The 70,280-nt window shown below is 41.4% G+C and overlaps 5 protein-coding genes across 6 annotated transcripts in view; 2 read left to right on the top strand and 3 right to left on the bottom strand.

Moving 5' to 3' along the window:
- The first annotated feature begins 2,618 nt into the window (after positions 1 to 2,618).
- On the top strand, positions 2,619 to 10,949 carry anapc5 (anaphase promoting complex subunit 5). Of its 2 annotated transcripts, none has more exons than XM_086313584.1 (17): positions 2,619 to 3,184; positions 3,275 to 3,354; positions 4,141 to 4,250; positions 4,363 to 4,600; positions 4,692 to 4,758; positions 5,702 to 5,803; positions 5,906 to 6,096; positions 6,194 to 6,275; positions 6,370 to 6,462; positions 6,688 to 6,869; positions 7,137 to 7,272; positions 7,426 to 7,500; positions 9,406 to 9,527; positions 9,625 to 9,732; positions 9,971 to 10,118; positions 10,233 to 10,395; positions 10,503 to 10,949. In XM_086313584.1, the coding sequence occupies exons 1-17, from the start codon at positions 2,987 to 2,989 to the stop codon at positions 10,724 to 10,726; spliced, it is 2,319 nt and encodes a 772-aa protein (XP_086169710.1). In that variant the 5' UTR covers positions 2,619 to 2,986; the 3' UTR covers positions 10,727 to 10,949. The 2 variants fall into 2 exon arrangements, with proteins under 2 accessions (XP_086169710.1, XP_086169711.1); XM_086313585.1 differs by having other exon boundaries at positions 2,634 to 3,184; positions 10,506 to 10,949.
- A 3,617-nt stretch (positions 10,950 to 14,566) lies between these two features.
- On the bottom strand, positions 14,567 to 23,562 carry LOC147317019 (glutathione hydrolase 1 proenzyme-like). Its single transcript, XM_086312856.1, has 12 exons — positions 23,302 to 23,562; positions 23,097 to 23,227; positions 22,922 to 23,011; positions 22,394 to 22,586; positions 21,456 to 21,616; positions 21,211 to 21,360; positions 20,663 to 20,799; positions 20,313 to 20,500; positions 20,054 to 20,181; positions 19,584 to 19,696; positions 19,377 to 19,490; positions 14,567 to 15,502 (listed from the first exon to the last, which is right to left on the bottom strand). Exons 1-12 carry the CDS (start codon positions 23,472 to 23,474, stop codon positions 15,356 to 15,358), a joined length of 1,725 nt encoding a protein of 574 aa, XP_086168982.1. The 5' UTR covers positions 23,475 to 23,562; the 3' UTR covers positions 14,567 to 15,355.
- A 4,427-nt stretch (positions 23,563 to 27,989) lies between these two features.
- Positions 27,990 to 42,963, top strand: lrrc75ba (leucine rich repeat containing 75Ba). The gene is made up of 4 exons (XM_086313583.1): positions 27,990 to 28,712; positions 31,466 to 31,594; positions 32,576 to 32,688; positions 40,606 to 42,963. The coding sequence occupies exons 1-4, from the start codon at positions 28,431 to 28,433 to the stop codon at positions 41,201 to 41,203; spliced, it is 1,122 nt and encodes a 373-aa protein (XP_086169709.1). The 5' UTR covers positions 27,990 to 28,430; the 3' UTR covers positions 41,204 to 42,963.
- An 897-nt stretch (positions 42,964 to 43,860) lies between these two features.
- Positions 43,861 to 59,603, bottom strand: LOC147317017 (glutathione hydrolase 5 proenzyme-like). The gene is made up of 12 exons (XM_086313581.1): positions 59,302 to 59,603; positions 58,785 to 58,912; positions 58,600 to 58,695; positions 57,642 to 57,828; positions 57,399 to 57,559; positions 57,024 to 57,170; positions 56,659 to 56,789; positions 55,180 to 55,364; positions 54,244 to 54,335; positions 46,256 to 46,362; positions 45,999 to 46,109; positions 43,861 to 45,906 (listed from the first exon to the last, which is right to left on the bottom strand). The coding sequence occupies exons 1-12, from the start codon at positions 59,466 to 59,468 to the stop codon at positions 45,760 to 45,762; spliced, it is 1,659 nt and encodes a 552-aa protein (XP_086169707.1). The 5' UTR covers positions 59,469 to 59,603; the 3' UTR covers positions 43,861 to 45,759.
- Positions 59,604 to 63,394: 3,791 nt separating this feature from the next.
- LOC147317016 (uncharacterized) overlaps positions 63,395 to 70,280 on the bottom strand; it is a 19,389-nt gene continuing 12,503 nt past the window's right edge. Inside the window, exons 2-6 of the mRNA XM_086312854.1 lie at positions 69,510 to 69,566; positions 66,785 to 67,831; positions 66,103 to 66,258; positions 65,896 to 65,988; positions 63,395 to 64,822 (exon numbers count right to left, since the gene is read on the bottom strand). Coding sequence (XP_086168980.1) covers positions 64,523 to 64,822; positions 65,896 to 65,988; positions 66,103 to 66,258; positions 66,785 to 67,831; positions 69,510 to 69,566 — 1,653 coding nt within the window. The 3' untranslated portion in view covers positions 63,395 to 64,522. The remainder of the gene's footprint in view (positions 64,823 to 65,895; positions 65,989 to 66,102; positions 66,259 to 66,784; positions 67,832 to 69,509; positions 69,567 to 70,280) is intronic.

The raw sequence follows: 70,280 nt of genomic DNA, 5'->3' as shown, positions 1-70,280 counted from the left end.
AGATGTCCTTTTTTTCTCTTGTATTTTCATTATTCATGTTAATCTTCTTTCCCTCCCAGTTTTCTTTTCTCACACAGCCTGTTCACAGCTCTACCAAATGTGCTTCCTTTGCCCTAAATTAAACGAATAAAACAGATTTAACAGCAGTGTTTCTGCTGCAGGTCTGGATTTGTACAGCTTCCATTCAGTCAGCGCTGCCTGTCATATTAATCTTTCATTAGCTAGACAGTGACAAAGATGCTATTTCTTTTACTGCTGATCAATGTAAATTATAAATGCCTAAATCTCTCGACTAAAATACGCAGTTAGTAAAAGAATAGGATTTTCATAGCCAGTAAGAACTCCAGAGTTTGATGCATAATGTTAAAAACAGCAAAGTTAAATGGCACTTTGGGATTTACTGACGTAAACGTGGCCCAGTAACAAAATCAGGAAAGTCATTTTTTAAACTTTCACTCACCAGTTAGCTGAAAAACTGATTATATTCGAGCTAAGGTTCACTCCAACACCAGATGACCAACATATTGCTGGAGGATGTGTGAAGAAACAGACAAAGCCCTCTTTAGCACAGCTCTGGGGCCAAGAGCCTGCTCCAGTGTTCCCAGGACTGTCATAGCCATCTGCCAAATAAGACATGTAATGTAATCATTTGAGAACAGGTTACTCTGCTGCATTTTAAATCCGCTTACATTAGGCGCTGTAATAGTTATAGTGAATTTTAGATACACATATGCTACTATCTGCAAATAATGACATTGTACCACCACCAACACCAAATGGTTAAATGTGCTGACAAGTGCCACCTGCTGCTTCTCAGCTAATCAGTCCAAATTGTGCTGCATTTTGCGTACATATCAGGACAGCTGTGTTATCTGATTTCATCCTATTTCATAGAATTATAAATCTGACATATAGTACTATGTAAAAGACAGTCCTCATTGTTTTTATATTTTGGAACGAAAATGGTAAATACAATTTATTTGCAACATGTAAATACAAATACAGTATACGAGGCAAACACAAAGTTTAATTCTTACAAGATTGAAAGTCAGAATCACCTTTATTCTTCAACACAGTCTGGACTCTCTAAGGAAAGCTTTCTTACCATTTCTTTAAGTAGTCTTCAAGAATAGTTCTCCAGGCTTCTTAAAGGACATTCAAAGCTCTTCTTTGAATGTTGGCTGCCCTTCTGTTCGGTTCCCTGTCAAGACGATCTCACATAGCTTTAGTTGAGCTTTGGTCTCTGGGGAGGCCAATCCATGACTGACAGCATTTCATTCTGTGTTTTTCTATATAAACCTTTTTTACTGTGCTTGCAGTGTGTCCAGCTTTTGTAAAGCTTGGTTCTTGTGTCGGGTCTTTGCTGGATTTTTTTCCTATTTCTTAAGGACATGACTTTAAAATATTGTTCTTCGCCTGCCACTTTTTTCCTCCACTTACAAGAACACACTGCAAAGCACGCTGAGATATGCCTAGTTTTCAGCTAATAGAACATTGGAAATCACCTAGTTGGTGCAAAAATTCTCTTTTGTGCAAACTTTGGCATTTTTCATAAACTAAAGAAATGGAAACAATGATGTGTTTTTGCGACAGGCTGCGAGTAACAAAGTGCTTAAAGATACAATTTAAAATTTGTTATTTGCTAAGATGTCCGTTAAGTGTAGACTAGGGCAACCAACTGTCCTCTTTTTATGCACTTGTTGACTTATAAAAGCCTATATGACATTTTTTATTTCACCATTCATTAACCGCACAAAGAAGGCATTGTTTAAATATGTGTTATATATATTATATATGTTTAAATATAAGTATTATTAAAGTTCTTCATGACTGGGCCAAGTGTCCTCTTTTTTAGAACTCAAATATCGTCACCCCAGTGTAGACACAACACAGGTTTATCCCTTAACTTAAATGCCATTTTTATGCTTGAATGCTTTATAGTTTAGTGGCTTACCAAGCAAACAAAACAAACATAGAAAAACATACACATATTCCTCTGAAAATGGTCACAGAACTGAACTGAAAATGAGTGAAAAACCAACCAATGTCCAGCTTTAAAGAATTATTCCTTGCTCTGGCTCCTTGCTAGCCAAATATAAACAAATGAGCATTTTTGTTCAGTACTATAGTCAGACTGGAAATCTGTGACTAAATTTAATATGTTTTTTTTAATGTACAGAGAAAGTATCTGACATAATGTATCCTCTTTAACGGTAAAGCAGTATATGTCACACACCTCCCCTATTTGAATTTGACTTCTTTGTGTTTTTGTGTGTAGTCACTCCTGTCGCCTTTGGCAGAATTCCCAAGACTTATTCAAATTTAAAATACTATAATATTCCATATTTCACTTTGAAAAGTTTTTCTTAGCCCCGGGGATCCGAATTCAACTACCAAGACCCTATAACATATGAAAAAAGATGCATATTGTTACCACAGGGGGCAGTGTAGAGTCATAATGATCCCTTCAGGTGACTGTGAAAGCGAAGATGTCCTTCAGGCTACAGTTACGAGAATAGCTGCAAAAATCAAACGGCACCACGTATGCGCGTATGTGTATTGTTGTCTGTGCTCAGAGTTGTTCCTTTAACGCCATTATTTCCCGTTTTGTCACTGCCGCCATAGCCTTCCTTGAAACATGAAAATAAAGTTTTATGTAAAAAAAAAAATGCAGTTTCTATGACGTATTTTTAAGGCGACAGAAGGAGGGCGGTTTGAAAGCAGAGAGGGAAAATATTTTTAACACGTTTAAAATACGCCAAATTTACTCATAAGACAAAACATCTGCAGGCTAGCCGTGCATAGGCTCTGATGTATTTTTACTTTTCAAACGACTTAGCTAGCGTTACATTAACTCAGTACGCCCGGTTGCTGGCTAACTAGCTAGTCACCGCCGCTGTGATGTGCAGCTGCCGACTGTCGTTAAAATTCCTCTCTGTTAAATGCTGACCGAGCGCACGTCAGAATCGATGTGAACGCTTTGAAGATGGCGAGTGTGCACGAAAGTTTGTATTTTAATCCCATGATGACGAACGGGGTCGTCCATGCTAACGTGTTTGGCATTAAAGACTGGGTGACTCCGTATAAAATCTCCGTGTTAGCGTTGCTGTATGAAATGACTGCCTCCAAGATAACACTGCCAGAGAGAAGGCGACTTAACAAGCTCATCCTCCCTCTACAGCAGGTTGGTTTTTATGAATGTCGGAAACTAAAACTACCCTTGAACCTATCCACCTTGTTGCATTGTTTACCTTGGCTCACTGTGATCTACCAGGGTCCAGACCTGACTCTCGGCCAGTTCCTCAAGACTGTGGAGGAGTGTTGTCCACAGACTGCATATGCTGTCAAACTGAGGTAGAAATCGATTTTTATCCCATTTGATTTCATTCTACCATTTGTGAAAGAAAAAAGACGATGCTTTAAGTTCACATGGAAAAATCTACACGCCAGTGTCCAACTCAATTTGTAGTGTTGGCCATATATTAGCTAATTTTGATCTAAGTGGGCAGTGTAAAGAAGTTTAACGGAATTTTTATCCCCGATATATCTCACTATAAGGAAAGAAGAGCAATTTTAGCAGTAGCGCTCAATTTTTCAACATGATTTAGGAATGTTCTATTAAATTAAAAGAAATCTGTAAGCACAATTCTGTTGGCTTTAATTGCAAGAAATAAATCTGTAAAGTGGAAGAATAAGGCCTGGTAGCTCATTGACCAGATGGTCTTGTAAATATACAAAAGAGAGGATTTGTTAAGCCATAGAAAAAATCATTTTTATTGTGGCTCATTGTAGGAAATACAAAAGAAAGAAAGAAAATATTCAAAAGTGGATAATGAAATAAACAGGATTTTTTTCTCTTTATCTGTTATATCATTACTTTTGGTTTAATATGAAAGGCCATTGCTGAGGTTTTTTATCTGTAGGAAAAGCTATAAAAATTAGAAAAATACAGTTAAAAGTCCCAAATTTGTGCCCTCTTTCACATATTCCAAAGCCATCCATTGGGCTGGACTGCAGTCTTTGCCATTTAAATTCTGGTCCCTAGGCCTTAGATTTCACTTCCCTTGGTGTAATATTAAAACACAATAACGTTTAAATGTTGATGTTGTAGTCAATCACGGTGTTGTTTCTCCTTTAAAGGCTCCATGAAATGGCAGATGGAGAGCTGAAAGACATGGAGTACTTCTTTTCTACTCTTCCCACTCCATTCACAGCTTTTGATACCGAAGCTTACAAAACCAGTGTAGTAGGTGAGTAATTTGCACCTTATTGCAGTCCTGATTATAACTCAGTGGAAGTCTGATTTGAGAATTGTTAAAATTGAAAAGTATTGTATTAAACAATATTTTCACCCCTTTTCAGGTCTTTTTATGCGACACATGCTTCTGGCCTACAACAAGCTTTCTTTCAGTCAGGTTTACAAGCTGTACAAATCCCTGCAGCACTACTACCACAGTCACTATGCCAAGCCTATGGACGGCCAGGTGCCGGCCTTGGTCGCAGACGACTCGGAGATGGACCTGACCAGCATTGAGGATACTGTAGGTGACAGAGTGGACAAGGAGGAGCTGGACACTCCACTGCACGAGTCAGAGCTTCAGTGAGTGAAATATGCACCAGTGTTTCAGCTGACCTGAAATATTTTGCCATTGTTGTTTTTGATTGGCGCCACCTCCTAATTTGTGTTGCAGAAGTGACAATACTCCAAGCAGAGGTCCCCTCTCACAAAAACAAGCAGAGTACTTTCTTGCTAGACAGGTGAGTGTTGATTATAAGTGGACATGAAACACTACATGTATGAACGCTAAATTAAGCCCTACTCTAAAAACTGCATTAGATTTAGCTCTGTCTGTGAAGCCAAATTTGAGAAATAACTGTTGAAAGTTACTTTTTTTTGTTTGGCTGAAACAGGAAAATCCACCTGTTAGTCATGCTTGGATGTGTTGATTTGCTGATTTATGTTTGTAGCTAGCATAAACTAATCTAAATCTCTTAGCAGCAATCAACCAAGCCAGTGATGTCATGTTCTGCACTGGCACTAGATGGCGCTAAGCATGCTCTTAAAAACAAAGTTAAAGCTATGATAGTTTTTTAGAGCAGGGCTCCATGGTGCAAATTAGTTAAGACATGCAGTGTTTCATGTCCACTTTAAGGTGGGACTCTAAACCTTTGTACATACTGGAAGCTATTTGCACATTTCCTTGAACATGATTGCTGGTTACTTGCACACAGTCCAAGTTCCAGTTGCATAGGTGACGCTTTAATGTATTTGCTAGCAGGTCATATATCAATCAACAGTATTCTTCACTGTCATTGGTAGTCGTCTGGTAGGTGAGAATAGTTTATTGTGGGCCCCACCCACTTCACGTTACCAGCATATCAGCATATTCTCATTTTTATTTTCATGTCTATTTAAGCTTAATTTATAACAGTATGTTTGCACTGAAGCACCGCAGCAATTTCCTAATGTTGTAAACCCACTCAACATTTGGCAATAAAACCCTTTCTGATTCTGATTTTTCAACCACGATTACTTTAAGTCGTCAAGCATCGTTCACTTTCTGTGGTCTCATCATCGCTGCAATCTGCTACCAATGTGTATACAGCTTTAGAGTCTTCATATCAACAAATTTAATGAAATAAATACATTTTAAAAATTCAGTTATAGTATTTACAGACACCATGTTTAAACTTTCTGCAGGCATACCTACTCAAGAATGATGAGAATAAAGCTCTAAAGCCTGCTGCTCTGCAGGAAGAGCTCAACAACATGCTGAAGTTTAATCCTGACTTTGCTGAAGCGGTAAAGTTCATCTCCTTAACTTTTCCTTACTATATAAACAGATCAGTCAGCGGGTTGGTGTCTCCTTCATTAGCTCTCTTTTCTCTCTCTCTCGCTCCTCAGCATTATCTGAACTACTTGAACAGCATGAGAGTCCAGGACATCTTCCTGTCAGCCCACAGTCTCTTGCATTATTTTGATCGACTCATCTTGTCTGGAAATGACGGAAAGAGCAATGGGGACGAGGGCTATGGTCGAAGTCTCCGCTACGCTGCTCTTAACTTGGCAAGCTTGCACTGTCGCTTTGGCCATTAGTGAGTACTAATGGAGGAGTTGGAGGAGTCCAAGTACGTGGACAAGTTCCATAGAAAAGAATAAAAAAGAGATTTTTTCCCTTTTCTCTCCTGTTAGTCAACAGGCTGATCTGGCTCTACAGGAGGCTATCCGGATTGCCCAGGAGTCCAATGATCATGTGTGCTTGCAGCACTGTCTGGTACAACAGTTCCCACTTCATTATCTTCACTTCAGTGGTTGTGCCATGATGGATTGTTAATTACGTCTGAATCTAACACGCTCTCCTCCATCAGAGTTGGCTCTACACACTGGAACAGATGAAGGGTTCTGACAGCACTGTGCTAACCGAGGATTCAGTAAAAATGGCTGCCCATTTCTGCCTGCCAGTGAGTGCAACATGAGGTGTCACATATGAATTCCTCTATTAAAGTGATTTGGATCTTTATTATTTGTAAATTTCTTTGGCCCAATTTTCATAAGCATGTAAATTTCTCAGAGAATGCTATGCAGAAAATAATTGGATAACATACGAGCAGCAAAATATTATATTTGCTCACTGAAATTGACTTATTATTAGATTTTAAAATGTTATTAATCCTCTCCATTTACAGTATTTGGCATCTCTGGGCATTCAGTCATTGGTCCAGCAGGGGGCAACACAGGGTAAAACGGCACACAAGCTGATGGATGCCCTGAAGGACACAGACATTCTTCACTGGAAGCACAGTCTGTCGGAGCTGATCGAGATCAGCCTGGCTCAGACGACTTCCATATGGAGGATGTATGGAAAGAGGTCAGGCTCTTCACTCTGCCACCGTAACACACAGTTGCCACTTCTGCTCACTTTTGACTGCATACTAACACTGCAGCTTCTTAACCATTCATATCAAATCAAATCAGTGAAGTGGCTGAAATGCCTGATGTTGTACGCATGGATTAATAGCATTAATAGCAATAGCATGGACAGCCAGACATCTCCCACACAAGTTCGACTTTTCAAGTGCAGAAAAACGTGGGTTTTTTTGTAAGTAATTAATGTGGCCTCCTGTGTCTCCTGCAGCACGATGTCTCTGCAGCAGGCCCAGCTGCTTCTCAACATGAGCAGTCTTGAGCCAGTTAACTTCGGGGTCCAGCAGAACAACACAGAGGGCTTCGCTGTGGTCCTCTGTCACCTGGCCGAGCTACACGCTGAGCAGGTAACGTGTTTGATTTCATCTAGTCTGCCTGCTGTCTGCCCTGCTGTTGCGTATCTTAGACATTAAAGAAAAATTGACCAGGTCTGCTTTCGTGTTCTTGGCTGTAGTTCAAAACGTAACTCACGATCCCATCTACCTCTGCTTGTGTTGCAGGGCCTGTACGGTGTCGTTTCAGAGATTATTCTGCATCTGAAAGAACAGTTTCCTCCTCACACACAGCATGCCAAGGTACATTTTCTGAAACACACTGTGCTTCTCAGCGTATCAGTGCAGTAACTACAAAGAGGACAAAGTCGAAAAATAAGAGTTTTAAGTTTTCAGACCCAGAAAAACTTGTTCCAAAGCCTTGTTAGATATTTTTATATTCTCGAAAATAACTGACACGTATCACACGTTTACTCGCTACTTTGTACATAAAAGGTTGTACGTGAAAGGTGAACATGGGCAGAAAAATGCCTGTATTCTTTCAAATGAGCCCACAGGAGGTGGCGACTTCTGGGGGGGGGGGGGTGATTGTATTTATATCTGTGGGGAAAATATCTCTTTGGCTCACTTGATCTGTGACTTCATTAAACACTATCATGGTTTGTTTATAGAATGCATTTGCCAGTTTCAAGTCTTTCTCAATATAATGAGATTTCCTTGCAGTTTATCCCCTTTAGTGTAAGAGAGGGTGATAAAGCTGAGTATGCTTTAGGGTGGGCTTCCTCGTGTTAGGTGCCTGCAGTGTTCTTTGATTTCTCAGTCACTTGTCACGTCTGGTTTATGATGGTGTTATGGTGACTACCTCCATCTTTTTTATGTAGTCTGTGCTTTGGAAACAAAAAAGGGAAATGATTATGTTCTTTCAGCTTCTCAGCTTTACCATTAAATATGAGATTTAAAGTTGGATGAACTTCACCAACCCGCATTAATAATTTGAGTCTAGCCTAAAGCGGAGAGGCAGATGTAGTTACTCTGATTTTTAACAGTGGTTCATGTGGAGGATTGTTTTCCCTGTGATAATTATATTTTGCTTCCTTGTGTCAAATAGCAAACTAATTACCATGTGTGTCACTTTCAGAATTGTTTCAGAATTGTACACGTTGTTTTGACTTAGATGTAATACACTACCAAAATATTAAAGTAACACCTAATAATCATCAGTAAAACACAAAATAATTTATACGTCAGGGGTTTCAGTGTGTCCAGTTAAGAAGAATAAAGCAGTGCAAACCCGCTTTACCTGCTTTGGTAAAAATGAAAGTGGCAACAGGTGCAGTGGAAAGGCAAGAATTCCCAAAAAGGGAATGGTTTAGCCGGTTGTGGCCCCAGGCCATTGCTTTCTCTTTCTCCCTCTTGTGGGATTTTTTTTTCTCCCCCCCCCTCTATAGCTTTGCTTTGTTTTTCTTGTCACTGTTAGTAGCATGGCACAATACCCGCAGTCCATTGAGGTTGCAAAAGTAGTCTAGCTCCTCCAGGATGGTACAACCCAATTTGCAGAGTTTAGGAGTGCAGTGTAGATCAGGGCGGTAGAAAGGCATGAGCCCAGCAGCAGGACCAATGTTTCACACATGTTTCTGACCAGACACAAATGGACTTCATGAGGGTGGATTGAGGGCCTGACGTCCTTTGTGCTCACAGCCCAGAACGATGCAGCTCAGTTGGTATTCGCCGGAGTAAACAGGAACTGACTTGTCTGTTACTGTTATCCTGTTATCTTCTCAGATTATGTTGTAGGCATCGAAACATTTACCACAGTGTTTCAGACTTTTCCATGTCTGACACATTACTCGGTGTGAACCTCATCTCATCTGTGAACAGAACTGGGTGTCAGTAGCAGACCTGCCAGTTCCCATTCATTGGTGTTTGCCCAGCATTCACTTTTTGGAGGTTGTCTTATTGTTTCCTCTCTAGTCCTCTTTCATTTGCACCAAAGCAGGTGAAATGAATTCACAAAGGTGTGTGCTTCCTAACTGGACAGATTGATCCCCAAAGTTTAACTATATGTTGTAGTCTAATGATCAAGTGTTTTACTTAATCTTTCTTGGGCTGTGTAGAATTAGTAAAACAAACATTACAGAGTTCATTTATTCTGTAATTCATGGTATAATTTCACTGTAATGAAATTACTTTTCTGTGTCCCAAATGCAGCTCTGGATGCTGTGTGATCTGAAAATCCAGTTTGAGAGACATATGAATGAAGGGAAATATCACTTGGCAGAGCCTCTAGTCACAGCTATCGCTGCATTAAATCAGACAGAGGGTCTTTACAGGTAACTCAAATAAGTGAATCTGCAGGCCTTCTTATAACATATGCTGCCCTATACACTTTTTATTTGAGCTGCACAATAACTGTGTGCTCTGTGACAGGAAAGCTCAAGTTCTGAAGGCTCTCAACCGCAACACTGAAGCATACCACATCTTACAGCAGCTGCAGGCTCGCTGTGAGAAGGCTAAGTGTACAGAGATGGTTATCAGGTAGGACCCGGTTTTCTCATACCGTTACGGCTCCATTCAATTTGAGTAAATGCACTTATTCTACTATCATTTATTTTTATTTGTCCAATCAAACTTGTTTAAAAGGAATTAAGTTCAAACTATACATCACCGTTGCAAGTCTTAACTGTTCTCCTGTAAGATATAAAGATCCCAACATAAATGTATTTTGACCTTTATGCTTCAGAGATCACACAAAGTCATTTTATGTCTCTTTCAGAGTGATGCTGTCCACTGCTGAGCTCCACTGGGAGTCGTCTGGCTTCTCCACAGCTCTTCCTGTCCTCCTGCAGGCCTTGGCTCTGGCTAGACAGCACCACCTCCAGTCACTGGCCTCGGAAACCATCCTTCACCTGGCCTTCACTCAGGTCAGCTGCAGCATTAAAAGAGACTTCACTTAGCTGTGCAAATACCAGCTTGCGTTTATGCAAAAATCCCCCACATGGTTTATTTATTGCATTTGTTGTCTCTCGTTTCTGCAGCTGATGTTGGGGGTTCCTGAGCAAGCTCTGAATGTGCTGCATGAAGCCATCGAGCCTATTCTGGCCCACAGAGCAGTCATGGACAAAGGTCGTGCCATGCTGCTGGCAGCCCGCTGTCAGATGGCAGTGGCTGGGTTCAAGCCAAACAGACAAGGGCAAGCAGGTAACAGTTTGCTCCCCTGACACACCACCTCACCACATATATTGGTCCTCTGCTCATAATGCTGCATGGTTTTCATCTACATTTGCATACTGCTGTTTATGTCCCAGCAGATTTGTGTTTAGCAGCTTCGGCTCTCGACACGCTAAACGAGGCCGCCGCCTATTTCTCCCAGCTGAACTGTAAGGAGCGGCTGCGGGACGTGCACTATCTGCAGGCTCAACTCCACCGCTCTCTGGGACAAATCTTGGAGAGCAACAAAAGTGCCATGCTCTTCCGGCTATTGGACCAGGAGCTGCAATCGCCAGCACCGCCGGTCTCCATGCGGCTCTAAACTGCTCCCACTGCCCCATCAACAAAAACTGAACTGAATCACTGCAACTCACCACTAGATGGTGCCGAGGCTCTGTCCTGTTTTCTAGACTAAAACATTTCATTTGTGGCTGTGTTGAAAGAGAGGTGTTTGTGAAACATTTTGCACGGAGTAACAGGATGATAACTAAAAATGTAACATGACAGCAGCCATGAATTAAAATGAGTTTCCAGTACAAGAAGAACGTGTCCATTGTGTGTTTACTTACAGATATATGCGAATTTGAATGATGGTCCTAAATATAACATGTGCTTTAATGCCTTCCACCATAGCAAGTTAGTCTGACAGAAGTACATGTCACGCACCTGTGTAGGTTTAAAAAGAAAAGAAAGAAAAGTCAAAAGTTTAGATCAAAAGCCGACACGTGGCGTCCCGATGCACCCGCTGCGTTTTGATGAATGAGGGTAATATCAGAGTTGGCGACGAGATTAATGCATTCACTAGTGTGGATGATCCTGATTTTGCAGGAGGAATACTGATGAAGCCAAAGGCCATATTAGGAAATCATATCAACACTGTGTATATAAATGGCACATTTTTCTGAATTGTTTGCAGCAGTTATGTTGATTTATCAGAAACAGAATACTTTATTGATCCCTGGGGGAAATTATTTAATGTGTTCTGCCTGATGCGTAATACATTCATTGTGTCATGTGCTTCCTTAAGGAAAATAATTGGCTTCATCTTGGTTAATTTACATTTGGTCTGGCAAAAGTAGTCACAGGAAACACCTGCAGGAGGAATATGCTCACGCTAAGGTTCTCAGTCGTTGTGCTCGAACCCCAAAAATTCCGGTTGAATGAGTTTAAGTGGCGTGTTTGTCTTCCTGTACTTCTGTTGATAAACAGATTTCTAGTAAAGGCAGCCTTGTTGTCTATGCAAATACCACAGTGCTGTGGTAATTGGCACAGAGCCATAAAATACATGTATTTACATGTTTAGCATAATTGCAAGTGTCACCGAGTAGACTTCATGTAGCAGTTCCTCAATTTAAAAAGTGACAGTTTGTGTTATCATAGAGATTTGTAGCATGTGGATTTCAGTGCATGCTTTTTTACCCAGTCAGAGCGGAGCTGTCTCCAAGAATAAAGGTAAATTTCACAAAAGTAACGCTAATAGACCTTAAAAAAAACTTGTTTATAAGAAAATGATGCCATTTCTCCTTTTGAGTTATTTTCAGTCCTTTGCCTTAAAAGCCACACAGGGAAAAAATAAGTATCTAACCGATCCACTAAGCCTTTAATCTTTGTTCATTGTGTGTGTTCTGCTGATTAAAGTAAACAAGTTAATAGTGTATTGTATAAAATGTATCTATTCATAGTTTGTGTAGCTGTTATATATAAAACGGCAATAAAAGCAGTCCCTGCACCCCTCCCCCCACTCTGTACAAGGCTAATAAGTTCGCAGGTTTTGCTTCTTACTGATCTAGTGGAAATAATCTAACTGAATGTTGCTTTTGAGCCCTGTCAAGTCCCTGAGTGCTTTCCATCTTGTGAATGCCTGTCTAAGGTTCATACTTGTCTTACTTGCAGTTTCCGTGACTCTCTTGCTTTGACTTCTTTGCCTCCCCCAGAAGGGCATTAAAGAAGGCAGATGCAGGGTGGCTGATACAGGTTGCAAGATTACTCCAGGTCCAGCATCCATTATGGAAAGCTATCTCGAAAACAAAAATGCTTCTTTTTTTTCTGTTTTCAAGATTGCACCATTACCTTGGGAGATGTTATTCCCAGTGGGAGACAAAATTTCATTGCTAAAGTCAGGACAAAAGGGAGTCAATCTGAAGGCTGATGTTGTCATTAGTCTACAGCCATAATGCAATTGACATTTAATGTCTTAGCACAACTGTCCCATCTGTTTTTAGTTGGTTTCTAGCAAGTCAAAGAAGGTGTGCAAATAAAACAAAAATAGAAAAAATAACAACTCAAGTAAAGTACAAATCCCTGAAGATTGTACTTAAGTACAGTAACAATGTATTTTCACTTCATTGCTTCCCGCTTCTATATAAAGACCAATACAAGAAGTTTGTGAAGGATATTCCAAATTTTACCAGTGCTGTTAATCACACCAGATGCAAAGTATAATTTCCCATTGTCTACTAGTATTTCATCATGTTGGAAACCCTCAAACATTCACCCCTCACAGGACACAGGGTGAGGCAGAGTACAGCTGATAATTGGAATCACGCTTCTGAAACCTCTTTTCACAAATTGTTATCCTTACTGTTACCATCCTGTGATTTCACTCACTTCTCTCCAAGTCCTTTTCTTTCACTCCTCAGCCATATAAGGCTGGGGTATTGTTGTCTGCTTACCAGGCAGGTGTGTGGCCTGAATATGCAATAACTGGACAATGAGGCCACATAGGCTTTTCAAATTATACCATAGGAGTATAATTGCTAGGAGCCTGAGCAAATACTCCTAGCTATTTGTTTTTTGTTTCGTTTTTTTGTCCATCTGAAAGAGAAATTGAACCTTATAGTTCTACCTGCTTTTCTTATTATCAATAACATCAGAAGACTCTTCATGACTCTGATGGATCCCAACTGATGGATTGTTGCAACACAGTGTTAAGCAAACTTTTTGCTGTAGCTGAAATATTTTCACTTGCACACAATCTCACATCAAAAAATCTTGTTACACAGAGTTTGCATTTTGAAATAATGTTGCTTTACATTTGGTGTGAATGCACCAATAGAATCTGTGGAAGCAGCTTGCTAGCCAAGTTTGCTAGTGCTAGCTAATAACATACACCCATTTGTGCTCAAATGGTAAATTCTGCCCCACCAAATTGCGCTAACAACACCAACACTGAGGCTCTCTCCAAAACCAATGGGTGACAACATAGTGTCAGTCTTTTATATTGAGTCTATGGTTTATTAGGCTGCTGTAATCGAATGACTTTAAAAACGGCTGTTCAGTTAGTCCAGAATTTCAGACTGAAAAGTCTGAGCAGCTGGAAGAAGCTGGCAGATATTTGTTGCCATCACAGTCATTCTTGTTTCACTGTGAGCTTCATAGTAAAATTTGTCAACAACTACTGATAATTTTCCCAACATTTGGCATTAAAACATATTTTCCATTACGATGGTTCAGTAACTCTTAACTTAGGCAAAGTACTTGAATTTGTTTGTAACCTCTGTAACTACTGACATTTCTATGAGGTTCAGCTGTAATTGTTGTTTGTTTTTGGCAGATGTTATTATATTAGTATAATGCACCAAGAGAAGCGTAAACATTCTATCTCGCTCACATTATGTATGATTGGTATTTAGCTAAAAAACAACATTATAGCTCTGTGTGCTTATAGTAGTTTTCTTCAGGTCTGGATATTAATGGTTGTTGTTTGTTTTGTTTTTTTAAATTGATTTATTAACCTCCTAGGACCTGGCATCCACATATGTGGACATCACATTTTGGGTGATGTCCACAAAATACTTAAATTTTCTCTGCAAGGGCCTGATATCCACTTACGAGGACATTATACTGAGTTCAGGTCTTAGGAGGTTAAAAATGAAAAAGAATTGATGATAGCGCTGGTATACAGACAGACAGAATCTGAGTAACATTGAATTTTGGGTCATTCTGACATTGAATCCATGCTCTGGAAAACAAACTCTCACTAACCTCAGATTTCTTGCCAAATATCCCGGTTCAGAAATAGCACAGCTTCTGTGGTAAAATATAACATCTTTGTTCAAAATGTTTAATAACAAGCATGGCAACAAACATGGCATATGAACAATGCATGTTTAGAAAAATATATCTGCAAATGTATTTTTCAGAATACACTATACATCGACTTAACCTCTACTCGATATTAAACATTTACAATTCAGAAGTGATAGTGTCACGGTAGAAAACAACACGGGCAGTTTCCTTTTGAATAGTGTCCATTTCAGGATCAGCTTACGTCAGGAGAAAAATGTGGGCAGACATTCGAGTAAAACAGGCAAACAACCTGAGATGTCTTCATGGTATACCTGCTTGCAGCTGTTTTTTTTTTTTTTTAACTCATGCTTCTTTATTTTCCCTTACCAGTTTCACATAAACAAACCCTCCTTTTCCAAACAAACTGTCCAGGTATTAACAAGAGTTTTTCCTTACAAAAGAAATGATATTACCTCGCGGACAACCTCCAACTTGTTGTTGAAACCTATGAACATTTCTTAATATGACATTCCCAGCGTTGGTTTATATTTGGATGTTTATAATAATGATGTGTCATACATGAACTGAAATGAATGTTCAAATGGTTTCTGCTTCAGTTCTCAAATACAACCCTGACCAGTATCCAGTAGTGATGATACAAGAGTCAAACTAGATACAACCTCTCATTTTACTTCAGAACACAAAATTAATGCCAAAAAAAAGAAATGAAGTGATGTTAAATAATTGAGTAAAAGAGGTATTGAAGTGGAGTTAATTTCCATGTTTGATTAAATTAATCTCAGAGAAGGCGCAGTGGCTGTGTCTCCGTAGCTTAAATAATGCTTAAGTCTTCAGTGCAGACACCGTCTCATTGTGATTCTGTCCAAGTGTCTTTGAGGAGACTGTCCCGCTGAGGGGAGCTGAGAAGAAATTGCAGCAATGCTCAGTATCCCGCAGGATAGCCTCCTTTCCTGGGGTCAGACTCTGCACAGAGACGCTCTCCCTGCCGCACCACAGCCTGGACCACCGAGTCTGGAGTCCTTAGCAGCTGCGTTACATGGTTCTTCTGGACCAGACCCTCCAGGACACTCTGGCATAGTTCCACCACACATACAAAAACATAGAGAAATAGTCTTGTGCAGGAGTTTTGGCTTTGTAATGCATAGAACACATGTGGAATTATTTTTTACCTTCCTGACTGCTGGCACATGTGTAAAAGTCAATGTGCATAAATCTAAAACTTGGTTGAGATAAGTAATATATAAAGAAACACTTGATTCCCTTTCCTTATTATCAAATCTCATTGCTATGTGTTTTTAACCCTGCTAAAGGGATGTCTAAAAATGTGTAGACCTTCAATGTGTCCAGAGGATGAATCCTTGTAACTCTGGTGATGTTATGGCTTTTCTTTCAGTACAAGGTCTGGATCAAGGTCTGATGACCAATTGCCAATTTAGGGAAACTGAAGGCCTCACAGAAAGAAGGAAATAAAAAATCGAACACTTTCATGCCTGAGTCATCTTAACGGTCAGAATCCTCGGAGGTGGGAACAGAGGAGTAGCAACAATCTTTCACTCTAGCTTCTTAATCAACCAAAGATGGAGACAGAGTTTTAATTCATTTGAAAACCTGACTCCTAACCTACACTCTAATAAAAAAAAAATTAAAAAAAACATTTTTATTTTTTGTTAAATTTCATCCATCTCCCCATCCATTCTATCCAATTTGCCAGTGTTTTTATCTGTTTTGGTTCAACTGTTTGGTTTTGTCAGTTCAATTGTAGTGGGTGATTTTAACATCCATGTAAACTGTAAAAATGACTGCCTCAACACAGCATTTAATCTATTCTCTCAAAATGTTAATGAGACCACTCACTCTTTAACCATACTTTTGATCTTACTCTGACATGTGGCACAGAAACTGGACATTTGACTGTATCGACATTAACTGCCGTAACTAAGTTTAATATCTTCAACACCGTGTGCCAACACAGTACAGAGCAGCTACCCAAACTTTGCTCCCACAGTGGTTGATTATTTTCTTATAAGTGTAACATCCTCACAGCATACAACCCTAGATAGTGTGGTTCCTCTTAAAAAAAAAAAGAAAGCATCAAATCACAAGCGCTTGACTCCCTGGTGTAACTCACAAATGCACAATTTAAAGTACGTAACTGGCAGAGAAATGGCATCTGATTAACAACGAGTTTGTTGCTCTATTTGTTTTTGTTTTTTAAAAAGGACTCTGATTGATCTTTCTGAGTTAATTTCAATAATTGCTTCCTAAAAATCATCGACCTGTCTATTAGGACCCATTAAGACTGCTCAAAGAAGTCTTACCGTTAATTAATGCTTCAATCTCAGATATGATCAGTCTGTGCTGGCAAGTGTCATCTGCTCGTCACAGTACACAAAGAGTGCTAGCTTCTGTACAAAGGATCCTTTTATTGCCTGTGACAGTGGACTCTTGTCCTGCTTGACTTCAATGCAGCATTTCATACTGATGACCATAATATTTTATTACAGAGATTATAGTGTGCTGTAGGTAGGGAGGGATTCCTCCTTAGACACCAATGTTAATTTTGGTGTCCCACAAGGTTCTGTGCTGGGATCAAGTCTGTTTACATCATATAGGCTTCCATTTTGTAACATTATGAGAAGGCATAGCATACATTTTCCTTGCTATGCACATGATACCCAGCTTTATCTATCCATGAAGGCAAATGCGAGACACCACATTGAAGGAATATCATAGAGACCTAAAGGTCTGAATGACCTCTGGTGCTAAATTCAGATAAAATTGTTGTTATTTGGCCCTAAAAATCTTAGAAACGTGGTCTCTAACCAGATACAATGAGTGGTATTATTTATAGAGAACATATATATAGAGAACACTTCTTCACTGCTCTAGAGTCCAGTGTTGGCATGCTTTATATCACTGCATTCAACACTCTGCCTTGCATTTGGTGATGTAAGGCTTGCATGCAGCTGCTCGGCCATGTTAACCCATTTCATGAAGCTCTCTACACACTGTTCTTGAGCTAATCTAAAGGTCACATGAAGTCTATAGGTCTGTAGCAACTGACTCTGCAGAAAGTTCGCAACCTCTATGCACTTTCTTCATCCGGTGATCCTGCTCTGTGGTTTTATGTGACATACTCCTTTGTGACTGAGCTGCTGTTGCTCCCAGTCACTTCACTGTGTTATAATACCACTAACAATTAACTGTGGAATATTTAGTAGCAAGGAAATTTTACAACTGGATTTGTTGCACAGGAAACATCTTATAATGGTACCACACTGAAATTCAGTGACTTCCTGAGAGCCACCCATTCTTTCACAAATGCTTGTTGAAGAAGTCTACATGCCTAGGAGCTCAGTTTTATATACCTGTGACCATGAAAATGATTGGAACTGGAATTTAATTATTTGGATGGGTGAGTAAATACTATGGGCAGTATAGCGTATTGCATTTCAGTAACATTTGTGATATCATAACATCTTGTCTCAGGGTGAGCTTCAGTGGAACCAGCTCTGCCCATATGGAAAAGAAATAGTAAAAACATATATGATTTACTCATGAAAGTGGCCACTTTCTCATTACTTTCATATATTTTTTTAGTAAGTATACAAAACATAGTTTCATTATATGATTTTTCAAGGGATCTTATATGTGTTTTCACTCTTGTATGCTTTTCATACAAGTTTCATACAAGACAGATAAAAACTTTAAAATATTTATATATATCTTTTCCATATGGGTGAGTTTGGATTCATGAAACAGAAAACTTCTGTACCTCTAAGATTAGGCTTAAAACTTTCCATTTTGATAAAGCTTATAGTTATGCTGTAATAGGCCTAGGCTGCTGAGGGCTTCCACAATGAATGGAGGGTTTCTTGTTCACTCACTTCTAATCATTAGTTGTTATTAATCTACTGGCTCTCTTTCATAGTGTGTCTTTTGCCCAGCCTTGCTCCCCTCACCCCAAACCGGTCATAGCAGATGGTTGTCCCTCCCTGAGTCTGGCTCTCCTGCATGTTTCTTCCTGTTAAAAGGCAGATTTTTCATCCAGCTGTCACCAAGTGCTTGGTCATAGAGGGTTGTCAGATTATTGAGAGTTTTTCTGTATCATTGTGGGATCTTTACCTTACAATATAAAGCACCTTGAGGAGGCTGTTTTTGTTTTTTGGTTCTTTATTTAAAAAGGATTCGATAAATGTAATTGAAATGAATTGTTTTCACTCTTTTAAGGCTAAAAAAAAACTTTTTAAAGAAGTGTCGTGAAAATCAGTACACACGTTCTAGCATGAGGAGGATTTGTTATAGCTCTAGTGACCCTTTTGTTTTGAACTTTGTTTTTCAAGTCAAAGATTCATTCTTTTATATTATACTTATACTACATACTATATACTTATACTATACTACATTCTTTTATACTTCCCACTACACTCAGCTAAGTAGCAAAATGCTGCACTCTAAAACAATAAACAACTATTGTAAACAATATACAATCTAAGTATGAGCACAGCAAATTCATTCTACAAAATATGCATAAACATTGCGGTGGGGTGTGGTTTGTGGCTCAGCTGCAGGAGTGGAGCAGTGGGTTCAGGGTGTATTGTCAGGGGAGGCTGACTCACACACCTGACCTCATCACCTAATCATGCGTCCCCTGTTAAAGATGTTGTTCAGGAGGCTGTGTGTGCCACAGAAGCAGGACAGCTGGAAAGCTGCACCTTGGAAAAGTGGTCAATAAAAGAGGTTTAAAAACTGCAACTCTGCTGTCGTTGGATCCTCGTTGTCACACATATTTTTGTACTTTTGTACTTGATCCTGTTTTCACAGCAATTTTTATAGTCATAGTACACTAATGGTCACATGCATGGTACATTCATACATGCACATTCTTTGCTTATGATACAACTGTAATACTGCTAAGCTATGTTGCTGTCTGTGTGACCCACCTTTTCAAAGCCCTGCTCCACTACTGTCATATTTGGATTAAGCTGATTGTGAAGTCGTGGCTCTGTCACGGCTTTCTTTAGGTCATAGTTGAAAAACAAGGAGTTGAGGATTACCTGTTTTTAGGTAAGAAAAATGACAACATGTATGGGAGGTTTCACATTCCCAAGTCAACATGAGGGTGATGCATTTGAATGAATTAGACTTACTAATGCTGTGGCTGTGGTTATTTTTGTGCCCCCGGATGCTCCTACAACCATCTTCACTTGGTTTTCTTGGTCAAATATGATAGTAGGACACATGGAAGACAGCGGCCTTTTGCCTAGAAACAGATTGTAAAAAGAAGGTGGATTTGACTGCCTGATAGTTTTAGCAAAGTCATGCTGAATGTCAACAACTCAGCTCAATCACATCATAGTCTATTTGAGACACTACAACAAGCCGGTGACCCACAGAGTGAGAGAGGCGATTAGCTTATTGTATGGCAGCAAAACTGAGGATGAGTAAAAGGCCCTCCTCTGAATCATCCTAACCAGAGGAAGAATCTAGTAACACCATCTATCTTTGAAAAACATGAGGCTTAATTTAGCAAACACTGATATCCATCAACACTGTCTAAAGGTCACTGCCCCACAGGGGATTAGAGAAGTACTAGTGTGATAACTCATTTCAGTCACACCTGGTTGAATGAAGTTGTTGGGTGAAGGGGGGATTCCAAACCCATTGGTCATGTATGGAGAGCTGAAGTCATCCATTTCATCATTAAAAATGATCCCAGTAGATCGAGACATGACCTTTGAACCAAAGCTGGGGAAATAAAGCCATTTTTTAAACCTTCACTCAGTGCGCTACATTGTAGTGAAGACAGTTCATTTACATGCATGGCTTTTGAGAGGCACATTTACTGACTTGATGTCAGCCTTGTCAGAGAAACTCACTATAGATTGATGGTGCTGGTTGCTGCCACAGCACTGCCATCCTCAGCAATGACTGACAGATGAGCTGTCCCGTGGTTGTCTGGAACAAAATACTCGGGCTCATAGTAGCTGTCTGGGTGGGTCGTGTCATCTGTAATTTTGCTCCTTATGCCATCAGCAAAGTAGTCTGAGGTCATGTTTTGGATTAGCTGAAAGGAGCAAAACAAATCAATTAAAGAGGAGAAAACAGGCATTTCAGACTGTTTAAGAGTTAAAGAGTTTCCAGGAGACAATTTTATGGCCACAGTGAGAAAAATTATGCCGTAAATGCTCAAAAAACGAATGAAGAGGATTATAGCTGGAGCCCTTACATCAGTAATGTTGAGATACCGAGGGTCCCCCAATCTGCTCCTCTTGGCGTAAGCAAAACGAAAAGCCTCTACAATGCGATGGTACGTCAGAGTTTTCTTCTCTGCTGTAGAGACGCTCGTGTCTGAGAAGTTGTACCCTGCAATATATCCACAGGAAAAATACATCTGGAGCGAATGACAGTTAGATGACAATTTACTGGCCTGATCTGATCTTCTCTGTTATTGTGCTAAAAGTCAATGGCATGTTATTAAAAACTGCAATACAAATAGAATAAATGTGCAGGCACGCACCCCTCCAACTTCTTATATGAACACATTCAGTGCTCAATTTAAATGAATGATGCCACTTTTATTATGAAGCATGGCTTAATGATTCTCTGCCTGAACAGATGGAGTGTTGATGGTAAATTAAATTTGGCAGGCAGAACTAAGCAGCAGCTCAGTTTTCTGCTTCCAAAGAAGGGAAAGAAACATTCTAGAGATGACCTGGGGAAACCTGACATCCTCTCTTCTGCATGGCTGCACAAACACTCAGCCAGGCTGCTCACCATCCACTATGTTGAGTATGAGTGCCAGCACAGGGCCACTGGAGGGGGCATCTGGGACATGTATGGTGTATTCCCCGACGTTCAGCTTCAGAGGGTTCTCATTCAGCACGGGCTGGTACTCCAACAAATCTTCCAGGGTGATGATACCACCTGGAACCAGTACAGAAGTGTCGTTGTGAATTCAATAGGAGGAGTAACAACTGAAGCATCTGAAGACAACAGCGGATGAGGATACAGCAGAGCACCTGCCGCCTGGATGTCCTCAACAATGTTCTGTGCCATCGCCCCGTTATAAAACACATCAGGCCCCTCTTCTGCTATTCTTTGGTATGTTTCAGCCAGCTTTGGGAATCTAACAATATCATTCTCCTTCAGGATGTTTCTCTGAGAATCACAAAAGACCTCGCTGAGAGAGGGAAGAAAAGAAAACATGTATTAAAGAATATTAAAGCCATTGTAAGTAGAAATTGAGACCTTTAAAAAGAACCGCTGTGGTAAACAGCAATGCACCCAATTATCAGAGCAAGATAAGGGTGTAGAAAAGAAACACAGAGCCACTGAGTAATATCTGAATAATTTTCACAATGTGTTTTTAAAAGATATATATATATATATATATATATAAAGGCACAGTTTGACATGAAGCACAGTTATTATAGATATTTTATTTCCATCTAACATTTTGATTCATTTAGGTTTTGGTACCTCTGTCATTTCTGCTAAAGCACACCTGCTATGCTCATTTCCATCTTCTTATTCTTGTATTCTCTAAAGTAGAGAATAGTATATAGTATATAAATGGTAGACTCTAGGAAGACTTTTTATTTCAGTGAAATAAACAGGGTCAGCCATTTATTTGGCTCAGATTCTGAGGTAATGATGAGGCATTTATCATTAGATGTGCTGCTGGGTGGGTTGCTTTACCTCCAGCAGCAGCAGATTCAGACAACTGTTTTCCCCTGTTTCTGGTTTGATGCTGAACTAAGCTAAGAATAGTCTAATAAGCCAAGAATATCTACTGCAACATGTATTAGGCTACTGGCTGTAGCTTAATACATGCTGGCATAAGCATAGTATTTTCTCCTCTAACTTGTAGTTAAAGTGAACACATTTCCCCAAATATCTATTTCTTTCGGTTTACAGTGTATTATTAAGTATTCAGATATGAGAATATCACCCTCACCACATGTTGGCGTCTCCTTGAATGGAATCCTTGCTTTTTAAGATTGCATGAGCCAGGGCTTTTCCAATCGGAAATCCGTCACGAGCCAAGGCAATGCTGGGCTCAAACAGCTCCTTCCATGGCAGCCGGCCATGCCTTTTGTGTGCCATCTCATAACCGCGGATCTCTCCCGGAATGGCTATGGACAGTCCACCTGTCACGCAGAAACAGCAGTACCACTGATTTTAATTTCACAAGCTCTCTTTCTACCCCTTCTCTGAGTGAGGGACCACCATGCTAAGAGACATCAAGATAGTGTGAGATATCTATCGCTAAAGTGTTCTCGTCCCAGAGCTTTTAAATGGGGGCAAAGGAAGGTATAATAAGGTTGTTAAGAATGTGAGAACATCTGACGAGAGCTTGATGGACTCTAAATCCCTATTTGATCTTGGGTAGCATCAACAACCTTTGAGAATTAAATGAAATCTGGTCTACATTTGGCCAATCAGCACCCGGGAAATACTCCAGCAGAGCACAGCAAGGTGCTACCTGTGCGAGAAAGCTTAGTGTTGTTGCCAAACATGTCTTCAGTGGCGTTCATGGGTGCAGTCTCCCTCGCATCAATGGTTTCCACCTTTCCTGTTGAGCAGAAAACGAGGACTGATTGATCAGCGTCTCCTCGGTTGTCTGTGCTGGCAATTTCTAACTAATGAGGCACGCTCACCTGTGGAAGCGTTATAGATGACAAAGAAGAGCCCTCCTCCGATGCCCATGCTGTGAGCGTTCAAAAGGCCAACACACAGCAAGGCAGCGATTGAAGCATCCACAGCAGAGCCGTTTTTCCTCAGAATGTCCCTGGAAACAAGAGAATACACTTAACAGCTAAGACGCGCACAGAAGAGCACGGCATCTGCTATATGTCGTCTTACCTCCCCACTTCCGAGCACTTTCCAGCATCAGCAGCCACGGCGGCCTTTGAGTAGAAGTGGTCTGAAGTGGGAGGTGTGTTTTTCTTCCCCAAACCCATGAACACCCCCAGGAACAGGCTCACTGCAGCCACCAGAAGGACCACCAGACCAGCAATCAGGGACTTCCCAACCATTTCTCTGCCGGGAGGGGAGAAATCAGCACACCTCGGAAAGACACCGGATTCTTCAGCTCAGAAGCAACAGTCTTCTCCTCCAGACATCGCCTATCATTATTTTTTAATTGGGAGCCAAACATTTACATATGTTTAACAATCTGAAGCAAAAAGAACACCACATTTTTATTTCACTCACCTTTGGTTTGTTTGTTTCACAGACTCATTGGAAATGCTGGACAGAACAGAAGGAATGACCTGACTCTTACTGAGCCTTAGCAATAATGACAGTGTTTTATATAACTAACTAAAGTCTCCGCTGATGTGTGCTGTGTCATCTTGGTTTGAAGGTGTGACTTCGCTCGGGTGTCACACTGTGATTCTGATGAGCAGTCCTTTCATATGAGCAATGCTGTTTTTTTTTTTTTGTTTGTTTTTTTATTAAGAAGAAGAAAAAGAAATGTGTATATATATGGAGAGAGAGAAAAAAAAGCATAGAGGAAGATGAGAGGTGGAAAGCAATCACCATCAAAGCTTTCTGGAGTGCCTACTGTGTGTGTGTTAGCTCTTGGGGATGTTGGAAGAAAAACAATAAGGTTCAAAATTCTGACAGAAAAAAAAACACATTTCCAGACATCCACATTCAATTCTTTAAAAAAAAATCTGAATTTAGGTGCTGCAATCTATTATTTCCATCATATTTCTCTCTTCAAACAACAACTGCTCTTCGCATCACTGATCACTTTGGAGTGAAGCTCTCAAGTTTGTCTTTCTGGTGCTCTATAACTTTCCATTTCACTCGGATATCAATATGCCAGGTTTGACAAAGTGAAGGTGAGAGTGATCTGTTTACAGATGCAAGCAGCATTCAGCTCTGACTCGGGGCTCTGTGTGATTGGCTCGGCCAGCAGCGTTGCCATGCTCAGTAACCGTGTCACATTCTATTTGGCTTTTTCTGCAGGCGTCCTCAGACCGATTAAGATGCCTTCGCCTTCGCCCGGGAGCACAAGTCCAAGCTGGCAGCGTCGGTGACGGTAGCTGCAGAACAGCAAATACCCTTCTGTGGTACCTCGGCTAATCCAGCGTGCACTCCTGTTGCTGGGCCACACTGATAAAGTGCTGTCAAAGGAGCCTGTGGTCTGCTGCTGCTGCTGCTATGATTGTCTCTAAATCTAATTACTATATCCTGTTCTGGATCTCCCATGTTCAGAGCCACCCCAAGAGAGGGGAGTTTGTTCAGCAGGCAGAGCTGATTTATAGCAGAAGAGAGCAATTATATTTCTGTTTAGTTACAGATCACAGTGCTTCCTTCAGTTTTAATGCGAACAGCACTGTCGCTGCACCGGAGTTGTTGTGTGAAATATCAGCTGGAGCTCTTTTCATATTTTTATCCGTCAGCTTAGAGGCTTATAGGTTTCGTTTTGACTTTGATGGGAGCGATGCACTCACACTACCCACCATGTTTCCCTCCAGTTGTTTTTCGTACAATAAAGAGGGAGGCTTGTTTATTCCTGTATACGCAGCAGCAGATCTGATCACACGCTGCTGTTGTTCCTCGGCGACAGGTGAAACGCAGCCTGCAGAAACATGGAGAGCAGAAAGGTGATGTAATGTGTTTTTATGGCCGGCTGCGCTCCTTTTAATGATAGGGACGCCACAGACAGGCTCTGGGATGTGTGCTGCAATTAGGAGTTGGTAGCTAAGCTGCTTCTGTCATAGCAGCACTGTACAAATGAGGGAGAACAGAGGCCACCCAGTCTTTTTTTGTTTGCAACCTCTTACAGTGTACATGAACGGGTCAAATTTAACACAGTGTGCAGTGTTGGGGGGATTTTTGACTGATTTTGTGAGTTATAGGCCAAGGGGTGCAATTTGAAGTGACGGTATCGCTGCTAGGTGGAGTGGGAAAACTGAAGGCCACAGCCACTACTTTAATAGGCCCACACAACAACAGTGAAACCTGATCGGTGGTATGTGCACAAATTAAGAGAACTGGAGTTACATTTTTTCTACAGCAGCTGTTTTTGGATATATGTATGAGGACAGGGATCGTAGGGTGAGGTGTGCAATAAGACTGAAAGGTGGGAGTGAGATTTTATCAAGAATTGACTCTAAGACCCTTCTTGTTTGGAGTGCTGATGGGCAGGCTGACAGATGAGGTCAGGCAGGAGTCTAAATGGACTGTGATGCTTGCAGACAGCTTTGTGATCTGTAGTGAGAGCAGGGAACAGGTGCAAGAGAGCCTGGAGATGTGGAGGTATACTCTGGAGAGAAGAGGAACGAAGCAAGAAACAATACATTTGTGTGAATGTGAGGGAGACAAGTGTAACAGTGAAGCTGCAAGGAGTAAGGGTTATGAAGGTGGATGAGTTTAAATACCTGGGTTCAACCATCCAAAGCACAAGAGAGGGGAAGATGAGAGTAGAGGTAGGGTGGAGATTAGTGACAGGGGTGATATGTGACAGAGGAACAGCAGCAAGCATGAAAGGGAAACTATACGGTAGTGAGACGTGCTATGATGTTTGGTTTGGAGACAGTGGCACTGACAAAAAGAGAGAAGGCAAAGCTGAAGATGCTGAAGATTTCTTGGGGTGTGACGAAAATGGATGGGATTAGAATATCAGAGAGAGCTCAGGCTGAGCAGCTTGGAGATAAAATCAGAGCGGCAAGGCTGAGATGGCTTGGACTTGTGCAAAGGAGGGATAGTGAATATATTGGACAAAGTGTGTCCGAGATGGAGCTGTCGGGCAAGAGGAAAAGAGAGAGACCACTAAGAAATGAAGGACATGCAGAGGGTTGGTGTGACAGAGGACGATGCTGGGGATAGGGCGTGATGGAGGCTAATGTTCACTGTGGTGATCTATAGGAGAAGAGGCCAGAAGAAGAAGAAATTGCTTATTATATATGAGTCATCATAATATAATTAGATGTGACAGTAGTAAACGGCCACAATAGAACATTACTATTGAGTCTACACGGATTCAACAGCAGAACAAAAGCTCAGTTTTGCCAACCCCAGAAAAATGGTTGCTACTCAGAGTCAGCATCCTAACCACTAAGCTGCTTGGGGGCAAGCAAATGACATCACTGTTTCACTGTTATCCTCTTGGGCTGCGTGATTTCTTTGCTATTTTGACCATGACCTGTTTTTTGTTTTTTTGTTTTTTTTTACTATTTCATTTGTCGTGCTACATCATGTTGATATCAATTAACCTGCAGTTCATAAACATCTTCAGGTAGAACAGTTATAGATTAACGTGCTTTGGCTTGTCAAGACAGAAAAGGACAACAAATACTGAATATTACAATAAGAGAATTCCCCATATTGTAGATAATGGGCTGATGCAAAGCTTAGAAGAGCTTTAAAATAGTAATAAAAATGTATGTATGTGTACTCATTAATTTGTCCCATTAGACCCTCTCTGCCTGTTAAATGTGAGTCTCTTTCAAACAGCGATAACCCTGCTGCCACTGTGAAGCTGCAATCACACAGGATATAATAAAGCTGACAGAGTAGTGCTCCCTGCGATATGTAAATCAAACAGAATCTGTGCACCTTAATCATCACCAGACCCCACCAAAAGTTGGCCACTGGGTTGAGAATCTTTTTTTTAATGTCCATTAACTGTTTCTAGGTGCAGATTTAATTCTCTTGTCACAAAAACTTTGCAAACCTGAAACAGGAAAGCAGCATTTAGAGCAAGCTGTTCAATTGGGTCGCTTTACCGGCATTGCTCCGAGAGTCAAGGATCTGACAAAACAAGTCAGTGCCGTGAGGATGCTGCATTAAATTAAGGGCACTGGTCAATCATAATTACAACCTCAGCTGGGCCGGTCCAGAGCCAGGGAAAATAATTATTAGACAACAGATCACAGCGCTGTGCTCTCCACTAAACAAGAGTGAGCCTGAATCATGAGAGCAAATAAGGTCAAGTCAGGCTCAAAGTCCTTAAAGCCACAATGATGGGAGCTGGGCTACAAATAGAATAGGTGTGAATGGGGGCTGAAATAACTGAGAGCTGTCTATTATGTCGCTGGCTGCACCTCAGGGGCCCCCCATTCACCGACCTCCGTGGAAATAAATAAAGAGAGATGGCAATGTGACAAAAAGACGAGATGTGGACATTTTTCAGTGAATTCTGTGATTTAGTGAAGCTGTGATTGATGCAAACAGGAGCTGACAGCTCATGCAAAGGCTGAACAACAACAAGACTGCCAAAAGAGAAATTTCAGATTTATACCGGGGCCCATGGCGAAGCACGTACTTGAGAATCTGGAGCTAAAAGACAAACTTTCAGGTCTTCTGGAAGATAAACCGAAGACCCCCCTAAGAGAAAAAAAAATCAAACTGAAAGTGGCACATTCAGAGCATTTTTAAAAAATCCCTTTCTTTCAACGATTCTTTTGCTTACATTGGTATCACGTGCTGAATATTCTTGTGATTTGATTCCCCTTTTTGCAGCTGCACAGGGAGGAGAGGGAGAGGGCTGAGGGGGGTTTATGGCTGGGAGGAGAGACGCGCAGCAGGCACCAGATGCTGCGATTGGTCGGACTCTCCACGTTGCACAAATCTAAACAGCAGCGTAAAAGCAGACACGACCGGAGGATGAAGCAGCCGGAGCATCATCATCATCATCTGAGCCTGGCGCACGTAGCGCACAGTGGCGGCGACGGAGGAGAAAAACAAAGCGAGATATACTAACGCGTGACGGGTGCACGAGGCAACGATGATCGTTTAGAGCGTTCTAGGATATTATGTGGCTCTGTACCGGATCCCCAGCCATCTGACAGCCAGTCGCAGAGCCAGACAACACGACGCTGTTGTTTTTTGTTTGTTTTTTCTCTACCATCCACTTAGGAGCATCTGCTGGAAACGGGCAACTGGAGCTCGTCATGGGATTGTCCTTTTGGTAGTGGTGCTGTCTGACTGTGTCAAAAAAAAGAGAAAGAAACAAGCCAACAAACAACAACAACACCATGGGCTCCAGACTGAGCAGGCAGAGCAGCTTGGACAACGAGAATTTCTCCAAAAGGCGACGCAAGCTCCTGAACAGCGCCGGAGAGAGCGAGAGGGGAGGTCGGGGCGGCGGGGACTTTCTGTTTGCGCTGATGCTCAAATCAGACAAACTGCCTGGAATGCTGCGAAGGACTAACCACAGCCCGTACATGAGGAGAGTGGCGTGGATCAAAGAGATCCAGAAGCTGCTCCGTGACCGCAGGATAGACCAGGCGACCGACGTGCTCAAATTACTGAGGAAGGTAAGGAAGAAACCTGCACAGGGCATGGTGAAGTCGGACGTTGTTTGCCAACAGCAGCGCTGCCCTAAAGCCTGCTGTGGTGTTGATGCGGGCATGCATTGTTTTCCCATCTCACAGAGAGCGGTGAGGGACTGTGTACGTGCGTGAATGAGTCTTTTGCATGCATATCCAAAATGTAGCGGTGGCACAGGTGCACTGTAGTGTTCTCCAGCATTTTCTGTAACGGCCTCTGACCTCTGACCTAAGCCCACATTATTCGTTCATTTCCCTTTGCGGTTACTACACGCGTGTGTGGGCTCACTCCTTTGGCCACTTCCTCCTGAAGCATTTGTTTTTTATGGAAAGTAGGCCACTGGCAGAGCACTGTACCTGTGACACAGTGTTTCATTGGCAGACACAGCACGTGACTCACCACTCTCTCTCACTGTGGCTAAACGTGCTCAGTGTTGACATTAGATTTGATAGGATTACCTACCCACCAAATGAGGAAATGTTCAAACTCCACACTGTGTCATCGCATTACCTCAAATTTGATTTTCTCCTGATGGTTCTGGATATTTCCTGAAATGCAGAGCACAAATAAATCTCCATCCCTGTCTGCATTTGTCCTTGTTTCCCTTCTCTTCTAAAGCCAGAGTTTCACCTTTTCCTTAGGCTGTTCTAATGTGCCCATTAGAGCGACCTAGCACCTCCATCACTCCCCACTCTTAATGTCTCTCTCTCTCACTGTAATGGCCTGTGCTCCAGCAGCAACAATGAGAGCCCTGAAGTCTTGTGTTCACCAATACAAAATATTATTCCACTTCAAAAGGTTTTATTAACTCTTACCTAAAGAAATGAAAATCTAGGCCACTGTCATTGCTTTCCTTATTTATTTATTTTTGTAAATATTCTAGTGTGTGTGTGCCTATAGTCATGTGAAGATTTGGTATTTTTGTCATTTTAAAATGAATTGAGGAAACTAAATCAATTACCTCTAAAATGCATCATCATCAAGCTAAGAACACACTCAGTGCGATGATTTGATGTAGTTTTTGCAAAATTAAGTAGGACGAGTTTTCTACACATGACCTCAAATGTCCTACACTCCACCATACAGGATCTTAATCAAAGGGCTTCTTTAAAGCCTCTTCTCGCCTGCTTTGGCAAATGTGTAAAACACGCATGAAAGGATATGTGGACACATCAAAGATACAGCAATATCCTAAGTGATCTCATTTGTTTGCTTGCCCTTAGGGCTTTCCTCTGTCTTTTAGCTGTCCGGTGTTAATTACTCTGAAGCCTTGACACAGGAGAGAGTGGAACCTCCTTAATCAAGCCAAGGAGATAAACTGGCCTGGCCAGGCTCCATGACAGCCACATCACAGGGGACGGGAGGCTCACTTTCCCCTAAATGAGCTCTACTTTTATTAAATGATCCTCACTTTATCTTTTTTTTTCTTGCAGAGTTTGCAGCAGATATTGACGAGATTCTGTTCTCAGAATTAGCTGCAGATTTAATTGGTGTGTAACAGCGAGCTCTGCCGCAGATAGGAAAGAGATCTGAGCTTCGTTGCAGATATGAGGACGGATCCAGGCTTGGTTTCACACTCGCACGTGACAGTTGATCAGGCATGAACACTGAAGGGAGATATTTTTACACCTTCTCTTTCTTAGAAGTCTTTCTTAGAAGAGCAAAAGCAGCTTCTCCCATGCTTTGGGTTCAGTCTGTGTTTACTGCCACCCTTGTTAAAAGGACTGCCAGGAATGTGGAGCTGCAAGCCTCCCACTCCAACTGTCTTTTACAATCAATGCAGATTGTGTTTAAGGAAGGAAAAAAAGCGGATGTGTCTGAATGTGTGTGCATGCGCGCAGGTGTGTGCGTACCGTATGTAGTGTCTCAAAGGCTTTCTTTTCTCATTAAACTTGCATGGGCTGCACAAGTGCTCGCCATCATAGATTGGTTCATTAGGACCTTGAGGATGGACATGTGGATGAAGGCGAGTTGGTATGGTTCAGCGCGCACAGCAGCACCGCTGACTGCTGCTTGTCTCATCACTCTCGAAAGGTCATCTGACATCTCCTCTTTTTAGTTGGTTTGATTTCTTTTTTTCACCGCAGATCCTCTCGGATTCATCATAACTGCGTGCAAGCTGCCGTGACAGCTGTCAGTTCTGACCTCTTTGCAGATGTATTTACGTGCAGCACAAATGAAATGTATTCAAACTCTAACATATTGAAGTGCCACGGCAAGAAGAGAATTATAAATGAGGAAAAATAGATGCATGTGCACTGAGATATTAAATGCATTTGAAAGTTATTGGGTTGAGTTGTTTTTTCCCCAAGTTTTAAACAACCAATGAAAGTAGAGCATGTAGAAATCAGAGGTTTGATCTGAGGTATTAACATGAGGTCAGAGAGAGTCAGGCATGGGTTGCTTTCTGCAAACAGTAAGCACTATGGTATGTCAAGATATGCCCTGTGGATAAGTGCCACCGAGGGGTGATATGTCCAAACACAGCCTCTCCCCAGTGACTCCCCCCCACTTACATTTCACTTTGCTACTGTAGATGAAAACGCAGCCTGTCTTCTTTAATGAATATTTAAAACAAAACGCTTCTTTTATCTTTCCATTAGGAGTCACGATGCCCTTGACACAGTAGGGACCTGTTTGTCGGACTAAATCAACATTCTTAGACCCCTAATTGTGTATTTCTGCAACTGCATCTTGCTGGGTTTGTGATTCTTTTTTGTTATCTTGTCTTCTCTGGTAGGATCTGGGTTTAGAAGGCACATCGCTCAACGACATCTTGTACAAAAACGCTGCCTTCCTCAATCTAGTGGATCCCATCTCACACGAGCTGCTGCTCAGTCTGGCTCGAGAGATGCAGTGTCCTAAGAAGGTCAGGTTTCTTTCCTTTTTTCTGTGTGTTTTTGTGTTTCCCTGACAAGCTTGGTGTTAGCACTCTGCAAAGGAAAGCTTTCTCCTAAGAACATTTCCCTTATGAATTCCGTTTGTGAATCGCTGTCTTCTTAAGAAAATCTCATCCGAGGATGTTATTGACATTCCTACAGACAGATGCTCGAAAGAAATTCCGCCGACACATGTTACTCTCGAGGAGCTAGAAATAGCTGCTCAGTAAGAATCCTGGAAAACCGCTTAATGCAGTTTGTTAAATTTTTCATACCTGAAACTCATAAAGCTGGAGTGACCTGACAGTGCCAGCAAGATTGAATAAATCAAAATAGCACCTTGAAACAGAATAAGGTTGAATTTTATGTACAGATGGGAATGTGTAATTCAGCCTGTCTGAAAAATCAAAGATGAAAACTGAATCATTATTATTATTTTTATTTTTATTATTATTATGATGATGATGATGATGATGATGATGATGATGATGATTATTATTATTATTATTATTATTATTATTATTATTATGTAGGCAGTGGTCACCAGGAGCCACAGCATGATTAATACATTGAAATTATCTGGGTTTATCAGTAGCTGCTGTATCTCACCTCTGCTTACTACTTCCTGTGTTTTGCTTCCCAGTGCATGCTGCATGTGATTAGATTTTCTTGCTCCAGCAAGTCAGTTAAATTGTGTTTTGTTCAGGAGTAGCTCAAGGCTTCAAGAATAATAATAAACCATTAATATTTCTGTTCAGGTGAAATATGGTGGAGCTACAGGTTGATGAGTGTAAAAAAAAAAAAAAAGAATCGAGGAAACTTGGCAGGATTTAAAACCTTGAGAGGTATAAAGAGCTGCAAAGAACTGTTTTTCTCTTTTACTTCCACGGGCAGAAAAAGCTGCTGCCTTAGTACTATTACTCTCATGCTCTGTGTTCCTTTATCAGCACTCTTTCTGTCCTCGTCTACAGGATGCAGACACCATAAAGTCTTCTGATAAGATTTGCAGACAGCTGATCTATCACCTGACCCCACACTCAAAGTGGTTGAGGCAGAGCATGTCCAGACGGAAATCCCAGGCCTGGTAAGCCCTTCTGTCCAGACATTCAGTCTGTAATAAGTCAGCCGCCGCACACACAACAGAGAACAGGGCTCGGCTCCATGTCGAGCAGTAGAGATTTTCATCTTTGTACCTGACACTGAAATACGACGGAGCTGGCCATGGGCTGACCTGATAGAAACGTTAAGAATAACCACAGCTGTCAATCATATCTGAGAGGACCGTGCGGTGGATTTGCATCGCTACTGGCGTTTCGCTCTTCAAAAGTGGCAGCAAACGTGTCATCTGTATGCCAAAAAAAGCTGGGAGGGTTGTGCTAAAATGTAATTGTAGCTATTTTCATGAAAAAGTGCATTGCTTTTGATGTGCAAATGATGAATAGAGAATTAGGTTGCACACAAATAACACAAACAAAATTTTTTGTGTCTAGGTGTTACTTGGTAATCCTATTCATGAACAGAAAAAGCCTATCATAATTGTTTCTCGTGTAATTGCTTATTCTACATCTGACTACACACTGCAAATAATGGATTAATTTTAAAGAGATGAAAACAATCTGAGGGCTGAAAACGAGACGATGTGAGCTCAGCGAGATCAGACGGGTTTATTGCGAGTCATTCAGAGGTGACACGCAAAAACTGGAAGAAAAGCTTATGTAGATCAGACATTTCACTGTTTAGCTGCACAGGCAGGGCTTTGTTGTCCTCACGGACATTTATTTCAGCTCGGAAGAGGAAAAAAACACGACTTTACTGAAACTGACAGCTTCTCTGAAAATGTGTGGAATCATACAGTCGCTAAATTCCGATAGCTCTTTTTCACTTAGTCTTGTTGTTGGCTTCATAAACCTGCAGTGAGACGGTGTGACACTGGCTGAGACAGCAGGAACAACATGAATCATTAAAACAAGAAATCCACCCTAAAACAGAATATTAATACAGCAGGTGTTGTGAGCTCTGACAGCTTCGCCTGCTGTTGTGTTCATGAACAAATACCTGTCAAGGCTAGACAGAGATGAGACAGGTCCAGTCTGCTGCTGACTGTGAAAAGGAAGTTCACCTCCCAAACTTAAGTTTTTGGAGATAGCCTACTTTTTCCAGTTAAGAGCTTAACTCGTCATTTTATTTCTGATTCAAATATTTATAAGGTCATTTAGAGTAACTTGCATTGCCTCTTGGGAACTCTGCTAGCAGTTTAGCTTAGCAATTAGCTTAGCCTGGAATAACTACTAAAATTAGGCACAAAGATTGACTTTGTTAGATATATTTAGGACATCTGCTAGCATCTGTGAAGCTCACAAAAATCAAACCATATAATTCATTTTTTCCTCTGAGATGTAAAGTAAATAGGAAAACATGTGTATTCCCCAAGTAAATTGCAACTGGTTGCTGGCTGTCGCTGGATAAGATCGGTTGTAAAGATGGTCATGTACCAAAACCCTTCATGTATCCAATCAATTTCCCATCAACTGTCAGGCACCACTCACCAGCAGGTCAGGGAATAAATATTTTTCCCCTCATTACTAGTGGTTGCTAAATTGTCACAATCCAGTCTCTAGGCCTTTGTGACCGGAAACAGTCACATATCTACAAAACGTTAGTAGCTATTTTGCTTTTGTTGAAAACTAAAAGGTGAAGATTTCTTATATAACTTAAAGCTTGTGAATATTTTTTTTACAGTAACTAAAGTATGTATTATACTGTGTGGCATAATTTTGTGCTTGTGTTGTAATTACTTGCCTTGTAGGTACAGAAAATATATATTATTACATTATTGTTGTGGCCAGAAGAAGAAAGTAGTGCTTTTAGGGAATGGCAGCTTTGAGTGACAACTGGGTGCTGTATCGTCGAGTTTCAGTCACACAAGAGAGTCGAATTTGGTTTGTCCAGTTCATTGAGTACAGATACAGTCAATTATATGTGCCATGCTATCCAAGCCGACTAGTCATCGTTGGCTATAAACTGTAAAAAGAACCAACCCCACCACCCCCTCAAAAACGAATTTAGCCAAGGTTTAGCCAATACAAAAACATTGGCTAAACCTGCATTCTTTCTAAAGGTCAGCAGGAGGCGACTCCTCTTGTTACTAAAAGAAGTCCACACTCAAAAAAAAAGAAATTGGATGGTTGTTACATGTACTAAATAATTTCATGTTTCTATGGTGAACGTAATTAAATCATGTAGCATCTGCATGAAATTCAGCAACTTAATTTGTTCTTTTTTTGTTTTTGTTTTTTTTTATTAATTTCACCTGTTGAGAATGAAAAAAGAAAACAAGCAGAAGAAAACGAGAGCAAAAGAATAAACAACATCACGATGATATATGGGAATATAACAGTAAATACTAAATATTAAACATTATTGTGCAGCACGTAAGATTGACAGCGCACAGTGTGCTTTGAGGTAGGACTTAATTTGTTCTTGTTGAGATGACATGATAATCTAGTAAGAGTGGTTAGTTGTTAGTTGATCACAAGATCACATTAGATCTCAAACTGCAGGAAAATCGCTGGAGTTTTAAGAGCCAGACAACTATACCCACACCATGTATGTGCTATCGCTATTTATTGTGGTTTAACCTGTCAAGGACAAAAACGTACGGAGAATTCTGTATCAAGCCTTGTAATCATAGCTTTCCTAGTTTTGTTAAGCCTGGCTTGACAGTTTTGTGGCGTGATGGTTAGTGCTGTTGCCTCACAGCAAGAAGGGCCTGGGTTCAAATCCACATCTGGCTGGTTTGCAGTGTGTTATTAGAGTTAGGTTAATTGGTGATTCTAAGTTACCCATGAATGTAAGAGCAAATGGTTGTTTGTCTCTATGAAATCATCAACCCCCATATTGGTTCATTAAGCAAGACTAGCAGTAATTGCCTTGATTAACAAAGTAGTTGTTCAAACAACAAGATTTCATTGTGTTTTCCTAAAGTTTTTAACTTGTGTAGAATAAATTAAAACAAATTTCACTCTACATACTTATTTAAATCACTTCAAGTAATTCCAAGTATACTACGTTGATCCAACGTAATCTGATTACATTAAACCACCAAATGCCAAATGTGTTGGTTTGACATGGTCAAAAATGGGTTATTGTACTTGGTTAAGTCACGTGGAAAAAGGTGCCATGATTAAATTGTGTTCATTCAACAACTGATTTTTTTTTAGTGCAGCTGTAGAGATGTCTAAGGAAAAATTACCTTTTGACTCCCTGGTTCTTACTAGTTATAAGTCTTCTTGATTATAATTATAATCTAATGTTCATCATGTAAATCATGTTCCACATTAGAGTCAAAAAGAAGGTTAAAGCAGGATATGTGTGATTATTAAGTTGCTAGCCTATACTGTAACTATCCAGTGTCTCTTGGCTTCTCATTCAAATCTGCCGCTTGCTTACATCTGATTTTAAACACACAGATGACGTAGGCGAAAACCCTCGGCTTTTTCACAGTAGCTATGTCCATCTTTCATATACAGTCTGTGGCTTAAGCTGGCAGCTCTAAATGGCCTGCATTTGTATAGCGCTTTTCTAGTCCCTAAGGACCCCAAAGCGCTTCACACTACATTCAGTCATTCACCCATTCACACACACATTCACACTACAATATCACTCTCTTGTCCGAAGTCGAGTGCTAAACCTAAGGCAACAGAAACCAGTAGGAGACAAACTTATTACTATGTCCATCTTTTATAAACAGTCTATCAACTTTGAGTGTAATAAAACATTAGAACCGTGTTTTTTGTCAATAATTAAACAAAAACATCATATTTTGTTTTTAAAAAAGTGAACTTCAGAGGTGCAGCTAGGCCGCTGCTTGTGTTCTTGGCTGTAACTTTATAACTATCACACAACCATAAGAGCATTTTTGTAGAAATTCCAAGTCTATCCTTTGTCAAATAAGGTTTTATTGGTCTACATTTACAGAGCAAATAAACCAAAGAAAGTGTGTCACAAATACAAATTTAGAGTGGATTTATATTCCCTTTCTCTTCCATCTTTGTTCAGCTGCAGACAGCCTGGCTCCTCTGTGCAAGAAATAAAATTTTTAAAAAAAGCAACAAATCCATTTCTGTGGGGTTTCTCTCCACTCAGAGGAAACAGAAACAGCTCAGTCCTTTTTAATGCCACGGGACTGTTCATCCCTTCATTATCTAGCATTAGTGCGGCACACGCAGTCCTCTAAGTACTGTACACACTTGTGTGACTGAAATGCCACACTGAATTAATATCTGAAACTCAGTAATCCCATTAATCTCAATCTAATCTAATTCGTTTATTTAGGATTGGCTAGAAAACTTTCCTTGGTTTTTTTTTCCAAGTGCAATGAAAAAAAATGGGCTTGATGGATGCAGTGACCCAGATACGCTACTGAAGTGCTCTCACCTTAAGGCTAAATTCATGTCAGTATAAAATTTGCAGACACTTTTTGTGACCTTTTCTCTTTTTTGACTTTTACAGAAGTGTTTTTCTTTCCCATAAGCTTTACGTGACTTAATAATTTGCTTTTGTTTTCTCACCTAACACTCAGAAACAGAATAACCTGAACTATCATATAGTTTTTAGGCTTAATCTGTGTTGTATGGTCATTAAAGGATCCTCAAAAGCACCACAAGTTCCCTCAAGTACTTGCTTGGGGCTTGTATGGACGGGTGTCAGCCAAGTCTATAGGGATGTTAGGTAGGCAGTATATGTCAAAATAATGTCCACATAAACGCCAGGATCCAGCATTTTACAGCAGTCCATTACACTGCAACAAGCTATTCAGAGTTATCCACTTTCCCTGTCAGTGGCTTTAATGTTGCGGCTGATTGGTGCATGGGAGGGAACTGCCTTTAGCGATACGGATTGTGAAGTGTGAGGTTGAATACCCTGCAGCATGAAGGACAATGCAGTGCTGAGAGGGATTATGTGCGTGTGATTTCTATCTGTAGTGCACGCCGACCTCATCTGTACGTCTTTATGATGAGCGTGCAGTGGAAAATATACGTGACATCAGGGAGCAGGTGTGACGAGACTGCTCATCTCGTGCAGATGGGCTTTACCCACCAGAGGACTGAGATGAATAATAGAGAAAAGTTTGAACGTAAATGACTCGACAAAAAAGACAAAATGGCGTGAGTAATGCAATAACAGCCCAGAGGGGAGATGAGGAGGAAACTGAACTGCATGTTTAGAAAAAACTGTTTCTTAATTTAAAAAAATATATATATACAATCTCACTTCTACTCAGCAAGCTTTAGAATGAATATTTACTTTATTAAATCCCAACAGCGATTTGATTTGTGCTTACTGAATTAGAACGCGGCCTCGTTGGATTAAATCGCTGACACTTGGAGACTGATGAGCCACACGTAGAGACAAGCGGTGCACTCTTGGTGGGAATACTTAATATATGGCACCACAATGTAAAATTAATTGATTTCTTAACTATGTAAAGGGTGTTTATTAGGTTGCTTGTTTGTAAATATGCATTGTTATTAAAGGCTGATGTCATTACTGTAAGTCCTTACTGGATTCAGTGTATAATTATTATTTCTTTGGGCATCTACTTAGCCACAGATATCCAGCATCATACCTCTGCACTGTTTCTTAATTTAAACTGAGCCCTGATATTCATGTTCTTGGATGTAAAATTCACAAGAAAAACCATCTACTCAAAGTTATCAGTAGCGCTCATGTTTTGTGGTATCAGATCTTGACGCAGGATGTAAGAAGCTTCCAGTGTGTATGCCTCAGACATACTTTTTTTGTGCAGACTGGGCTCAAAAGCCTGTCTGAAAAGGAAGGAGCTGCGTGATCAAAACCTATTCACACCTGGAGCGAAGCCTCTGCCACGGCCATTAGGACCTTTGTGCCTCTGGTTAAAATGAGGTTTCTGTCATGTAAAAAAGGATGCGAGAGACAGAAGAGAGAGAAAGAACTCTGGCTCACAAGAGTCTGATAGAAGTGCAGCATGCTTGGCATATTTCTTGTCCTCTGCACCTGATTAAAACTTCTTTTTAAATCCTGGTGATATCTGCAGATTTTGGGGGGGTTTTCACGAGTTATTTGATCATCAGCCCATCACCTGCTTTTAAAAAAAAGGAGCTGTGCATGCTGCTGAGGGCACATCCATTTTCAGCACCACAAAAAAACCCCACTTGGGTGCATAACAAGTGACAGGTGCATGTCACAGTAAGTCGCAAGGGCGCTGGGAATGCTTTAATTCACTCTGACACCAAATCAGCTTGGAGGCCACTTCAGTAACAGCTCAAGTTAAACACACTGCCTCCTCTAGGGCTGGGGTGAGGAGGTGAGTGAGGAGTCGGGCGCTTGTAAATGTAAGGGACTGCAAACAAAGGGGCAAAGGAGCGTGCAAGTAATTCAGAAATGTTTTCGGCACGAATGCTAGCTGCAGAAAGGGATCATAATATCGCCTATATTTAGATTCAGCTTCAAATCGTGCTTTCATTATGCAATGTCCTGAAAGGATTTCGAAGATATTCCAGGGGTTATACCGAGTATGCACTGAAACAGATAGAAATCCTGGGCAGAAAAGTAATCATTTAAAGCTTCCCTGATTGAATTTCAACTCAGAAATCCCCTTTAAAGACAGAAAAATCAGGCAGAGGGACTGAACTTTTCAAACATGCTATAATCCTGTTAAAGCATCTGCTGAGCTTAAACAATGTTTGTCTGCCTTGTTTATAGCAGGTGTTGTAAAGTCACTGTAGTCAGATCAGTGTATGTTCATGTGAGCAAATTAAACCAATCTGCCAACAATTAATGTCTGTCAGTATCAGAGTTAATGCACTCATTTCTATGCCACCAAACTCACTGCAGTTTTCCACTGCGCTCAGTCGACCTTTATGAAAGTCCTCATACATAAGGTGCTTTGAGAAACCTGGCTGGCAGGTGTACATCTACATGTTGCTGCATGAACCACTGATCCACAGATACAGTACTGAGTAATGCTGACAAGCCACAGTCAGAAGCCAAAAACAAGATTGATATCAAGTTTTCCTTTATGAGCTCATGATCGTTTATCTGTGACATTATTCATCACCTGCTAAATGTTTTTGGCTACTTCAAACTCACATTGCATGTTCTTCCCTCTCAAAGAGGCTTGTCAAAAGCTGCTGTCTACAACAAACAAACAAAAAAGCACTTTTCTGTAATAGAATCACAGTTATTATGATACAGGTTACTTAATGGGTGAGATCATATTTAGCTTGTAATTTATTAAGTGTTAGCTATTTGCATGAATAGTCATTCTGACGTGATAATTTATTAATGGCGAGCAGTGTGAATTAATGACGCATTATTCATTGCTGCATTCCTGCGGCATATGTTTTGTGGCCTAATCATGATGTGTTACAGACATTCATACACAACATGTCAGCCACGGCTCATGAGAAGATTCTGTTATGTGTAGCAAACTGGGGACGTTTTGTGTGATTCCATACTCCTTTGCTCAATTGCACCAAAATCTGTTATCAGGTGGCACGTCGCTGACCAACAAAAGAAAAGAGGCAAAGTCATGTCTTTCTTTAGCCTCCCCATAACTGAAATGGCCAGATTTATTCAGATTAGTTCCTCCAAAGCACTTCATAATTTATCTCTGCAGGGGGAAACGGTTGTGACCTTGCACTATAAGGAGCCCCGTGCTTCTGGCCCACATAGCTTTAAGCTCAAGCTGCTGGTTCGCTCGGATGTTTTGACTCTTCTGTTTACACTAGCAAATCCCCATGCTGGAGTCTCTGTACCAGCCTTCCGCTCAAGCTGGACCAGTTACCCCCCTCCTTTATACAGCTCAGGAAACACAGCATAAAACTACTGCTTTGTTTTTTTCATCAATCGGGGAATCATTCAAAGATCATTTCATCCTCCAGCCAAAAGCAATTTCTGTCTGTGTATGTGCAAGAGACATCTAAGTAATACCACTCTCTTCTCTTCATATTCCCAACAGTCTCAAGACAACCCTACAGAAAAAAATGTCCAGCGACTCCGTCGACTTGTCTGGTATTCCCCTCTCGACCCGGGACGTCCGTCAAGTCGCCTTCTACCTCCAAAACAACAGAGACAGTGTGGTGGCTGTAGACATCAGCTTCACCGAACTTGTTGACGAAAATTTGAGGTTTCTCTTGCCTTTCCTCGCCTCGCTGCCCAAACTCAGCACCTTAGCCCTCAATGGCAACCGCCTCACCCTGGCTATACTCAAAGACCTCACCGAAATGCTCAAAGACCCCAAGAAATTCGCCAGCCTGGCCTGGATCGACCTAGGGAACAACATGGACATTTTCACCATGCCTCAGCCTCTGCTAGTCGCATTGCGCCGGCGCTGCAGCCTAAAGAGCAGCCTGCCGACGATCTACGAGTACACCGAGGGTCAGCCCTACTCCTACCACCTGGAGACATCCATTGAAGAGCCCAGCCACTATGAGGAGGACGAGGAGGAAGATGAAGATGATGAGGATGATGTGGGGGACAAATTTGAGCTGGAGCCCTGGGGGTTAGGGGAGAAGCAGCTCTCCAAAGACTTTACCCTTCACTACTGTGAGAGGTGATGGGGTCATTTTGTCTCCGAGGTTCTTTCAACTGTGGTTGAAACGTCGTCCCACAGCACTCCGCTACTTCCTTCGCCTTCTTGCCCTCACACCACGAGCCCAGTTACCCCTCAAGACATGAGGGAGACCAGTGCCCACATTGTGAACTTCTTGTCCCAACACAGCTACCAAGCTATTCCTAACCATCTCTGAGTTAACCCACACAAGATAGTGACAATGAAGCGACAGCCGCAGCGGCCATGACTTACCGTGTTGGTGGATGGTGCTCTTGGGAACGAGGTGCGGTTTCATTGGAGGGGGGGCCGGAAGGATTAACAAACCAGTGCTCTCGCTCTTTCTCGCTTGCTGTCTCTCTTTCTCTCTGTCTCTCTTTCTCTCTGTGACAGTGGCAGCTGAGAAGCCAATCTTGAGGAGGTTTGAGATCAGTTGCTCAGATGGAGGAGCAGCATCCCGGCGGTAGCTGAAGAGGAACTCGAGCCAGTTTGGAAACAGTGGGTCCCTCCGGGTTTCTCTACCAGGACTGAGTCTATCTCTGGCAGGCAGGGCCTAGCTCCACATTGTGTGTTCTCTGTTAATCTCTCAACAAAAGCTATGACACAAGTTCAACAGACTATACAGCCGACGACCCATCACGTGACGCCCGGCAAAACTGCTAGGTCGACTTTTTGCGTTTTCCCCCCCTTTCCAAATGTCCACTTGTGAATACCCACGCACACCCTTGTGTAGTTGTAAATGAGGACACAAAACATGGCTCTGTTGTGTTTCCACAGGCTATTTTTGTGCACTTTTCGGTGAACAAAGCAATCTTAGAAGACAACAGGTAGGACCAAACAATGGATAGCGGTCACTGATTGCTTTTGTACTCGCCCGAATGCTCTTATTCCCTTCTCTGTGTGATTATTGAGATGTTGTGCTCATCCCCACTGTGTGTTTCAGTGCATTTGTGACACCACAGCCAGCTGTTCATGCGGGCCACTAAGTCAGAGCAGTGTCCAAGCTGCCCTTTCCTACTGCTGTGTGTCTCTACAGATATGTTGTCGTTCCCATTTATTGATGCTGTACTTTAGTGGTCCTGTGTTTTCTAATCAGACGCAGCCATGACTGTTATCTATTGGTTCTAGTCTGCTTGTAGTAGCACATGATGTTTAAGTTAGACTGACCGAAACACTGCGATGCACTTTAAGGCAGTTTGATTTTTTTTTATATATTTCAGTTTCACCATAGCATAGCCTCTGTGTACATCGATTATAAGCAGTGAAGCAGAGAGCTGAAAGTATACCTGCAGACGGGGAAATGACGGCTCCTGATTGTTGAAGCAATCATTAAAAAATCATCACTAGATATATAATAAATGTTTGCTGTGTGTTATATGTGTGTATCCGTAATTTGTCCGATTGTTGCTGTAATGATTTGTGTTATTGTTTCGGTGTTTTGTCACTTGTCCAACTCAGTAGTTACAATAACGACTATGAAACTGAGCCCTGCGACCCGCTGTTAGCTTGAACAATAGAGCAAAAAGGGAAGCGGCCGATGGGACGACGCAATAAAACAGAAAATAGATCAGTGAATGTAGTTCACAGTCAGAGCGGACACCTCTTTCCATGTCGAATGTTTACTGAGAGTGATGGAGAAGGCTGTCCACCTGGTTTGTAGTTTGTTTTCATGTGTCAATGTCAAACTCTTCCTTGTTGTAGCCTTTGTGTATCTGTCTCATGCCCAACACTGACTGCCAATAAATGAACCAATTCAAACTAAGAGCAGATGTCGGGTTTTATTTTAACAGTCAAAGTACACACCGAACAGCTGGAACATCTGGGTCACCAGAAGAGCCTGCACCTGACCCCCAAAAGGAAGATTTATTTATTTATGCAGATTAGTCTGCAAATAGGGCAATCAAAGAAATCAGCTCAGCCCGTGCTGTTTGGGATTTGTTATTGGAATGTCGTGCTTGTTTCCCAGCCAGCAGATCATCTGCGCTGCTGTGAGCTGTCAGTGAAATGCCTGAACTGCCACTGTTTGCCAGGGAAAAGCAGGGTGGTCATCGCATGAGGCCCTACCCATGATCCTCTCCTGGCAACCTTTTGTTCCTGCTGCCAGACATGGTAATGTGACATTTGCAGCAGGTGGCTCCTATAAGGTCAGGGCACAGTGTGACTGTCACACCCCCCGAGGTCCAAATACCATGTGACGGGGCAAAGCAGCCCACCCTAAAAAACACCAGGATCTTATCATCTGACCTTTTCCCTTCAGGATTGATTTATTTTCCTGTATTACGAGTAAAATAACATTTTATCTGTGTTGCTGTGAGAATTGATTGCGTGCTGTAGGTGTTCACTGGAAAGTGCGTCAAACTTTCGCTCAGCAAACGTCTCTGCTGAATGTATGAGTCAACGTTTGATCGGATTATCTTGTTCCAACTGCTACAATGTCCCCCACAAAAAATTTCAAACTGATCTATGAGAAACAACATAGACAGGCTGCACAGACTACATTACGGGGCACACATCAATAACAGTGACCTCAGGTTGGAGGGAGAGACCAACAGCAGAAGGGCACATTGGTACATCCACAAAAAAGCCATTACTGCCCGGCTGTCAAACATCGACTGCGACCAGAATTTATTTTTTCCTTTTGTTTACTTTATTTTCAACTGTATATTCATTTTTTAATCATTTTGGTTTTACAAAAAAAAAAATAGAAACCAGATTTTCAATGCATCTATAACATTTTAAGGTGAAATTTAAAGTACTGACCATTCAACCATTTATTATAAAAATGAGCAACTTTGAAGATGTATCCATTACTATTATACACACAGGGAATATGTTTTGCACAAATGCAAAATTTTCATTTGATATATGTACATAAAATAACAGTGACAAAGCAGCTCATGTGCAAAGGGTAAAAATGCTATGCATGAACAGCTATTTATATGTCAGACATAAGAACCTCTGATCCAAAAGAAAAAAAAAAACTAAAGTTAAGAAGCAAAAAATATTTAGTATTTCATTTTTTTAAAGAATTTTAACCTCCTAAGACCTAAACTCTTTCATGGCATGCATTTTTCATTTCTCTTTGTTATTTGGGCTTTTGGGACCTGATGAATGTAAAAAAATTACCTGATTTTTTTTTTCCTGATTTTTGTTTCTGAGAAAAATGAGATCCACATAAGATGACATTCTATCTAAATTTCGATAGAACAGTGGCAGTATAATGTCCTCGTAAGTGGATATCAGGCCCTTGTAGAGCAAAATTTAGTATGTTGGTCTAGACAAACCAAAATGTGATGTCCACTGATGTGGATGCCATGTCCTAGGAGGTTAAACTGATGCCACACACCCTGCGACCAAATGGACGAATATCTCAATTTAAGACAACATTATGAATTAATCTCTATAGTCTGTTGCCTCTAGATTTTGTGAAGCTGACAATGACAATCGCACCAGTGTTATTTGGTTTAGCCTATTAAGTTTTAATTGTGAGTTTTACAAAGCTTGAATATACAAGTGGGACACGGGCACTGTGAAGTTACCCACTACTTTGTAGTGTTCTATTTCTAATGTCTTATGCCTGTCACCATTTTTTTTGTTTCATCCATCTGAACAATCATGTGAAGCATAGTTTACAAAACATGTAATCTATAAGACTTAAAAGCAAGAACTGAGCCTATAAATCCACCACAATCGAGCCGTTTTCCCACAGATTTCTATACAACTGTCTCTAGCTGGCACGACGCTTAGAAAAAACGCAGGTTTAAGTAATTTTAAACTATGTGCTTCTTTCACTTCTTTTATCTGCAGTCTATGTGAATGATTGTTTTTTTTTTTATTCAGTCTATTCATGTCCAAATTTTGGCATCAAACAAAGAATATTTTTTGAATATTTGCATGATTGTGAAATCAACATTTAAGAGAAAGATTTGGCTGTTAAATATCAGACCAACTATTATCCTAAATTGGCTGATAAAAATTTAGATAATGAAATTCAATATCAATATATCCCCAATAATTTATAAAATATAATAACATTTTTTTCAGTTTTTATGATGTATTTGTTTTCTTTGTACTCTTTTGGCTTTATGATTTGAACATTGAATTATTTTATCATTAAACTCAGTTTTATTATGCACATGCCTGAAACACGAGTGTAGTATCATGTACCTTACATATGTATCTGTTGCTTTTACTACAGAAAACCTGAAAGAAATGCCAGAGAAGAGAGAAATGGCAGAAGTACCAGATGGTAAAATGTGTACAAATAAGCAGAAGAGTGAAAGGGGGGGGGGTCAGGCACAGTCACAGATAAGGCTGTTGCTTCTTCTTGTGCAGCAAAATCCATCATGTTACTGTTAGAGTCAGTTGTGTCTAGAGGCCACGAGTTCAACTGCTACATGCTTCTGTAGGTACTCAGCTGAAGAAGACAGATAATCAGCATCTTGTTCAATGATTTTCCAGCAGGACAGACACCATCTGCTACAGATTTTGTGGTTTTGTGGCTGCAAGAATTTGTATAACCTTAAAGCTATGCTATTAAACTAACATCCCTGGCTTTTGGCCTCAGTAACCAGCTGCTTTGCCTTTTTTCCTTTCATCAGACCATGCAGAGATACAGCTGTCTTCCTTTTCCACAGCGTTAACTACATTGTAGAAACGTGTTGCTGGTTGATGATTGTGTCCCTTTTTCTTAAGAGCCTCAATTACATCCTGAAGTACAAAGAGGAGAAGAGATTCAGATAGAACAAAAGCAGAATTTCTTATTGTGCTATCATTTAAATACACTGAATATTTACACGTACCTTTTCAAAGTTGGGTTCAAACTTTACTGCATTTTCAGAGTCGACATAAACAACTGGAGTATTAATTGCGTCCTTAAGGCTCTTTCCAAACCAAAGGTGGTTTATGAGCGCCTTGAAGAGAAATAGTAGAATACATTGCAGTCTTTCAGATGGGAAAGTGATGATTAAAGAATGGATTAGGGTGAAAATGCCTCTGACTACAATGTTTACTCTAACACCAAAGAGGGTTTGCATCATTTTATCTCCTGGACACGTACCGAGGCCATTCCAGTAGTGATCATATTCCCACCAGTCGATCCAATCACCAGTGTCTTCGACTGAGACTTCAGCACAACTGGAGCCATAGAGGAGGGAGGCTGCTCTCCTGAGAAATACAACAAAAGCCTTGAGTGACAGCACAAAACTACAATCCACACTCATCACTGTTAGGAGAAAAATGATCACAAAATGATTGCTTCTGAATGATGTGAAGCAGAGGGTGAAGGGCATTTATTCAACCCTGACATGTGCCGTTTACTTTTGTTCAGCATCTGACATCAGACATCAATGTTCACATTGGCATCCTCGTCTTCAAGCAACTTAAAGAAGTCCAGACGCTTTTCTTTGCAAGCTCCTTTCACCAAAATAAAAGCTTTCCGAAAACCTCCGGTGCAAAAGTGTGCCGGTAGTGGTCAGACACGTTCTCACTCCCAAAGCGTAATAATTTTCGCTAGGTGACAAATTGTCAACATTTTATGCTTTCGGGTACCCAACACGTTCCTAAATTACGGCATCGGAAAAAGGAGAGCACATGAGAACCGTTTGGACTCAATCTACACATGTTGTTCATTTTCTAAAAATCGATTTGGAAAACACTATTTTACGTCATTTAACTGCTAGTAAAGGTTAGGAATAAGGTTATAGTTAGGGATAAGGTTAGGTTTAGGGCTGGAACACATGGCTGGAACGTCTATTATGGCGGGACCGTCATTCCACTGGAATTCAGCCATAACCCGACCATGAGAAAGCACGTCCGGCGATTTAGCTGAAAACATCGGAAGATCCGTTTTGTCGGCCATCCAAAGGTTTAGCAGTAGTGCACTCTTAGCAGCTGCAGTCTCCACTTCACAATCGCTGCAGCACATGTCCAGCAAAATCGCTGGACATGCTCGTAGGCAAGAAGTGAAGCGGGGAGAAGTGTGGAGGAGAACAGACAATTTTGCACCGGAGGTTTTCGGGAAGCTTTTATTTTGGTATTTCCATTGATCCGTACAATTAATTTGCATATTAGCCTAAACATTTAGGTTTAACATTTAACATTTAGCATTTAGATTTAACATTTAGATTTAGATTTAACATTTAACATTTAGATTTAAATATAATATTTAGATTCAACATTTAACATTTAGATTTAACATTTAACATTTAGATTTAAATATAATATTTAGATTTAACATTTAACATTTAGATTTAACATTTAACATTTAGATTTAAATATAATATTTAGATTTAATATTTAACATTTAGATTTAATATTTAACATTTGATGAAAAGTTACAAATATTTTACTAAATGTTGTAAAGAATTACTCAAAAAAATACGTTTTTGTAAGGTTTTGAGCTAAATGTGGAAAAATGTTGCCGTTAATTTCAGCATGTTTCACTTTACAAACGGCGCCCCATAGATATCCACAGCTCCTAAAGGTGTAAAAGGTGCTAAAGCTTCATATTAACTAGCTCTAGAATACAGCCGTAGCCATGAATCCCTGCTTTGGTACAGAAGAGCTTTTAGCATTTAGCTAACAATAGCATGCTAATTTTAGCTAAATGCTAAAATGCCAACATGCTCACAACCTAACATGCTAATATTAAATATGCATTTTTATCAGGTATATAAATACCTCAGTTACATCAACATATGATACATCGACAGAAAAGTGCCAGTGTAGCTAAGTACTCACACGTGTTTGTACAGAAATATAGAAAGAAATTTCGAATATGTCTGGACCAATAATAATATCCAAATAGAAAATGATTTATTCAAATGCCCAACCACAAACGCATAAAATGTGCCGCTAAGTAAACAGATTATTTCTAACCTTGGACAGCTTGGTATGTAGACTATTTGAAGTTGGCTAAATCTCTATTACAATTACTAGCAAAAACACCATTCTGTATTTAGTGGTGACTTAAACAATACACAGATGCAAATGTTGGTCACCTTTAAGTTAGGTATAGGTGGGGTACACTGAACGTGACATGTGAAACAAAAAAAATGGAGAACATAACGTCGCATTCGCAGAGGAATGATGGAAAAAAAACATAAAAATTGCTGTATTAATAATATTAATAATCGCTGTATGTGTGACGATGTTTGTGCAAAGTTTTGTTCAGATTAGTCCACCGGTTAAGGAGGTGATAGGGTACATACAGACATACAGTGGGGCAAAAAAGTATTTAGTCAGCCACCGATTGTGCAAGTTCCCCCACTTAAAACGATGACAGAGGTCAGTAATTTGCACCAGAGGTACACTTCAACTGTGAGAGACAGAATGTGAAAAAAAAATCCATGAATCCACATGGTAGGATTTGTAAAGAATTTATTCGTAAATCAGGGTGGAAAATAAGTATTTGGTCAATAACAAAAATACAACTCAATACTTTGTAACATAACCTTTGTTGGCAATAACAGAGGTCAAACGTTTACTATAGGTCTTTACCAGGTTTGCACACACAGTAGCTGGTATTTTGGCCCATTCCTCCATGCAGATCTTCTCGAGAGCAGTGATGTTTTGGGGCTGTCGCCGAGCAACACGGACTTTCAACTCCCGCCACAGATTTTCTATGGGGTTGAGGTCTGGAGACTGGCTAGGCCACTCCAGGACTTTCAAATGCTTCTTACGGAGCCACTCCTTTGTTGCCCGGGCGGTGTGTTTTGGATCATTGTCATGTTGCAAGACCCAGCCTCGTTTCATCTTCAAAGTTCTCACTGATGGAAGGAGGTTTTGGCTCAAAATCTCACGATACATGGCCCCATTCATTCTGTCCTTAACACGGATCAGTCGTCCTGTCCCCTTGGCAGAAAAACAGCCCCATAGCATGATGTTTCCACCCCCATGCTTCACAGTAGGTATGGTGTTCTTGGGATGCAACTCACTATTCTTCTTCCTCCAAACACGACGAGTTGAGTTTATACCAAAAAGTTCTACTTTGGTTTCATCTGACCACATGACATTCTCCCAATCCTCTGCTGTATCATCCATGTGCTCTCTGGCAAACTTCAGACGGGCCTGGACATGCACTGGCTTCAGCAGCGGAACACGTCTGGCACTGCGGGATTTGATTCCCTGCCGTTGTAGTGTGTTACTGATGGTGACCTTTGTTACTTTGGTCCCAGCTCTCTGCAGGTCATTCACCAGGTCCCCCCGTGTGGTTCTGGGATCTTTGCTCACCGTTCTCATGATCATTTTGACCCCACGGGATGAGATCTTGCGTGGAGCCCCAGATCGAGGGAGATTATCAGTGGTCTTGTATGTCTTCCATTTTCTGATGATTGCTCCCACAGTTGATTTTTTCACACCAAGCTGCTTGCCTATTGTAGATTCACTCTTCCCAGTCTGGTGCAGGTCTACAATACTTTTCCTGGTGTCCTTCGAAAGCTCTTTGGTCTTGGCCATGGCGGAGTTTGGAGTCTGACTGTTTGAGGCTGTGGACAGGTGTCTTTTATACAGATGATCAGTTCAAACAGGTGCCATTCATACAGGTAATGAGTGGGGGACAGAAAAGCTTCTTACAGAAGACGTTACAGGTCTGTGAGAGCCAGAGATTTTCCTTGTTTGAGGTGACCAAATACTTATTTTCCACCCTAATTTACGAATAAATTCTTTACAAATCCTACCATGTGAATTCCTGGATTTTTTTTTCACATTCTGTCTCTCACAGTTGAAGTGTACCTCTGGTGCAAATTACTGACCTCTGTCATCATTTTAAGTGGGAGAACTTGCACAATCGGTGGCTGACTAAATACTTTTTTGCCCCACTGTATATACATAAATATGCTATAATCATTATAGTAATGTCATGGTCCTGCGACCATGACTCGGTGACTTTGTGTTTGTGTTCTTTATTGTTATTACTTTTATTATTATTCATGGCTGTTTTGGGATGGTTTGTGTTTGGGATTTTAGATACTGGGTTTTGGGTTTGTGCTCCCTCTATTGGTCCCTGGTGTCAGTGTTCCCCTGTCTCGTCAGGTTAACCAGGTCCAGCTGTGTCTCCCACCTGTGTGTGATTTCCCAGTGTCTCTCTGTGTACTTATAGTGTGTGTTTTCCTCTGCTCCTCGTCGCGTCGTCTGTATTCATACCTTGTGAAATCCCCTGCGTGCTCTCCCTGCTGTTCTCCCTTCATGTTCAGGTTTGCCACTCCTCTGTGTAGTTTATCCCAGTTTAGTTCGTCCTTAGTTCTGTTTGCCATCTCCACTTTATGTCTGGTATTGTTAATAAATCACCCTTCACATCTGAATAAGTGCTGCATCTGAGTCCTCCTTTCCACTCTTCACACGGCCGCTGCCCCGGACCGTGACAGTACGACGTGACCACAAGATGGACCCAGCAGCGCTTAATCCGTCCAGGGAGCTACGGGAGACGCTCATCGATGCCACACAGGAGCTCATCGACCTGTGGCTGGAAAACCCGGGTGGCACGTCCCAGCGCGCTATAGAGAGGCGGCTACAGCGTCTGGTGACCGGTCTCCCATGGCTTCTGGGCTCGCTTCGTTCGTGGGAGCAGGAGTTTCTTCTTTTGGACCTTGGACTTCTCCCCCCATCTGCATTCACTTTCGAGCAGCCCGATGCGGTGAGTGAGCGGGATGCATTGCTTTCCCCAGTTTCCGGGACTTTGTTTTCTGGGGCTATTCAGAGCGGGATGGGAGACTGTATGGATCGCTTACCTACCTTCGTGGTAACGGATCCTTCCCAAGTGGGCGTGTACAAACCCGCTGCAAAACTGACAGACTGTGTCTGTCTGAGCCAGGACTTTATTGCCATTCTCCGGCTCAGTTCTGTGTCCAGCCACAAGCTTCCCAGTCTGTAGCTCAACCATTAGCCTCCCTTAAGCCACAATTTTCACACTGTTTTTCCACCGCTGTTTCTGAGCAGGGAGACAAACTGTTTCACTACGGACCTGTTCCTCAAAAGCTGGCTACATTAGAGACTATTGCTCACTCCGGGGCTTCCCCAGAGGCTGGGTTACTGCCCTCAGCTTACTCTGGACCCCTGGAGGCCAAGATGCCAGCTGTGAACTGCACCGGGCTGTCACTGCCTGAGCAGGGTCAGTGCTCTGCGCAGCTGCAGCCCTCCTTATGTGTGCCGGAGGCCCACGTGCCTACTGGTTTTGTTTCATACGTGCCAGAGGCCCACGTGCCTACTGGTTTTGTTTCATATGTGCCAGAGGCCCACGTGCCTACTGGTTTTGTCTCATATGTGCCAGAGGCCCACGTGCCTACTGGTTTTGTTTCATGTGTGCCAGAGGCCCACGTGCCTACTGGTTTTGTTTCATGTGTGCCAGGGGCCCACGTGCCTACTGGTTTTGTTTCATGTGTGCCGGGGGCCCCGGTGCCCACTGGTTCTGCGGCTGTTTTCGCTGGGGGGCCCGAGGAGCCCGTCCAGCCTCCTGCTTCGCTAGCTGGGGGGCCCGAGGAGCCCGTCCAGCCTCCTGCTTCGCTAGCTGGGGGGCCCGAGGAGCCCGTCCAGCCTCATGCCACACTGACTGCCACGTCGGCTGGGGGGCCCGAGGATCCCGTCCGGCCACCTGTGGCTGCTTCTCCACCTGTGGCTGCTTCTCCACCTGTGGCTGCTTCTCCACCTGTGGCTGCAGCGCCGCCTCCTGCAGTACCATCACCTGCAGCGCTACCACCTGCTACTGCCACGCCTCAGCCTGAAGCTTCAGCCTCGCCTGGTTCTGGTCCAGCTTCATCCTCACCTGGCCCAGCTTCAGCTTCAGCGTCAGCTTCGCCTGACCCAGCTTCGGCTACAGCTTCATCATCGCCTGGTCCGGCTTCATCCTCGCCTGGCCCGGTTTCATCCACGCCTGGTCCGGCTTCATCCTCGGCTTCAGCCTCGCCTGATTCTGGTCCAGCTTCATCCTCACCTGGCCCAGCTTCAGCTACAGCTTCGTCCTCGCCCGGCCCGGCTTCAGCTACAGCTTCTTCATCGCCTGGCCCGGTTTCATCCACGCCTGGCCCGGTTTCATCTCCAGCTTCATCCACGCCTGGTCCGGCTTCGGCTTCTGCTTCAGCATCGCCTGGTCCAGCTTCGGCTTCTGCTTCAGCATCGCCTGGTCCAGCCTTTGTGTCTGCATCCTCGTCTGGTCCAGCCTTCGTGCCCGCATCCTCGGCCACAGCATCCTCATCTTCACCCACTGCGCCTGGTCCAGCCTCCGCTTCAGCATCCTCATCAGCCTCGCCTGGTCCAGCCTTCGTGTCTGCATCCTCGTCTGGTCCAGCCTTCGTGTCTGCATCCTCGTCTGGTCCAGCCTTCGTGTCTGCATCCTCGTCTGGTCCAGCCTTCATGTCTGCATCCTCGTCTGGTCCAGCCTTCGTGTCTGCATCTTCGTCTGGTCCAGCCTTCGTGTCTGCATCTTCGCCTGCAGCAGCGTCTTCAGCATCCGCACCATCGCCTGCAGCAGCGTCTTCAGCATCCGCACCATCGCCTGCAGCAGCGTCTTCAGCATCTTCGCCCGCTGCGGCCCCGGCTTCCGTGCCTTCAGCCTCGCCTGGCCCAGCCTCGTTTGGGTCTGGAGCTAAACGGCCGTTTTCTAGACCGCTGGCTAGGCTACTGGCCGGGCGCCATCGCCTGAGCGGCCGCCGTTGCCTTCCGCACAGCCGGCCCCCGGACCGCCATCGCCTGAGCGGCCGCCGTTGCCTTCCGCACGGCCGGCCCCTGGACCGCCATCGCCTGAGCGGCCGCCGTTGCCTTCTTCGTGGCCGGCCGCCTGAACTGTGTTTCGGACTCGGCTCCCCTGTGGGTTTTGTGAACGTTTGTTTGGGACTCTGGGGCCTTCGTTTTGGTCATGGCCCGGTCCCTCCGTCCTGGGCCCCCTGCCACCCGCCCGGGTCTGGTGGTGTGTTTCTGTGGCTGTCAGGGGCCAGCCCTTGAGGGGGGGGGGTACTGTCATGGTCCTGCGACCATGACTCGGTGACTTTGTGTTTGTGTTCTTTATTGTTATTACTTTCATTATTATTCATGGCTGTTTTGGGATGGTTTGTGTTTGGGATTTTAGATACTGGGTTTTGGGTTTGTGCTCCCTCTATTGGTCCCTGGTGTCAGTGTTCCCCTGTCTCGTCAGGTTAACCAGGTCCAGCTGTGTCTCCCACCTGTGTGTGATTTCCCAGTATCTCTCTGTGTACTTATAGTGTGTGTTTTCCTCTGCTCCTCGTCGCGTCGTCTGTATTCATACCTTGTGAAATCCCCTGCGTGCTCTCCCTGCTGTTCTCCCTTCATGTTCAGGTTTGCCACTCCTCTGTGTAGTTTATCCCAGTTTAGTTCGTCCTTAGTTCTGTTTGCCATCTCCACTTTATGTCTGGTATTGTTAATAAATCACCCTTCACATCTGAATAAGTGCTGCATTTGAGTCCTCCTTCCACTCTTCACACGGCCGCTGCCCCGGACCGTGACAAGTAAGTTGCAACCTTACTAATTGTTTTGGAACTGTGGAAATTTCTCTGTATTTATGTAACTACATCATAAGTGTGAAGTCTCTCCTTTGGGTCCCAAACTGTCCCAGTGACCTAGATGAGCAGCTGGCTGGCACTGACATTACCTGATTTTGAGGAATATGTGTCTTAATGTTACGGCAGCCTCTTCTGAATCTTTGACATAATTACATAAAAGAAAAATATGTTGTGTCAGGAAAATGATTTCAGAACTGTGAGATAATAATAGGTCACAACAAGATGTGTTTACTTAGTTTATCTTGACGTAAGGTATGATAACGTTTTGGAGGGTTTTTTGTATCAAGCTCCTGAGTCTCCCGTTGCTCCAGTTTAAAACTGGTCTCACAAGATTTGTCTAACAATGAGGCAGTGTTTCATTAATCCCACTGCTGAAAGGGAAAATAACAGTTACCACTAAAAAAATAAACTCTTTGTGCCATTAGTAAAAAGCCATTGAAAGAATCCTCACTGTGCCACCTCTTCTGCCTAATGCTCTCCCGTGATTGCTTGAGTTTCATAAATATTAAATGTAAAATGGATCGTGCTGATCCTTTACCTGTAGAGATACTTTCAGCTCTTCTACAGAAGTCATACAACTGGTTGTTGAGGATGATTCCAGTACTTGGAGAGAAGACTTTGGAGCCAAATCTGTAAAGAAAACAACATTAAATCAACTAGATCTACACCCTGTGACGCAGACAACACAAACTCATTCTGCAGTACAGCCATTGTACAAAGCAGCTTCTAAAAATAATCTCTTAAACCTTTTTAATCTTTCAGTTTCAAAGGAAGACACATTTTTGATAGCTGCTTATGTGCGATTTTTTCAGTCGCGCGATTAAAAGTTCATAGGTCACGATGCAGGGTCTCACACTATACGGCCCGATGCTCTGATGCGACCTGAGTGCTCACACTGTGCGTACATAAAACGAAGGTTATAACAGAAATTCTGTCGCTCGCTCTCCCTCTCTGTCTTTCACTCACACAGACACGCACACCACCACCATCAACTTTGCTAAATTGCTAATGAAAAACATTGATCAGGCAGCTGTGATTGAGCAGCAGTGTAGATCCAACTATTTTCACGGTTGTTGTGGTCGTGATAATTTTGTGAGGCCACATCGAAAAGGCTCGGATGAGCTTTCCAAAGTTCTACAAGTTGTGCCTCCATCGCTTGTGTCCAGATCACACGCTGCACTGCCGTGCTGCGCCATCTTTTTCGCTGACATTTGTGTTTGCGCGTGCGCAGTGTGACAAACTGCAGTGACACCCTCGCGACCAAGCGATTGATGATCTGGAGCTGGTCGTGAGGTGTTAATCGCGTCTCGTTACCCCACGTATACTATACGATGCACGATGAAGGCCAAAATCGGGCCGATCGTCAAAACGGTCGCACGACTCAAAAATCGGCTCAAAATGGGCCAAAAATCGCACAGTGTAAGCCCAGCATAAGTCCAGCATAACAGTGAAACAGATTCATCCAGACACTGACATGTGGTTGATGCTGCTGGTGACAGACACAGCGGATCCATCTTCAGTCAGCACAGACACATGTGTGGTACCCATGCTCTCCAGATACGGAGTGATGCCGTAATACTGGAGATCGTGAGTCTTGTCGCTGCTGATCAAGATCCGTATGTTGTCTGCAAAGCTACCCTCTGTGAAATTCTTTGCCATCTGTTAGAAGTACAGATGGCAAAAAAACAAACGCATTACAGAAAATACAGGAATATCAAGACAAACAACAAATTAGAGCCAAATCTAAAAGGGATTTGAGTTCATCTGCTTTTAAAACTCTTATTTGTTACTTATTTATTTCAAACATTACACTGCCTGTCAGAATTATCATGTTGAAATGAAAGATTTATGGGAGAAAGCACTCTATGCAGTAATGTGAAAAACTAAGTACACCCTTACTGCTTCCATAAGAATTAAGAGGGTAAGTAGCAGCCTGATGCTGTTAATCAAATGCACTTGATCAGATGTAAGAGTGAGCACACATACATGTATAAAAGAAGACGTTTGCTAGTCTAGAGTGTTCCATTGCTTTAACACAATGCTACAATCTTCCCACGACTGGAAATTGCTGTAAATTTACCCTAAAGTCAAAGTGTGCATTGCTCAAAGAAATTGATATAAACTAGAGAAAACCTCTAAACTCACAGTACAGCGAGGAAAGACTAACACTAATGGCTTGTTTAGAAGGGTTGACAGAAGAAGGCCTCTTCTCCAAACCACCTCAACTTGAGGAGTAGTGGCTGTACTCTGAGCCCCTCCTGAGCTCCTCATCCTAACTCAGAGGCTAAGCACAGTCACCCTTCAGAGGAAGCTCATTTTCACTGCCTGTATCTCTTCCTTTCTCACTACCCACACAGCATATCATCACAAACACCTCATAACGAACTGTCAAGCACAGTAGTGGAGGAGGGACGGTTTGGGCTTTGGTACCTTGTGAAGCATGTAAAAGGCAGACATTTATTTGCAAACGTTCAGTTTTGCAAATGTTCAGTCATGATCCAGACCCTAGAGAGGGCCAGATTCCTCCACAGTAATGTGAGAGACTGATAAAGCCGTATAGAAAATGATTGTTTTAAGATAGTGTTGCTAAAAGTGGTTCAACACACCACTGAATCATGGGATGTACTTAGTTTTCTACAAGACTGTACAGCAAAGGTCCTGCAAGTTCTTTTTCACATTACTGTACAGTGAAGGGGAAATAATTACTTGATCCCCTGATTAATTTGTAAGTTTACAAAGAAATGTCTCTAATTTATGGTACTTTTGTTTTAACGGAGACAGAATATCAACCAAACATCCAGAAAAAAAAACAAAAAACAAAACACACATTACATAAAAGTTATAAACTGATTTGCCTGTTACTGAGTGAAATTAGTTTTGGTAAAACATGACTTTGTACTTGTTGGAGAAACCTAATGCCTGAATCTTCTTGTTGGTATTTTCAGATACTTACTTTATTTGAGTGGAACTTTGGATCTCGGATATGTTTCTTTAATCCATTGGAAAATTTGAAAGCTTCAATATAACGATGATAATATAATATTTTTTCATCAGTCGTCTTAAGTTCTGAGTTCATTTTATATCCTGAAAATATAAACAATTGTTATTTCTTTTATTTAAAAATATATTCTCACTGTATCACACTTGTAAAGATTTGATAGGACCTGTTTCTTCCATGCAAAAAACACCATATGCAACAACCAATAAATGCAATAATTTGAACAGCTCAGCTCAAAAAATAAAATGATCCAAAAGCATCACATAGTGATTTCGAAGTATAGATGATCAGAATCTCTGCAGTCAGTGTCTAACAGGAACCTTTCATGATGTTGAGGATGAAGCTGAGGATGATTCCTCCGGCAGGGGGCGGAGGGAAGTACATCTGGTACTCTCCCAAAGGAACAGCCCACGCATCAGTCACTGTAACTTTATATGAGGCCAAGTCCTGCAGTGTGAGTGTTCCTCCTGAGCAAAAACATTGAAATAAATGGTTCTGCTAAGCACAACTGAACACAGTGCATCTCATAATCAAAACTTTTAATGGATCCAGACAGCCCACAGTGTAGCCTATGAGGGATCATGGCAGAGATTCACAGAGCCAATTGATTTGTTCGTTTGTAATTAGATCATTGTGCCTGGCAGACATAGAAAATGGTCAGAAAAGAGAGCAGGATAAAACCTGTCTGACAATACCTTCTTTCTGTATGTCACTGATTAAATCCTTCGCTATTGTTCCGCTGTAAAACACATCTGGTCCCTCATTTGCGATCATCTCCAAAGTGTCAGCCAGTTTCTCAAATTTCACAGTATCACCGGCTTTAAGAAGGTTTCCGTTCTCGTCTGAATATAGTTTCCTAAAAGACAAAGACAGGGAGATAAAACATTAATTGCTTGCTCCTCATATTTTTGAACTCACATTGTCGACATATTTCATACCGCAGTGACTGGGTGCTGCTTGTATTGATGGTTGGGAGGTATAGACTTTGGACGTAAGGAAGAGGGAATCCTTCCCTGGCCAGTTTGATGGTCGGCTGAAAGAGGTCGGCCCACGGCAACTTCCCATAAAGCTGATGTGCCTCTGCATAACCTCGAATTTCCCCAGGAACCCCAATCCATCTGCTATCTGATCACAGTAACACATACATTTACTCATGTTTTGAGTTTACTGTAACTCCTTTATCATCCATATGTAGCGCTTCTCTACTCTATCTGAGCACTCAAAGTATTTTATACAACTTGTTCATTCACCCAATCACTTTGCTAGGTTTTTAGTTCTATCTAACTGACATGCATCCGTCGAGCTTCTCGATGGATGCATCAGAGAGCAACCTGGGGTTAGCATCTTGCCCAAGGATATTTGGCATGCAGACTGGAGCAGACTGGGATCGAAACAACCTTCCGGTTAGTAGGTGACCCGCTCTACTACCTGAGCTACAGCCACCCCATGTTTCTATTTGACTATTTGTTTTTACATGTCTACAGTTTTCCTGGTTTAATAATGTTTACACAATATAATTTACATACTTTACTTTCCATTTATGTCCGCCTACATTAACACTAAACTGAATAGAAGATTAATCACTTTGCTGTTCTAGCACGTGTGATCTTGCAGTGCCTTGGGTATGTAACCGCAGCTACTTGAAGTCATCCCTGTCAAAGAAAATATATCTGCAGAATGGTCTGACAGGATCTGCTGCTTATGTCATGACAAACCACCAAACAGAAGTCTTTAAACTTTGAGCCCTGAGCTTGTAAATTCATTACTCAATGTGGAGCTTCTCAAGCCGGTAATTGGGCATGACACATGGAAGATTAAAACAAGAAAGACAGCCTACAAAAGACGCAGGGGAATAAAAAACTGATGCAGAAGTCTTATAAAAGAAAAGCAGCCTACCTTTTTTTACTTGAATAGTGCTGTTACATGACTTAAGCAGGTCAGGGTTCAAGTTTGCAGGGGCGGTCTCTCTGGAATTGATGATTTTCACTTTACCTTTGAAAAGATGAGACATTATAACTTGATCCTTTCCGGCAGGCCTGAAGCGCTGCATTAGAATAAGGGGAGTGAGGGTGTCTTGTTACCAGAGACGTCCATAATTGTGAATATGGACCCCCCTCCGATACCAGCACTCTGTGGATTCATGATTGAGGTGCACAGCAGCGCAGCAATGGCGCCATCTACTGGCGAGCCGCCTTTCTGAAGAATGTCCCTAAATGAACAGAAGAATGTCCTTCATCACTTTGCGTTCCTATTTTCGTTGTCGAGTGCGCCTTAAAAGTAGGGAAATGTTTATGTTTTGCATAGACCGCTGTTTTGCAAATCACCTCCAATTTCCACTCTTATGAAATGTTACATGGTTATGCAATCGCATACTGAAGCGTGCTCATTGAACTCATGAACTCATTACTTGGGTGAGGAGCTGCCTCGTAAATAGAGAAACACCATAATCCTCCACTTCCGTAATGATGATTATCCGGGTTAAGATCCCCAAAATGTTTTAGTGTTTGCCAAACTTTGGTTAAGAAACCAGCATATTTTGCCTTAGTTGGAACATAGTAAAGAGAGCAGTTTGGTTGAAAAGTTTCAAATGTCACTCACCTTCCGATCTCTGAACATCTCCCTGAGTCTGCGGCCACTGCAGCTTTCGAGAAAGTGCCAGTTGGGCATTTGCGTCTCGCAAGTACAGCAATACACACAATTATAGCAACCAAGCAGAGTAGTATCAGTGCGCAACAAGTGTACACTCTCGCCTTAGACCTCGCCATGGCTGTTGTTTCTCTGTGTCACCACTTCATCTGACCGACTACTTCTCTAAAATTTTACAACCTGATGAATAAATTGGGACGTGCTTGGCTCCACCCACCGCGATAAGCGCGCGGAGAGGAGGACAGGAAAGAAACCAGCTGCTGATCCAGTCTCAGAACTTTGCGCAGAGAAATCATAGAGTTGATAGAGTCGAGTAGCTCGATAAAACATGCTTATTAAAAAAAATAGTGCAGCATTCTGGGATTTGCTGGAGATGCACAAAAACATTACAGCTTAAATCGTCAAGAATATGAGGTTTCATGGGAGGGGGGGGGTCTTCTTTTAGTCTGGAAGCTGCTTTTTGTGTGATATCTTCACAAGTGTTTAAGCAAATGTCTGCCTTTTACATAAACCAGCCAGGGCCTGTCACAATGATATTCAGGAAGAAGTCGCAGGTAACAGTGTCATATCATGTTACTATATGTTGTTGTGCTTGTTCTACAAGTGAGGCTCGTTTAGAAAGGAGAGTGCACAGCTGTAGATTTCCCTGTGGTGGAGCCAAGAATGATTGTACGGTGTCCAGCTTTCGTTTTAACGACAGGAACATATATTATAGACATACTCCAGATCTCCAAAATAACCTTCTTTTGGACCTTATTGCAAGCTTCAAAAATATGATAAAGCTGACAGATGTGCTCTGGAAAGTAAAAATGATTTCATCATCACTAAAATGTGTTTGCAAAAGAATTTGCAAAGTCATGCCGATTCATCACGAAACACTGAATCAAACTCCTTTATAAGTTAAAAGTATCCCTATTAGTATTGGTATTGGCAATAGTGGCCCTGTATTTACTTGGTTTCAGATCAATACCAAAATGTATTGTATTGCACAGCACTACCAAACTCTCAAACCACAGGCGATGGGTGAGCCACGAGAAGGACCTCCCAGCTCAGTGAAGAGATTATGAGACAAAAAATGGATATAAGTCCATTGGGCTATTACTTTACCTTCAAGGTAAAGTAATAGCCCATGGCAAATTTGGAAACTGTTGGCAGTTGACTATCTTCAACACATCTGCATTTGTTTTGCAATTTTCAAGTAGGCTCATGTGTTAAAACTACCTGTGCAAGCTCAAAGTACTTCCCAAAGTCTGCATAGGCCCATCTGCTCAGTGTCCTCCTCAGTCACGCTGGTTACCATGATTTCTGGTACGATTCAGTTTAACTTACACCCACAGTGTATCAGTGGAATTCAGCTGTGTGTGTGTGTGTGTGTATCAGTGGACATAATTTTATACATAGAGGTTAGAGTGTGGCTATGAAGAAAGCTTTTCTTAAAAAAAAAGAGTTTAGGGACAGTTTAGGACATAATTACAAAACTTGTCCCATCCTGACGACCTCTTCCACTGTGATCTGGACCAATCTGTATTTTGTCTCTTCTACACCCTCCAACTTGAACTTAAGTATGTGAAATATACTTTTATCAAGATTAAAGAGAGTACTGCTTGCTACTGACTTTAATGTAAATTAACTTTACTGTTAACATTCCTCGTCTTTTACTTTGAAAGGTACAAATAGAAATAGTATTGGACATTCCTTTCTTTGCTACAGGCCGGGTGGGCTCCTAGTAAAGTTTGCAGTATTTACATCAGTGTTGTCTGAAGCCTGTCCATCACAGACAGTGAATCCACCCGTTGGATCTTTTAATGAATTTATTCGATGGTTCTTGGTTCCAGTCAGCTCTGTACATTTATTCGCCCCAGTCTTGGTTCCTGTATGACTGTAGCACACACAGAGTGTGTCTAGTAGAAACTGAAGCATAAGTTACATGACTCTTCTATAATTAACACGTCAACTGTGAGCATTCCCTATTTCCCTTACCTCTCTCTCATGTTGGCCACACACCTGAGACTATTCAGACAGATCTGTTGATCACAGATAATTATGTTGTTTTCTAAAGCAGACTTGCATTTGACAACTGAAGAGCATTTTAGGCCAGTAAGTTTCTTTCTGGAATCAGTGGGCCATTCAGAGTTCATTGATGCACGCTCATTAAATGAGACCACCTCTTCCTTAAAAATAAAGTCTGCCAACTTTGACAAGAAATGAGTCGAAACACAAGCATTTTAAAAAAAAAAGTTGTTAGGTATTTTGATACCATAGTAGCATTTACAGGATATTGTTTTATACAGGAAAACTGTTACTCAATAAGGCCCAACTACTAGTTGTTTTTCTCTTTCTCTGTGACCCAAGAATTAATGTGTAGGACTCACAAGCTGGTACCCCAAGGTCGAAAACACCACAGAGATGAGACCACTTCCTTACTCCCATCCTCCCTTTTTCTTTTATCTCCTGGAAAAGGCTCGTTAAAGGCTAGGTGGTTTGTTTCAGAATTCACTGATGAAAGAACTCTGTATTCTATGTCTAGGAGTGTATTTTGCTGGGATGATCATAAATTATAGCTGAACTGATAAACTACACACAGGATACTTCTTTGCTCAGAAGGCAGGAAGACGTTTCCTTATTTGGTCTGTACCGGTTTGAACTGGGAAAGCTGACACACGAACCTTTTTTTCCTCTATATAAGCTGTTATGTACTAAATAAACCTTTGAGTTGATTTGGGAAGGCAACCTGAAGCAGTCTGTGTTTCCTTGTTCTCCCAAGCTGCTCCCGGCGCTGTAACTAACCCAGCTGAATGGCATACCTGAGTGTTACTTTAAATAATTAGGAATCTTAGAAGGAAAGGACAAAACTCTGCTTATCGCTCACGCCACGGAGGAAACCCGGGAAGGCAATTTCCTTCAAAAGTAATAAGAAAAATGTATGGATTTATTTGAACTGATGAAAGATGAAAAGCATTCAGTTATGTTACACGCAATAACTCCATTTGATGTTACATCTTTATGATATATGTGATCAGTGGGAGCAGATGACTCCTCAATCCCTCATTGAAAGACCTTGTGGTTCATTAAACATGCATCTCCCTCCCACCATCACCACCAAAGAATATTGTAAATACAATGCAGCAAACAAAGTGGTGGCCTTCCTGTACCGTGTCACATTTCTGCAGTTTCAGAACCTCAATAGAAGCCCCACATGGACCAGAAGAGTGGTTTTCTTTGTCATCACTTACCTTCCTTAGGTTTTTGTTTCTCCTATGCCAAACAAGAATCTATTAAAGATCCTTTTTTGTCTACATCTGAGTAGGTGGGGCGATCGTGGCTCAAGAGTTGGAAGTTCGCCTTGTAATCGGAAGGTTGCCGGTTTGAGCCTTGGACAGTTTCGTTCGTTGTGTTCTTGGGCAAGACACTTCACCCGTTGCCTACTGGTGGTGGTCAGAGGGCCCAGTGGCGCCAGTGTTTGGCAACCTCGCCTCTGTCAGTGCGCCCCAGGGTGGCTGTGGCTACAATGTAGCTTGCCATCACCAGTGTGTGAATGTGTACACTCTAAAAACTATTGTTTAAGCTCAACAAAAAAAATTAACGCAACAGTTTCCATTAATCTTTTTGCGTTAAGATAACTTGTGTAGAAATTACGTTGAACCAACAAACTACATTGAGTTAGAGGAATGAACTTTTCCTCTATAAGTAAAGGTAATTTTAATTACCATATACTTAATAATTGGTAACTTAAAAACATGTTTTTAAGTTGTTTACTCAAATAATTTATGTTCCTCCAACTTCTTTTTCCATATTATTCAAAACTGTTTTTTAAGTGTTATGTAATTAATGATAGTAGTTACGAAAACATTTTTTTAAGTTAATCATTTAAAATATTAAGTAGCTGATTTTCTTCATTATCATCATAATTTTAGCTTTTTCTTGTTTTTATTATTGCACTAGCTTTTAAGAATTGAATGAATTCCACATTTTTAAGCAATTAACTTTTTTTATTGTTTGTACAGTTTGTACAATTTATATTTTACTTTAGGCAATTCAACACCTTATAGTTAAACAGTGAAAATAAACCAGAAATCCACTTAGAAAACATTTGTACTAAGTGTTCAGTAAATGTTAACTTTCAGTGTTCAAACTTTCATGCAGTAAACACATTTAAGATTAATTTTACACATACAGGACTCAAAATGGTTAACAATTTTTGAAACAGAGTCAACATGTTTAACATTGTTAGGTATTTTAGTACCATGGTAGCATTTACTGGATATTGTTTTATAGTGACATTATGCAGGAAAACTCTGTCATTCAATAAGGCCCCTTTGTTTTAATTATTTTTCTCTTTGACCCAAGAATTGATGTGTGAGAATCACAGGCTGGTACAAGGTTGAAATACCACAGAGATCACTCCCTCAGCTACATTAGTTTCTTAATCTTTTAGACGCCTGTTGAAGGCCAAATGGTTTGTTTCAGATTTCACTAATGTAAGAACTCTTCGTTTTGTGCCTTGAAAATATGTCGCTGAGATAATCACAATTGTAGCTGAACTAATAAACTATACAAAGGATGCTTCTTCACCCAAGGGCAGGAAGACGCTGCCTTATCTTGGTCTGTACTGGTTTAAACTGATAAATCTGCTGTCTCATGAATTTTACCCTCTATATAAACTGTTGTACTTGTGAATAAAGTTGAGTCACTTTGGGAAGACAATCTAAAGCAGTCTCTGTTTTCTTGTTCTCCCAAGCTGCTCCCGAGCTGCTCGTACTAACACGCTGAATGGCATGCTTGAATATTACTTGAGAATATATTTGACTGTGTTACAGACTAAGGGACATTCTCTGCTGATAGGTGAAGGTACATTCTCTGCTGATAGACGTCCACGCCTCGGAGGAAGCCGATCCACGGAGTTGGCCCTGGAAACAGTTTCCTTCAAACATAATGCTGGTTCATTCATCAGCACATCTCTTTGAGGATTAAATGCAGGATAAGTTTTAAGGACAGGGTAGTACAACAACTGTCAAGACACATTTCTTGAATATAATATCAAAAATAACTAGATAGAAAAAAATTAGTGTCTTCTATTTTTTATCAACACTATCATTTTTTTCCCAGTGGACTTCCAAATACAAAGTAACACAATCTGAATAAAATTTCTTAGTGCTCAAAACAAGTGACATCTTTAGAACATACTGTTCTTGAGACTTACTTTTGCACTGGCTCTCAGTCCATCAAGATCAAGCAACAGCTTCTGAAAGACTTCGAAAGTATATTTCAGTTCCTTGCAATAGCTCAGATTGAGAGCATATATTATGCCCATGAGTAACGCACAGCAACTTGGGATATCCGGGCCCTCCAGGATTTTTGTTCCTTCTACCACAATGGTTGCAGTCTTGTGGTCAGATCCAGGGGTATACCGGTCACCGATGATGGCAATTTTCATCACCTGCCTTTCTAGGTTGGCCTCAAATTCTTCTGTGTCCTTGTAAAGCACATTTTAAAAATAGGTTAGTTGATTATAGTGTTGCAGGAATTGCTGTCTTGTGTGTGACTGGGTGCAGTAAGGAGTGTATGTGATGTGTGTGTGAGCATGCGCGTGAAGGAAACGCGGGGCGCGAAAGAGGGAAAAGAGAGAGAGAGAGCGTGTCATGGGTAGAGAGGGCGACCGGGAGCAGCGTTCTAATGGGCTACAGGCTATGCAGTGTGTTTTCAAAGTGTGCAGTACTGTTATTAAAGCCTCATCTCTTCAGTACTCTCCGGTGCCTCGGCTGATTTCTGTCTGCCTCACTACTCCACAAAAGTGAAGGGAGTTAACCCCGGAGGAGGACAAACTTCGGCCCTGGAGGAAGCATCTCCCCTCGCGTCTCCCGACCACGGTCAGAGGACTGACGGCGAGGAATGGTTAACAATAGATTAGACTTTTATCCTTGCTGAATCTTAATAATTCAGAAGATCAGTGCACACACACACACACACACACACACACACACACATACACACACACACACACTGACCCAAATAGGATGCATCAATAAGCATGAGACAAAATTATGGTATCATAAGACAAATCAATAAAAACACAGCCCGTTTTTTGTTTTGATTTTTTTTAACCACACAACATGAACAACATTTTCTATGACCAGTTTGACCTGCTCTACCTAAATCGATTTCTAACATGGGATTTACTTGCTTAATGTGAGGTTCACTTGTGTAGGCCTAAAGACAACATTCTAGTTTGTTTTTAAGAAAACTAAACAACAGTATGCCAGGTTTGGTCATCAATTTAGAATGTAAAACTAAGGAAAACAATAAACTCAAATCGAACATATACATAATTATTAGCTTTGACATATTGGATTAGCTGAAATGATTAAGTGAAACGCTACAATCATTAGTTGAATTGTTCAAGGAGCCTTTTGCCATGCCCAACACCTAAGCTGAATAGGCCATTGCTATGATATTATTGGTCAGGGTGTGACCTTAAGTGAAAAATATTTACAAATTTACACTGTGATTGTGTGGATTTATTTGTGTTTAAGATGCTGAATTACTTACACCAAACTCCATGAAAAGGTCTTCTTCCTTCTCTCCAAGGTATGTGATAAGGCAGGGGATGGCTACTTCTCTGCGCATTTCAATTGTATTGTGCTATTCAAGAAAAAAAAAGATAAAGTATGAGTATAAACTACATGGGTGACTGCCAACAAAGTGCATTTCAAAGATAACACAAAGTGCAACACAAAGTCTAAATAGTTATCATACCTCAAGAAGCATGTCCTTGATCTGCCTGATTCTCACTCCTTTAGCTCCTCCCCTTGATGAAACGACATCCATCAGTTTTGGGATGCAATGGTCAAGTTTAGCCATTAACGTGGATTCCAGGCTTACAGTGGTTATTCTCTTGAACTCTTCCTTTATCTGTAGATGACACAAACAGAAGAATTAATCCTTGCAGACAATTAGCTATATTGCATTAATGAATGTTCTAATACATTAGTTAAAGAGGAACAACTAAATCTGTATGAACCACAGCAGTAAAATGGACAACATCAAAATGGCCCACTATTACTGATTGTTTTTTCCCCATACTCTTTAAATGAGTCACTTGTGAAAACCTGGACCAGTTAAATACTCTGTTATAGGAAACTGCAGACTTCACCAAAATTATCTTTAAAAGAAACCTGTTGTTTTTAAAGCATTTAGGATAAACTTGCTTTAAACTGATAATCCACCACATTCATCTTTTTTTTTTCTGTAATGTTGGAGTCATGTTTCTGCTTATTTACTGTTGCATTCAAAAATATTTGTGTATGAGAATGTTTATTTATTTATTTTTTTACTTTGTGCATTAGGATTAAGATTGTAATCAGAAAATCAAATATAGAACATATGGGGAGTGATATGAGTGTATTATGTATGAAATGTAAGAGAAAATTTTTGTTACCTGTGTCGCATCAAATAATGCAGGCCAACGCTCCATGAAGTTCCTGATAGCGGGTGCCTCATATACGATTTCTTGCCTGCGAAGAGAGAATGTCTTACCCATTTTCCCTGCAATCACCTGGCAATTATCCCTCTTCATCACTTCACACAAGAGGTCCACTCTTTCCTTCTCCAAACTTCCACTTGTTTCCCCTTGAGGATGTGGAGGTAGGTAATTTACTTCAGCCTTTTTAGGCTTTTTAACATTTTTAGCAGGAGCCTGCTCATGTGCTGGTTTCCTCTTGAGTGAGTTCACCACAATTTCGGGGCAGCCAGTACCTCGAAGATTGGATCTGAAGTTGTTCATTTTATATTTGAGGCGCTGAATCCATCCATAACATCCATGAAAAGAACCTGGTTCTTTGAGGCAGGGATGTTTTTTAGTCAAGGTCTCTGCTACTTGATTTAGTTGTGCACTTGATGGATAAGCAGTGTACTCAAAAATAGCCTCAGCTAAACTTCCAAGGATGTCTGGAAGTAGTGTGATGAGATCTTTAGTACCAAAAACAGTCCCAGAACAAATGAAGTTTTGATTGCCGGACTGCAGCAGAATCTCCGTACTGGTAGAGAAACGAGGGATTGGAAATTCTATGGGCCATCCATTTGATCGCTGGACTGGTATTTCTGTCTCTAATTCTGAAGAGACAGGCAATGTGTCATGTGACAATGCAGATGAGCAGGCATCATCAGAAAATTGAAGAGGATCATCAGCAAGGCTTGTAAAGGATCTGTCTACATCTGTTAAGGTCAGAGTTAGTGTAGGAGGTTCCTGGATATAGATCACCTTGATAGTGTCCTTATCCTTAATGTCAGTTGTTGAAAGCAAGGAGAAAAACTCATTACCAAAATCAGCATCCTTGTAATGAAAACAGAAATCCCCAGAAATCCTAAATGTATCTTGAACAACTGAATGAAGTTCCTCAACTGTTCCAGGGATTCCAGATGGTAATGCCAGTTTCTCGACATCATGTTCTGAAAGAATCACTCGTAGATGGGCTGGTTGTGACATCTGTAATAATAAAAAAAAAAGGTTTAAAATGTTTCAGTGAGCACCATAACAATGAAGGTAAGTAAAAAATGCACAATAGCGTTTCCCACAGAGTTGGCTTCACAAAATACCAGGCCAACACCAAACTCTATTCCTTCTAATTTTTCTCAATCTGTTTTAAATGCAAACATGAAGACTACATTATAACAACGTCAACAACAATATCATACTATGTTCTTGCACTTTATTTGCATCTTGTACCCACATCTTAATGTAATGTCAAGGCTGATCATCATATAAAAGTTACAAATGAGAAAACCCTGTTACTGTCTTTTTGTTCTGGACTTTTGTTGACTTCCAAATTTGACAAGTCAAGGCTATGTTGGCATTCTATGGGACATAAATGTAACGTTTCAGGGTTACAATGCTTTTTCCACCAAGCATGTAAGGTGTTAAGGGGAAGATATCAGACAGCTCTGATGGCTCTAGCACTTTCACAGTGTGTGTTTTCTCAAGAACATAGCTCCTGAGATGCTCAATTGACCAAGCACTTAAGCATTTAACAATGAATACAAGCATGCCCTTCAAAACAACTATTTGGATCAACTCTCCAAAATCTGTCACACCACCTGTCGAGCCATTAGCCAAAATCATGCCAACTGCATACTTTGTGCCGCTATAACATACATTGTTGGCTATCTGAATGCGTGTTTCACCAGCAAATTTAGCATGCAGTGCTTCCTTGATGTCTTCTCTTAGCACAGTAACATCTACAGTAGACTAGAAAAGCGCTATACAAATGCAGGCCATTTACCATTTTACCTCCTCCTCCAAGCTCACAAGGTCTTTCAGCAGTGGCTCCAGTACAGTACTGTAACCAAATCTTTTCACATCATCAGCCTTGCAGAGAATTGCTAAGAAGATGGAGGTCAGTGAAGATCTGAGCTGTGCAGGAATATCAGCTATCACCCAGTACACAGCAGTGACTTTGTGTTTTTTCCTTGACGTACCCAAGGGATTGCATATTTCAAAGTCATCAATATACAGAATAATAGCAATGGTAGGATCTTCTCCAGAAAACAACTCATTTGTTTTATAATAAATGCCATCACAAAATGCCCTGTACTGTGTTCCATCTTTACCTTGAGGTTTTTCATCATGCAAGATCAAATCCTGGATCTCTTTCCGTGTCATAGCCTGAAGCAATGACTTCAGAATAGGAACATACTGGAAGCTTCTGTCTGCCTCCCTACTAAGTGCATACTCCACTGGTTCCACTACAGCAAACTGCTCCCTAAAATATGCCCTTCTCTTGTAGGCAGAAGAAAGTGAACCACCACTACACAAGGTGGAGGTAAAGGGGTTGGCCTCACAAAGCTCTGTCACCATATCTGACACAACAGATTCATCTATCTCACAATTGTTCTTCCTCAGACAGGACTGTAAAATCTCTTTTATGAGGGGGCCTGATGCTGTTTCGGTGATAAAGTGTAATTCCTCAATAATCTCATCAATACACTTGTTAGATACGTTAAATTTGCTCTCCAGTTTTAGAAACAACAATGCCATGTTTTTTTCAATGATATTTGGTAGATCTCTCACATCATCATCGTTACCTTGACCATCATTGGTAATCGATAATTCCTCATCCTGAACATCCATATTACTACAATCTTCTGTGTTTGAAGAACACACATACCTTTTTAACAGGTTTTCCTTGAAGTCTTGCAGTGAATGAGGAGTATGCCTTCGGCTTCTGTGGGAGGCAAATGTTCCATAAACATTAGTGCTGAAATTGCAGTTTTTAAATACACAAATGACCGTTTCGTGTTTTTTCAAATGTCGACCAAGGTGCTCGAAAAACATTTTTTCTGTGGAGATTGCACTGGTGCTACAACACTGGCAAGTGAAAGACAGAGTTTCTGCAGATGTGACTCGTTCCTGAGTTTCCTGAGAGTGATTTCTTGATAGATGTGATCTAAGGCTACCCCAAGTTTTGAAGGAACAAAAACAATCTTGGTGAGGACATGGGAGACATCCCCCTCCATAACTATGGCGTAATCTATAATGTTTTAGCAGCCCTGTTTTTGTAGTGTTTTTGTAGTTAGAAATGTACACATTTTGCACACCCAGCCCATTTTGTAAAAATGTGTACTAACTTAACAAACTACTAATGACCCTAGATAATCATACTATGTACAAACTGCTTACGTAAAGTCTTAATGTCAAGTAGGTTTACATAGCCTATGCCAGAATGATGCTGTCGGAATCACATTAACAATATTTCACACAACCTGTGTTAGAAAAAGTAATAAAGCTAGATACAACTTTAAAGATCAAGAACAATACATACTTTAAGCTGTATCACAATAGTAACCACAATAAAATGTAATATTATTTATGGCGTCTCGTTATGCAAGTTTTATAAAGACATAAAATAAGTGAGCCAGACAGAAAAAAAAGGTTTCTA

The sequence above is a fragment of the Aulonocara sp. 'chitande type north' Nkhata Bay genome, linkage group LG12 (assembly GCF_057382095.1).
Source record: "Aulonocara sp. 'chitande type north' Nkhata Bay isolate Kocher_YH1m ecotype deep benthic linkage group LG12, A_spYH_male_GT1.1, whole genome shotgun sequence".
NCBI classification, from domain to species: Eukaryota; Metazoa; Chordata; class Actinopteri; order Cichliformes; family Cichlidae; genus Aulonocara; species Aulonocara sp. 'chitande type north' Nkhata Bay.
Note: the sequence above shows the minus strand (reverse complement) of the source record. Positions and strands in the feature narration are given on the sequence as shown.

Excerpts from the sequence above, each read along its gene's own strand:
- anapc5 (XM_086313584.1), top strand. The coding sequence starts at position 2,987 with ATGGCGAGTGTGCACGAAAGTTTGTATTTTAATCCCATGATGACGAAC. Across the intron at positions 5,804-5,905 it reads ATCCTGACTTTGCTGAAGCG|CATTATCTGAACTACTTGAA; the intron begins GTAAAGTTCATC and ends CTCGCTCCTCAG. Across the intron at positions 10,119-10,232 it reads TTCACCTGGCCTTCACTCAG|CTGATGTTGGGGGTTCCTGA; the intron begins GTCAGCTGCAGC and ends TCGTTTCTGCAG.
- LOC147317019 (XM_086312856.1), bottom strand. The coding sequence starts at position 23,474 with ATGGTTGGGAAGTCCCTGATTGCTGGTCTGGTGGTCCTTCTGGTGGCT. Across the intron at positions 23,228-23,301 it reads AAGTGCTCGGAAGTGGGGAG|GGACATTCTGAGGAAAAACG; the intron begins GTAAGACGACAT and ends TCTTGTTTCCAG. Across the intron at positions 21,617-22,393 it reads CAAGGAGACGCCAACATGTG|CGAGGTCTTTTGTGATTCTC; the intron begins GTGAGGGTGATA and ends TCCCTCTCTCAG.
- lrrc75ba (XM_086313583.1), top strand. The coding sequence starts at position 28,431 with ATGGGCTCCAGACTGAGCAGGCAGAGCAGCTTGGACAACGAGAATTTC. Across the intron at positions 31,595-32,575 it reads AGATGCAGTGTCCTAAGAAG|GATGCAGACACCATAAAGTC; the intron begins GTCAGGTTTCTT and ends CCTCGTCTACAG. Across the intron at positions 32,689-40,605 it reads AGACGGAAATCCCAGGCCTG|TCTCAAGACAACCCTACAGA; the intron begins GTAAGCCCTTCT and ends TATTCCCAACAG.
- LOC147317017 (XM_086313581.1), bottom strand. The coding sequence starts at position 59,468 with ATGGCGAGGTCTAAGGCGAGAGTGTACACTTGTTGCGCACTGATACTA. Across the intron at positions 57,829-58,599 it reads CACTATTCAAGTAAAAAAAG|ATAGCAGATGGATTGGGGTT; the intron begins GTAGGCTGCTTT and ends TACTGTGATCAG. Across the intron at positions 55,365-56,658 it reads CAAAGTTCCACTCAAATAAA|ATGGCAAAGAATTTCACAGA; the intron begins GTAAGTATCTGA and ends TACTTCTAACAG.